Raw genomic sequence first — 72,089 nt, forward strand, 5'->3', positions numbered from 1 at the left:
CATTTCGCCTAAGGATAATATGGGTTGCTGGCCATCGCGACATTGAGGATAACTGCAGAGCCGATGAACTAGCGAGACTCAGCACCAAGTTGACCGATGAGTACATAGACAATGACATAGGCATACCCTTACAAACATGAAAGCTACTTATCTTTGAAGAAATCGTAAGGAAAGCATATGAAAGATGGCGCAATGAAGCCAACTGCAAAATCGCCCATCAACTGTGGCTGACTCTAAATGCTAAACGCACAGAATCTCTGCTAAGCCAAAATAAACACAGTCTTAACACATTGATCTCAGTCATAACGGGGCACTGCCTAATAGGTAGGCACGTCCAAAGGATGGGTGTACAAACATATGACTTCTGTAGAAGTTGTCTAGATGAGGACGAGGAAGAGACAATCTCGCACCTACTGTGCCACTGTCCTGCTATATCCAGACGCAGGTTTACTATTCTGCGTGAACATTTTTTTGATAAGTTGGAAGACCTCAGCTCTACAGAAATCAGAGATATTTTAAAATTTTTAAAAAGCACACACTGGTTTTAGGAGAGATAGGGACAAGCTCCCCACGCCGCATCACAATGGACTATGAGACTGAGTGTGTCCCACAGGACAACCGCTTCAACCTAACCTAACCTAGAAAAGTACCAGCTTTTTAGCCAAAAATTTGGCAAAAGAGATAAAATGTGGAAGATGGGAGATAATTCAACCATGTAAATATAAAAATACAGAAATTGCTTCTTTGACACCAAGGTGGCTTTAGGTCTAGTTTAACATAAATATTTGCAGGTCAAAACAACTCCCAAGCATATTTAAAGCATTTTAAACGAAAGAAACTCGAAAAATTTGAAACTGCCCTCGATTCGATGCCGCCGGAAATTTTATTCTTTATATATCGCCTGACAATTGTAGCGGCCAGTCAATGCCAAACGGATAGAATCTCTGCTAAGCCAAAATAATCATAGTCTTGCTGACTCATTTCCGATATAACGGGATCTGTCTAATAGTCATACACACACAGATACATATGGCTTCTGCCTAAATGAGGAAGAGAAAGTGTAGATGTACCATTTTAGGTAGAGAACTTTCAAAGAGTTGGAAGATCTCAGGTCGGTAGAAATCAGCAATCTCCTAAAGTTGTTGATTAGTTCAAATTGGTTTTAGGAGAGATCAGGAAAGCTTAACTGCGCAGCATCACAATGAGCTATGAGTCTGAGTGTGTCCCATAGCAGACAACCGGTGCAATCTAACCTAACCTCGGCTATATTTCGGTTGGATCCTTCTGGAGCAGGCCTTCTTTTTCCTCTGCTATCACCAGCTTGTATCGCTTCGAATACTTCTTGATGGGGCTTACGATTGCCTCTATGTTTATACGTTCTGGATCAATGTGTCTTTTTGATTGTTGCATGCCTGTTTGAGCTCTCCAGTACCCGATTTAGGCTCGTTGTTCCCGCTCACGCAGAAAGACACTTTTGAAGCTGCTATTTATTCCGGAGAAAGATTTCGGACCTATGAAAGAAGTGTTTGCACCTTCTTTCGCCAAAGTGTACGCAATTTCGTTCCTTTCGTTCCCCTCAGGTCCCGGTATGCACATCAGAGTAACAAAGTTTCCCAGATAAACCCACCTCTGCGCGCCTTGTTTTAAAGATACATATTTCATTATTTCTCCACGCTAAGCGATCACTGATGACTGCCTTGAAATTCTTGGAGAATCTAGTTTTCTTCCCATCTTGTCATAGACAGGCACAGAGAGTTCAGGATTGAACCCAAAATCTTAAGTGCCCTGTAAGATTGCCTTCTTTAAGACGAAACAGCTTAGGAAGTCTTAGGGCTGCTCTGGCTGTGACCCTTTGATTACAAGTTGGAGTGGAATGAGCCCAGTGAATATTCCTGAAGCCGTTGTGGGACCAGTTCGCATTGCTCTCTTTATACTCAGACAGGTGATTCCGTATATTTAAGTGTTATCAGAGTCTTAATTTGGCCACCGCTTCAAAGAGGAGTAAGTGGATCATTGGCACTATTATTGTCTTATAAGACAATGCCATCATCTTTGACCGACAAAGCGGCATCGCCTTTCACAAAAAAAAAATTGGAACTTTCAACTAAGATTTAAAAAAGAGGACGTACAAGCAAAAAAAAATATTTTGGTTAAAAAAATCGAATGTCTGGGAAACTGTTAAGCTTTCGACATCATGTCATAAAACCAAGTTAGTCAAAAATGGCATCAATAAAAATGCATCGTTCTATTCCCGGTAATCCTATAGCAGGTGATCTTGTACGAGATTATTATCCAAATTGTCGATTTTCGATTCAGCGTTTCGTTGAGATATCTCAGTTCTGGAGGAAACCATACGTTACACTGGCAAATGGACGAATAGACAGCCAATGTTGACTCCCTTCTCCACACTATTCCGAGCTTTTCGTATGCTTGCACATTTCGTTACGTTGTTACAAATAACCATTAAATGAAAAAAAAATTAAAAATAATTATATAAATATTGTAGCTCTCATTTGCGCCCGATTGCACGGGTATATGCAAAATACGATAAAAATTCGTACCTTAAATTAGTTGCAACTCTTCAACGTTCTATTTCCGAGCACACAAATTTACTTAAACTCACTCTTAATTTTATTTGCGCTGATTTCCACAACTTTTTGTTTCTTCTCCTTTCACTTTCTTCATTGCTTACAGGGTTGGCTGGTTCTGACTGCCGACCGCAATTATGGAAATTCACATCAAAACAACCGCAACGTGCAAAGCGGGCGTGTACTCACTGAAATAAAAACAGAGAGACCGACAGACACACAACAACAAGCAAAGAAGTGGCACAAAAAAAAATTAACAACTTTGAAAATGAACAACAAATAAAGTTGGTCGAAAGAAATAACAACAAGCACTCGGCAACAAAAGGAGCATCAATGTGCAGAACTCGAGCAACTCAAGCGACTCAGGACGTAAGACGAAGTAAATTTCCTTGAATGTTGCTGTTGCGATTACTACGAATATTTCTTGCATGAGCAAGAATTGAAATACGACAAGCACGAAAATGCCACCACAAGGAACAACACTAACAACAGTTATCAAAAAAGAACCGCAATTAAAATAAAAAAAATAAAAGGCTGAGTAGTTTTCACCAGGCGTCGTTGAAAGTTTTCAAGGCCGCGGCTCATTCGCCTGCCAGACAAATAGCGTTATGATTACGCTGTTACTTAGATAATTTTCCAGAAACCGAATGATGCGTTGAAGAAATAAAAATTCATAAATACCAACTAGTTTAACGCAAGAAAATATATTTAAATAAATACAAATATTTCGTACAAATATAAAGTAAGAGCGAGGAAATGAATTATGAAAATCAAATATAGAAACAAGTCGTGATGAATGCATATGAAGCGCCACTGTTGAAATGCTTTCATCATAAATTGCAGACGAAAATATTTAGGGGACTCATGAGACTTGTGTGACCTGAAAAAAATTGACCTCCTACTTACCCAGAATTGATAACTGGCGTACAAAGGTGCGGAATACCTACTAACTACTAGGTTGTTCCACAACGATTCGATAAGAAAGGGTGTTGGTACTAGAAAACATTTTTTTGTTACGTTAATCAAATTTGTGCTAAATGTTCAATCTGGGAATTCATTCTTTATTTATAAGCCATTTAATAACGACGAGTCACAGTACATATTTTCTAAAATGGAAAAAATCAAGTATACTATAGTTCAGAAATTGAATTTTTATTTTTGGAAGGTTCAAAAGCAAAAGAAATTTCTGAATCAATGTTGAAAGTCTATGAGAACTTTTCGCCATCAAGTAGTATAGTAGAAAGATCGGTTGCTGAATTTAAACGTTGTCATACAAGCCTTGAAGACAATCCACGTCAAGGACGTTCAAAAACAGCAACAACATCAGAAATCGTAGGAAAATACAGGATATCGTATTGGAAAATCGTTGAGTGACTGAAGGAGATTTAGTAGAAACCCCAGACATTTCATTGGGTATTGTAAGCAATATTTAGATTGAAGTATTGGATTTCAGAAAGCTGTGTGCATAATGGGTGCCGCTTTCGCTAACAATGGAACAAATACTCATTCGATTGCGACTTTCTCAGCAACATTTGGAGCATTTTCGAAAGGTTAGAGAAAATGATACAAAAATCTATAGAGAAGGCTCGAAACTAGACAACAGAGTAAGTGGACGAGTTTACTCCGAAAAACTCGGAGTTAGCCAATCATTTCGCCTACATGATCATTGCAGTGTATTTTAGGCGGAAGATGTTGCCATAAAAGAGATACTTAATAAAAACGAGAGTATTCCCACAAATAGAGTCTTCATATATATTTGGAAAGTCAAGCAGCAATAAAAGTGCTAGAATCTATAACACACTCTTCAAAAACTGTCATAGAATGTTTTAAACTTCTAAATTACGTATCCAAGTACTACAAGGTACACCTTATTTGGGTGCCAGACCACAGGAATATAGCAGAGAACTGCAAGGCAGATGACTTTGCTCGAACCAGTACAAAGCTCGACCACCAAGTGGATAAGACGTTTAGGCCTATGCCTATAGCCACTTGTAAACTATCAGGTCGGTCCATAAGTTCGTGCGTTTTTTAAAGGTGGTTTTAAAATTAATAAAAAAGATGTTTAAAGAATTTATTAATGAATAATATACTTTCCGTGATTATTTACAATGTCTTCCTAACGCTTAGGCAATTTTTTAATTCCCTGCTCAAAAAATTTGTTGTCCTTGGAGCCAAAATACGCTTCAATAACCCTTTTTATAGCTTCTTTTGATGAATAGTTCTTGTTACTCATATGGGATTGAAGACCACGGAAAAGGTGATAATCACAAGGTGCAATATCCGGAGAGTATGGTAGATGCAGCATTAGCTCCCATCCGAGCTCGTTCAGCTTTCCTAATGTTTGCCTTGCGGTATAAGGTCTTGCGCTGTCGTGGTGAAACAAAACTTTGCGTTTTTTCACTAAAGACGGTCGATTTTTGTTAAGTGCCTCATTCAGGTTTGATAGCTGATGGAAATAATAATCAGCAAGTATCGTATGGTTTGGTTCCAGAAGTTCATAATAAACAATACCGGCCATATCCCACCAAATAGACAGGAGAATCTTCTTGGGGTGAAGGCCATCTCTAAGGGTCAGTTCTGGTTTTTCATCTTTATCTAACCATTGGCGTTTGCGAACAGGATTATTGTAAATTAATAAAAAATAATAAATAAAATAATAAAATCTAAAAAAGGAAATATATAAATAAATAGTTCCGTTATATTCCGCGAATAAATTTTGTATGCAAAAATCGTACGCATGAACTTATGGACTGACCTGATACTTACAGAGAGGGAAACCATCAATAAGGTAAATATAAGTTGGCGAAACCTCTCAACTTGCAAACTAAACAGACAGACATAGCCGAAATGGAACAGCGGTCGATCGAAAATCTTGTTAAGATTTAACAGAGAAGCTATAAGAAAACTGATAGGGGTATTAACTCCTCATTGTTTAATAGGCAGCCATGCTAGAAGGCTTAGACTCTCGTACTTCGATTTCTGTAGAAGTTGTCTAATACAGAAGAAGAGGAAACAGTCAGACACTTTATACGTGAGTGGCAAAGCTTAGCTATGAGGAGGCTCCGTACTCTTTATATGGTATTTTTAACAGATGTAGCGGACATAGCGCATCTAAAACTAACGAAGCTTTACTCTTTTATTAAAGCTACAGAATGGTTTGAAAAGAGACCCATAGAGAAGGATAAGTTCCAGTGCAATCACAATTGACCTATGAAAGGTGTAAGTATGTCATTGTGACTGAAGGGTGGCAGAGTGGATTTTGTGCGTCGAGTCATCACTATAGATGAGACTTGAGTCTATCACTATGACCGCAAATCTGCCAAGAAATCGGCCAAGAAATCGTCCAAGAAGGTGTCAGCATCAGTTTTTTGGAAGGCGAAAGGAATGTTGTTTTTGGATTGCTTCCCAGCTGGTAAAACGATAAATTCTGACTATTTTAAGACCAGCTGAAAGAAACAAATTCGTAGAATAAGTTCCAGTTTTAGGACACTGCACCGTGTCACGAAAGCATTTTGACAATGGCTAAAATTCATGAATTTAAGTTCGAATTTTTGGAATATCCACGGAATTAACCAGATTTGACTCCTAAAGAATTCCATTTGTTTCCAGACCTAAAAAAATCTATGAGTGGAAAATGTTTTGCATCAAAAGAAGAGGCCATAACAGCTGGGGAAGCGCATTTTGCAGCCCTTTTTAGATACTCTCTTCAGGGATGGAATTCATGAATTGGAATCTCGTTGGAGTAAGCGTATTGGTGTTAACGGAGAATACCGAGAAATAAAGTATATTTCGAACCATAAAATTTTGTCTTTCTTAGCAAACAACCTCTTCACTTTCCCGCATTAACCCATTCATCTAACACATCCGTACGTTTGGTCCGATCCAGGGCAGATCGTTTATTTGATTTTACGTGAGATTAGCTTGATGGTGATAACTAATGGTGCATGCAACAAGAAAGACTAGGTCCACGGCAGAGTGGTTTATCTCCATAAAACAGTGGAAAAGTGTTAAATTTTATTACAAACTATCTACTATGTGTCATACGCTGCTCTGCTGTTAAAGCGAAATGTATTCTAAAGAGTAGTAAATAAAACAATACCAAATCAGGCGATATTGAAATCAGAAGCATACAATTTTAACACTTTCACATCCGCAAGGTTCACAAAAATGTTCTTCTCTGTCACCGGAACTTGTTGTATAAATTATCAAATTCAGTACAACATAATAAACTTAGCTGCTTTTTATTAATTGATAAGTGTAAATAAATATTATTTACCGAAGTTCTTAAAAAACAAAGTGCGTGTATCTTAGTACACATAACAGAAGTGAAACTTTCAAGGCACACAAAGAAATAGGGAGAGACCCGAGAGAGAATGAGAGAGAGAGGGAGAGAAAGAATATATATCTAAATAAATATATATTTGCAGAGAATACAAATAGACAAAATTTACAAAAAACGAAGAAGGGTCGACCGGTGTAGCTGAACGCGGGGCACAAGCCGGGGCAACAACGCGTACTACTTCAAGCGTTTATCACCCGCACAAACGCAGCGATTCCTGGACCGCAGCAACGGCACAAATTACCGCAAGGCAATACCAATAAATCCGACGTCCTAATGGATAGCACTTTATAGTACGCATAAGTACTAGCCAGGAAACGGAAATAAGCGCCAAAAAGTAGGCACCAAAAAACACGCCAAAAAAATTGGGACCAAAAAACGCCCCAAACAGTAGGCACCAAGGAAATATAACGCCAAAAAGGAGGATCCAAAAATATATTTCCTACAAGTTTGCACCAACAAACAAACACCAAAAAGTAGGCAGTGTTATTTCTCACTAGAAATTAGCAACCACAAAGAACAACTCAGGAAAAATAGTCTTAAGTCTATGTAAGATATAAATAAGGTATAGCCCCCTTCTCCTTCTCCTCTACGTTATATCTTTTTTCTCTCTTCGCAGAACGAAAATGCCCAAAACGTTGCATGGCCTTGAAATTTTACTCTCCATTCTCGCTCGTCCATCGACGCCTAAAAAGTTGCACTTCTATTTTTTTCTTATGTTGGTGGGACTGCACCGTCTCGAGGCATTTGAGAGATGCTGTACGTCGCAAACAGCCGGAAATGTGGGCAAATAATTCTTGGATTTTGCATGTTGAGAACGCACTATTGCACCGATCCCAAATTGTGCTGGATTATTTGACCAAACACCAAATAAAAACCATCGTGCAAGTACCGTATTCACCTGATATGGCCCCATGCGACTTCTTTTTGTTTCCCCAAGTTGAAGTTACCACTTCGTGGAAGAAAATTTCAGACTATAAAGGAGATCAAAGAGAATGCGATGAAGGAGCTGAAGGCCATCCCTTCGCCGGGCTACCAGACGTGCATGGAGGACTGGGTTTAACGTTGGCACATATGTCTGTTGCTTCAGAGGGGTCATATTTTGAAGGAGATAAAATAAATTTGCTTCAAATTGAACTCTGTTTTGTTTAATTATAATTTTAAGTTAGTTAGTTAGTAAAAAATTAACTTAATTATAATATACTTTTTTATTAAGCTTCTTTTGAAAATAGAACATCTGCACTTTTACAAAATTCTGCATTTATTTAACATTTGTGCTTCTCATGATTTGCCACAACTGCAAAAGTATGTGTCCTTTCCCGGTATTTTCCACTTTGCATTTTTTAAAGAAGCTCGTAGTCCTCAGAGTAACCTTATTGTTCCACACACCCGGCTTTTTTTTCAAAAGTAGTTCTTTAGCGAGTTCAACACTATTATATAAATTATCTATGTAGAAATGATTCCCTTTTGAAAACCTACGAACGATTCCACTACTGTGCTATTTCAAATTTATCCAACGCCAGCACAAAGTTTAAAACTCAAAATGTATTCATTAGCAAAATCGCATAGCATTCCCATAAAAATACCATATTTTCTTGTGTTTGATGAATTATAAGTTTTAGCGTAAGCTTTCCACGCCATGGCATCATTCCCTAGTCAATAGAAATGTTTGCGGGGGATTGAAATCTTCCTCAAATTTTTTGGGGAAATATTATACAAGCTGAAGTCCAAAATAAACAAGACTGAGGCCAAATAGAAACGACAGGAGTTTCGAGTTTCTTTATTCAAAATAGTCCCCTCTGGCCTCTACACACTCTTTTGCGCTATCTAAAAGCTTTTCGAAAGAGTGTTTCAGGTCATTGACCGGAAAGCCCTTGAGGATGTCGGTACAAGCCTTTTGGATGACCTCTGCGAAAGCAAAACATTTTCCTCTCATGGCCAAATGCAATTTTCCGAATATGTAGAAGTCACAGAGAGCCATATCAGGCGAATCCGGTGAGTGATTGATGGTTAGAATGCGATTTCTAGTCAAAAAATCAGTCACAAAAGTAGATCGATGATATGGTGCATTATCATGCAATAAATGCCAGTAATAAATGCGATGCAACAAACGCTTTAAAACCCCAAAATATAAAATCGCATTGATGGTTTGGCTCGTTGGCACGAACTCCTTGCGGAGAATTCCCTTAGAACCGTAAAAACAAATGAGCATCGACTTTATTTTTGACTTCTCCAAACGCGATTATTTGAGTGGTGGCTCGTCTGGGACCTTCCATTCGGCACTTTGTCGCTTAGTTTCAGGTTCATGTTGAAAACACCACGTTTCATCACCAGTTACAATGTTGTAAAGGAAGTGCCTGCCCTTTCTGGCCTCTTGAATGAGGTCTTTCGGATGTTGAATTCTGAGCAATTTTTGGTCCTCAGTTAACTTGTGCAGAATGAAACGTAGACAGACCTTTCGTAAGCCCAAATGTTCAGTTAAAATGCGATAAATCGACGTTGCGGAGATATTCAACTCCGATTCCATGAATTTTAACGATGATTTCGGTTTATTTTAGATAAACTTACGAGCAATTTTGATGGAGCTTTCGGTGATTACTGATTTTCGGCAGCCGGTATGTTCATTGTCACTTATGTCCTCTAAACGATCTCTGAAACTCGTAACTCACTCATGAACTCTGGCACGAGATAGACAATCATCGCCATAAACTTTTTTCATCAATTCAAATGTTTCGGTAAAAATTGTACCGATTTTAAAACAAAATTTGAAATTAACTTTTAGTTCGAAACTCATTTTGTACAAATATACTGACTTTTTAGATGCAATGACTTTGCTGTCACCGAACCGAATGTCACCAAGCCTTCACTGGAAGTCAGCTAGGGATACAGCTTCTAACGCACTAACTCATTAAAAAGGTGGTGCCATCAAAAGCATTTTTATGACGCCAGTCTTGTTTAATTTGCCTTCACCTTGTATAAGGTTTTAAACTTTGAAGAGTCAGAATATATTACGCCTCATTGGTTTTGAAAATATTGGCGCCTTTATCAGTAGATTTGTGGACCAGTAATTATCCATTCTTGGTTTTTTATAAGTCCAAGTATAATTAGTAGCGCAAACCACTTTTTAAGCTCTGCTTCCGTGCTTCCATTTACCTTACATTTATTTATTGCACACAGTAGGACCTGGAGTGCCACTAAAAACTTCATTATTCACACTTCCATCAAATTCTGTCCAATCTAAATCCATTTCTTCGTCGCTTTCATCAGAATCACTCGGTAAAAGCTTGATCGCGTTTTCTGGCACACAGTGAGCAGAAAAGCGAACAGCAGTTTGTTAAAAATTATGCTTTTGATTTCAAAATTTCAGTAATAATAGGTCGTAAATGTAAGCGGCCGCCGTAGCCGAATGGATTGGTGCATGACTACCATTCGTAATTCAGAGAGAACGTAGATTCGAATCTCGGTGAAACACCAAAATTAAGAAACAGTTTTTTTTAATAGCGGTCATAAAAAATATCTGCCGTTCGGAGTCGGCTTGAAACTGAAGGTCCCTCCATTTGTGGAACAACATCAAGACGAACGTCACAAATAGGAGGAAGAGCTCGGCCAAACACCCCAAAAGGGTGTACGCGCCAATTATATATACAATATATATATATATATATGTCTATTAGGCCAGGTCGATTTGTGGGGAGGCAAAAAAATCGCCCATTGATCTGTGAAAATCATATTCTAGGGATCAAAATAAGAAACTTTGCCGAAGGAACCATACCTATAAAACGAATTCTGATGTCATCCAATTTGGTCGAACTTTTTAGTTTCTTTTCTCATGTAAAGGCCAAAAATGGTGATATTTTGAAATGATTGTATGGGGAACCCCCCAGGGGAGTTCCAGGGGGTGTGCCACTGGCATGGGTGGATCGGTCGCCCAAAGTTAGTGGGGGTCGGTCATACATTTGGACTCGATTGGAGCACTCTAAATGGGTCAAAGTGGGATTTTTCGTTCGACCCAAATTGGGGGACATCAGAATTCGTTTTAGAGGTATGGTTCCTTCGGCAAAGTTTCTTATTTTGATCCCTGGAATACGATTTTCACAGAGCAATGAGCGAATTTTAAATCGACCCGCCCTAATGTCTATATATATTTCATAAATAAATTTCATTGATATAGAGTAATGACAGATATTATAAAGCTTTATACTAAAAAACAGTATTACAATCGGTTGAGTCATTTTAGAAAAAAAAATGTTGTTTGAAAATTATTTGAATAATTTTTTAACACATTTTGGCGTAAATGAATGCATTTTTTGTAAGATAAGGGGTCCTGGTGGTCTAGAGCTCGAAAATTTAGGGTATTTTCAGGAATTTTTTCACAATAAATAAAATGTAAAATGATATTTAAACTTTTTAAGCTTTTTATTTAACTGTTTTTAAATACAAAAATGAAAAAAATATAATTTTAATAATTTTAAAAATAGCCCTGAAGTTGAATCACCCAAAAAATTGGTCCTGGACGGTGTTATCCATTTTGGCTAGTCTATTTATCAGAAACACAAAAACCAAAAAAATTGAACTTTACTTGACTGCTTAAATGGCTGTATAATTGAAAATACTGAAAACATTCTTCCAAAAATTTGACAATATATTTTTGAAAGCCTATACTTTTGAAATATTTAAAAAAATCCATCATTTGAAAATTCTATACCACCGGAATTCCTTAATGTTATTTGTGTCGAATAGAAACCGGAGATGAAAGCATTAGAATACAAGCAGATCTGTGGAAATAGTAGTATTCTGAGCATAGTCATTAGCATACATACGAGGTGTGCTCAAAAATTAAGGCGAATTTCCATATTTTGCGGGCTACGTACATTCGACTTTCGATTATTATTTTATTATTTTTTTTATTTTGCTTCATTTGCCTCGAAGACATGTTCATGGTTTAGCAATATAGAATTAATGGTTTGTTTGTGAGAGGCATAAATAAGACAAGTATTTTGCATTTTTTGTTATTAATTACATTTTTGCTGTTAATTCTTGGTAAATTATCTCGAAATCGAAAAATTTATAATCTAAATCACCATTCTTGAATTTTCACGTGTTTCGCAATTAAGATAATTTGTTGAAAATTTGTGAAAGCATTAATAAAAAGCTTATTTAAAATAATAACAATTTCCGAAAACTTCGAATGTTTTCTTTTTGATTCTCATTTTGCTAAACCTATTATAATTATGTGCTTCAGCACTCGCTTTTTGTTTCCCAATGCAGGATTGCTCATTTCCACGATGTACAGAACGCAGAAGTGTGGCCAACCTCAGACAAATAACCCGCTCTCAGGGATTTTTTAGAAATTAATCTAATTTACTCTCACGAAAGTGCTTTCAGTTACTATATTTTTGCCCGCTGGAACTATTCCTCTGTGAGTTCTCACGGTGAAGAGAATGCAGAAGGTGGCAACATCCGCGAACTGCTATCTCGCCGTGAGTCAGTTTGGTAGAAGCAGCTATTCAGCTGTCCAAGATTGCTCATTTCACTTGCCGAGCAGATCGGTGTATGTCTCGAAGGCATTACGAAATGATAAACTTAAAGCGTACACTGACTTCATATTAAAGCCATGACGCTCTTCCATCAAACTCTTCCAATAAGTGCGGCTCTAGAACTCACCGAACCAACAATTCTCTTTCTTGTTTCCCACTTAGTACGGCGCAGCTCGAAATACTCTCACGAAGGTGACAATCTTATAACAAATCATTGTTGGTAAGATAGGTTCGGTTGGATGCGGCTGATCTTCTAGATCGCATATAGTCCAGAAATTGATCCATAGTGACACCAAATGTTTGTATGGGGAGTTCAGGAACTTTATATTATGTCATTTATACACAGTTTAGATAATTTTAGTAATTCTAGTAATTTTTTTATCTGCCCCGCTTCCTAAGGTTGAAAATGATGCAGAACCGAAGCAGTTTATTCGTGTTTTGGTAAGTGCAGGAAAGTGGCAGAGTAGGTGTTCCAGAGCCCCGCTCGCGTTGACTTCGTTACATATTGTGCAAGTATCGTTCGGCCCTAGTTTCATGAAGTAAGACAGTGTGCCTAATTAACACTCTTTCCTGGGAAGAGACAAAATGTAGTTCATAGACCTGACATTTTGGCTGCGCATCATGACTTTCGCGATCCTGCATAAGCGGGTTCCTTCCCATCTTGAGCTCGCGTCTTGAATCATTGTTGCAATTATAACCAGTCGTTATTTGCAGAGTGGTGATTGTATACCTGTCGTGCTAGCTACAGGAAGATTTGCTCATTTCCTTCAATTCCCTTGTGTCCTGGAATCCAATATATGATGGCTTGTTTTTCAGTTTCTAGCTCATGCATTCTGTTCATTGGTTGTAACTTCTGACTAAAACCTGTACATTTTACTACCGCCGGAACGCATCTTATAATATATTTCAACCAGTTTTGAGTACAAGAATAATTTTTTGGTATCTACATATTTGGTTGGAGGTTAATATTCCGAAATAAAGAGTACTTATATAAAACAATAGAATGCAAAACAATGGATTAATTCACTGTCAACAAACTTTTTTCACATAATTATTTAAATCTCCAATTTATTATTATTTTTTATATTTTCTTTTTCAGATAGAAGAATATCAGTAATAAAACACAAAACGAGCAAGCAAGAAACGTCGGATACGAAATTTTTTAATTCATCAGCCAAGCGCTGCAGCAGCAACGTTTGCTGATGGGGAAGAATTCAGTTGGTTTTACAGCAGGCGCGCTTATTATACTCTGCGTTTTCTACAAAACGCGGAATAGCTACAATAATGCAGGATGCCATTGCATACGCCTAGGCGCGAATTAAAGGCGATGAAGAGTCGCAAGAAGCTCTCATTGCTGTAGCCAACATATTTTCAAATATTTCCATAAGAGTACAAAGATACAATTACTAAACAGATAAACAATAATAACTACAACTTATATAGTCATATATATATACATACACTGAAGCGCCAGTCGTCGGTGTTGTCGTCTAAATGAAGTTAACAATCTGTCCAATTGGTAAATTATTTCTGCTGCTGACAGCCTTCTTCCTACTCCTCGATACCCTGCAGTTGGTGGGCGTACATTGTACACTGGTGGGCGTGTCCACCCAACAAAAAGTTGCCGCAAAAATAAATGTATTGGATGCTGCTACTGCTGCTGAGCCAACAACAACGAGTACAACAACTAAAACACAAACCACTACAACCAACAACATAACAGCTGTCAGGGCAGTACAAGTTGACAAGAGATATAGTGATTGCAGTGAAAACAACAATAACAATAACAATAATAATAGTAATAATAATAATAGTCGTAGCAGCTGTGAGGCAGGCGCTGCTGAGCAAAGACAGCTACAAGAAATACAACAGCAGAGAATTGCAGAAGTGGACAAAGCAGCCAGCAAGGCTACAATCAACGGAATAGCCAACCCAACAGAGCGAAACCAGTGGCGACATGCGTCAACAACTCGTCACTCGGTTGGTGCAACATTAACAAGCTCGGCGGCATCAACTGCATTTGAGCGCCCTTTGGCTGAGGTAACAGGTAAACAAGAGCAAACAGCAAAAGCAACAATAGAACACAAAGTAATTACAACAACAATAGAGGAAGTAAACAAAACAGCAAAAATAGGCGAGTCAGTGACAGCAACGGTGGCAGCAGCAGCAGCAGCAGCAGCAAAAGGAAAAGAGGATGGGGAGGCGGTGTCAGTTGGACAGCATGTTGCGGAAATTGACACAACAACACGGCAAAAAAAGCAGAAGAGTACAGAATACAAGCCACAAAGGCAGCAGCAGGTACTCCACAAACAAGCACAACAGCAACAACAAATGCCAAAGTTACCAGACAATGAGCGGAAAAGTCAGCAGCAACAAGTGCAACCTCAAAAGCGACAACAACGGCCACAAGAGCAACTACAACGACCGCCACAGCAATTTGACACAATGATGCTGCCAACAATTACAACAACAACAATAATAAGAGCACCAACATTGGAATCTTATTCAACTGCAATGCCTGCCAAAAAGTATTCTGGCGCTCGTTTAACCACCGAAACAAAGAAGTTTGGCAAAGGGTCACAGCAGCAGCAGCAGCAACGGCAGCAACAGGAAAGGCAACGCCAACAAGAATCAGCAAATAAAGATGCACAACCTGATAACCGAAACCAGCGCAAGCAAACTCGACTTGAAAAGTCACTGCAACAGCGGCAGCAACAGAGGTGGCAGCAAAGAGAAAAACAACAACCATTCAATCAAAAGCGACTGTCGACACAGAAACAAAACCCACAAACAGAAAAAGAAGTACAGTCGCACGAACAGCTGCAACAGGATGCACAGCACGTGCCACAAATTCAACAACAGCAGCAGGCACAGGCACAGCAACGGCCGTATTCCACCGATCGCAAACAACATGTTGGCGTTTTAATTCCATCTCGCATACTGGACGTGTTGCATGTGCAACAGGGCTTTCACAATTTTCTGGATTTCTTTCACGTCAATCTACAAAATGTCAGCGTCGATTTTATACGTGACGACGGTAAGTACTGCTGAGAAATGCGGGGCATTGCTTTCACTGCTTTCACCCGTATATGAGTATTGACTACACTAAAGGCCCACAGAGTGCATCATTACACACACATTCGCATACATTTACGTAGTAAAGCTTGTGAGCCCACTGAATGCAGCGTAAATTCATTCAGGCGTTTAAATTAAAGTTGACAAACCGGCAGAGGCGTGCACATGAAACCGAAGTAATGAGTGTATACAAGGTGGCGCAAAATTAATCCCGCTATTGGATGTATAACTCGCCACTTGCGAACTAAACAGTTGCAACAGACAAACAATAGAGTGCGTGAAGATCAAAATAGAGATTTCCATCACTTAAAACCATTTTCTTTTATTTAGTAGAAAAATTATTCTTAAGCAAAATCGGATGATTAATTTTGTGCCACCTTGTATATCTGCAGGTGTAAGTACACTGTGTATTTGGGAACTCGTTTTACATATCAAAAGTTAATTTGTTAAACGCCTACTTGAGTAGACCGAAATCTTGAGTTTAAACACGGACGCCAAAGGCTGATTCAAAGGACTTTTAAAAATGTTCACAAATATGACATAAATACTGGTGACACTCAAAAGCTGAGATGAATGTAAAAATATGTGTCCATAATTATCAAAGTCGTCTTAGACAAATATAATATTTTGTGTTCCGATAGATTTCATTAATTGCATTTGAATAAATTAAAATATATGTTCACATTATGCGACCTTTTTATTTATAACGGCAAAGCGGATTGCTATGCAAAATAGCATATCATAGACGCACGAGGGTCCGTCCACGAAAGCAATGGAATCTCGGCCATTCCAGCTTTCAGTACGACCTCATCGTCATGAGAGGTAAATGCAGTTTCAAGGCAGACTGGGCATTGGGCTTTTCCGGCTCTCTCCATCCAATTCCGGAAAGACTGGGAACTAGGCCTCTCCGGCTCCCAGCTACGAAAAATTGGAGACTAGAAAAGCCTCCTTTTCAGCTTCATCCATCCACATCAATCACGCGCGGAAAAAAATAACTTGCACAATCAGCATGAGGGATAACAGAAGTTTTAAAACAAATAGAAAACTAAGCCTTTTTAATTCCCAGCAAAGAAGAATCGGATACTGGAAAAACGTCCTTTTTGTCTCTCTCCATTCATTCACTTCCATCATATTTACATCCGATTTCATCATATAAAATGTATGTATATTAGGGCAGGTCGATTTAAAAATCGCTCATTGCCCTGTGAAAATCGTATTCTAGGGATCAAACTAAGAAACTTTGCCGAAGGAACCATACCTCTAAAACGAATTCTGATGTCCCCCAATTTAAAAATATCACCATTTTTGGCCTTTACATGCTAATCAGCTAAATGGCTATGTCTTTTCTTTATTTTTATTTATTTATAATAATATCTATTTTTTCTCTTAAGAAATTTATTTAGTCAGAACATATGTAAATGAAAAAACTAATTTAAGTGAGTTATAGAAAAGAAACTAAAAAGTTCGACCCAAATTGGGGGACATCATTCGTTTTAGAGGTATGTTTCCTTCGGCAAAGTTTCTTATTTTGATCCCTAAAATATGATTTTCACAAGTGCCACGTAGCACTGGCAAGGAAACAAAATACTCTAGCACATAAGATTTGTAAGCTTATTGCTACTTTCTTATAAAAGAAAGATATAAAGAAAGAAATGGATAATACAGGAATAAAAAAAAAATTTAAAAAAATAACAGTTACACAGACTCGTAAATAGTATTCACAAAGCTTTCGAGCAGAAAAAGTATTGCACAGTCGCTTTTCACGACATATCCCAATACTTTGACTGCATTTGGCATGACGGATTACTATGAGAAATAAAAGACACTACCCATAAATTATTACACTTTTCTCAAGTCCTACCTCAAAGACCGACATTTCTGTGCTAAGCAAATCCTTTGTGGATAAACTAGCATCGATTAAGTTTTGGAAGCCAACATTAATAAAGAGATACCTATGAAGTCCACAGACGTGGCGGTAATATGTGAACAATACAACAAGCCAACAGATCTTTAACTTTAAGGGGGGGGGGGGGGGGGGGGGGTAGGGTTTAGCGCTAAAAAAAAAACACTTTTTTTTTGAATTTTTTACAGAAATATGGCTTAAGATACTTTAATAAAATCAGTTGCATGTTATTGTACATCTTTTCAATAAGTTTTTGAAAAATATTAATAATAAAATATTGACAAATAAGCCCATGACAGAGTTTTTTTGGAGATATGTTTTTCGAGAGGTGCTCTGCGGTGCCAATCGGCATTCGTCGTAGAATCATCTGAAACTAAAAAAGTCGAATTTTTCAGTTAAAGTATGACGTAATGCTCCCCCCTACATTAATAATTTTTTTTTTTTTCATTTTTGTAATTAGTTTTGGTGGCAAAAAAACGTAAAACGAGCATTTTTGGCGAAAAATTTCGTCATATTTGTAAGTGAAAAACAACCTTAAAAAAAAAAAATAAAAAAAAAACAGTGTAGGGGGGAGGTATTTTTGATTTAGAAAACGTGTGCCAAATTTGAAAAGAATCGGTTGAATAGTTTCGGAGTTGTGATTGGCACCGACTTTTAAGAAGTCGTTTCGGGAAAAACGCGTTTGAAAAAATGACTCTGAGAAATTATCGATGCTCCGCATTCGAGGTAGAGTGCCTACAAAGGCTATAACTTTGAGAGTTCTGCTCCGATCCACTTAAAATTTTGACACAACATTCTTGAAATGATTTACTATAAGATGAGTGAAGAAAAAAAATTTCGATTTTGTGACCCTACCCCCCCTTAAGGACGAAATGGCAGATTTCCAACATTTATACCCACAGCGACCACTTGGCCATAATGATCGAAATAATACATCCGAAACAAAGTAAAGGAAAGAACAAGCCTGCTAAAAAAGCCCAGACAAAAGGGTGGAAGATCGAAACCATGGACGAAGAGATTTTTAAGATTATGCTAAACGCTCATCCAACTGACATAAACGACGCGAATGAGCAAGCTCAGCTACTGGTAACACGCCTGACCAAAGCCTGTGATGCTGCAATGATCAGGAAAAAACACACTTACATACGGAAACTGGCATACTGGTGGAACAGCGATATAGCTGAACTCAGAGGCGCTTGCCACAAAGCTAGACGTCAATACCAAAGAAGCAGAGGAACAAGTGAAAAAGAAAGGCTGCGGGAAATCTTCAAAATGAAACGCAAGGGCCTCAAAAATGCGATTAAAAAAAGCAAGGCTTCCTGCTTCAAAGAACTTTGTGCCAAAGCTAATGAAAATCCATGGGGAGGAGCGTATAAAATGGTGATGTCTAAGATCAGTGGTTGCAAAGGAAAAGAGCCGACTAAAAGAGCGCCGAGAATACCGAATAACAGCAGACGCATTTTTTATTACAGATATACCTACTGTCACGGAAACAGAGGTAAATACAGTCTTGGGTCGTTTTGGAAACACTAAAGCTCCAGGACTAGACGGAATACCAAACGGAGCTCTTAAACTCGCACTGAAAGAAGATGCAAAACCCTTCGTGGAGACATATCAAAAGTGTTTTCGAGATGGTGTCTTCCCAAAAATCTGGAAACAGCAACGACTTGTCCTTTTGCCGAAACGTAATAAGACGCCGGGTCAACCAAGCTCGTATCGACCCATCTGATTGATACGATGGGCAAAATTTTAGAACGGCTTATTGCTGATCGCTTAGAGCAGCACGTTACTGAAAAAGAAGGCTTGTCCGACAACCAATATGGTTTCCGCAGGGGGCGCTCGACAATTGATGCAATAAAAAAACTTATATCAATAGCGGAAAATGCCATTGAAGGAACAAGATGGATGCATGGTACCAAGGAGTATTGCGCCGTCATAACATTGGACGTAAAAAATGCTTTTAACTCTGCATGCTGGTCCCACATTATGCAAGCTTTAGGGAACCTGGACACGCCACCATATCTATTGCGTTTGATAAAAAGCTACCTGTCAGATAGAATACTACTCTATGACACAGACGAAGGAGTTAAGCAATATAGAGTAACTGGGGGAATGTGCTCTACGATGGAATCCTCCGCATCTCTATACCAAAAGCAGCCCAATTAATCGGATACGCGGATGACATTGCGTTGGCAATAGTTGCAAAAGAGCTTCATCAAATCAAGACTATATGTAGTGCGACAGTTCACAAACTAAAAAACTGGCTTACATAGTCAAACCTACAGCTTGCGGGCCAAAAAACTGAAGCAGTTTTGATTACAAGCAGGAAAAAATTGAGAACATTACACTAAGCATAGACGGGCATAACATCAACACCCAACCATACCTGAAATACTTGGGAGTCATGATTGATGCACGCTTAAACTTCAAAGTGCACATTGAAAAAGTTTGTGAGAAAGCAGCACGGGTAAACACGGCGCTATCTCGAATAATGGCTAACATAGGCGGGCCAAGCCAGAATAGAAGGCTACTACTGGCAAAAGTTACCCAATCCATTGTAATGTATGCTGCACCGGTATGTGGACAAGCGTTAAAATACCAAAAAAACGGCAAGAGCACAAAATCTCTGTTTCGACTCAGCGCTATTAGAGTCGCAAGCGCTTTTCGCACTGTATCCCATGAAGCTATTGGGGTAATCTCTAGCATAATGCCCCCAGATATAATGGCTCTGGAAAGTAAGAGAATATATGACAAAAGCCGAAGCCTTGGCAGGTCGTTAATAGCTGAGGAGCGCAAAAAAATCAGATACGAGATATAACAACCAAAGGGAGATGGACACACCGACTCATTAGTGTTGTGCAGGCATGGGTTGATAGAAAACACGGTAATGTCGACTTTTATATGACGCAATTCCTGACAGGACATGGTTGTTTTAGAGAGTACCTCCATAAATATGGCCATGATGATGGAGTTATATGCTCATTTTGTGCCAAGGCTAATGAAAATGCGGAGCATATGTTCTTTCACTGCCAAAGATATAGTAAAGAACGAGAGTTGTTGGAGAACCAAGTAGCAGAAAGAATAACACCGGACAATGTTGTTCCACATATGCTACAATCTAAAGAAGTATGGGATGGTATAAAAAATTTGTCAGCGTTCGTACTCAATGATTTGAAACAAATGGAGAGAAGGCGAAAAAGCGAAAACGTAGCAATAGCTGAAATTCCATAGTAGTAGATGTAATACCTTTTCCTGTAGTAGTAGATGTAGTACCTTTTCCTGTAGTAGTAGATTTAGTAACTTATGGTGGTGCTGTAGGACCACTTGCTAGATAAATTTATTTGGATGCAAGTAAACTGACGATACTAGACATAGAAACTTACGTTTCTGTGGTATGGACAGAGACATGGTGGGTGGGGGAGTACTGTTATGACAGGGGTGGCTCTCTCATCAGATGACCTAAACAGTGGGTGGTAACAAGCAGATGCTACTTTCGACGTATTGCATCAGGACAATAACGAACATTGGGCTTAGTGCTCAAACCGCCTCCCAACGAATACTTAACGGTTGTACCGTGGGGATCGGTACTTTGACGGTAGGAGGTTTAGTTCGGGTTAAAATCCCACACTGACGGGGTAGGCTTTCGATGCTTCCTCCTCGTAAAAAAAAAAAAAAAAACCTATGAAGTCCTCTACCGAGTCATTGAAAATTGGGTTTTATGGATGGCCGAATTATGGCTCAGTTGCGCTATCATTGGAAAGGGATTATCTTTAAAAAATAAATTTCATGAATGGTTTTAAGCAAAAATAATAAATATTGCCCAATCAATTTGAATTTTCGTTGTTTAATTTATTTACAATTTTTTTTATAAATTATTTCAATTTAAAATCCGATACCTCTAAAGGTATCATAGAGCCCGCGAAAAACTATACTATAACATTTTGGCCAGTTTTGACGGGTCAAGGGACTCTGTGTTTTGGAGATGGTCTTAAGTTTATACGAAAATAAATTTTTTTAGTTATACACATTTATAGTTATATTTTCTTATACGTTTTTAAAAAATTAACAAAGAAAGTAATTTCCTCAACGATTTTAATAAAAAGAAGGCTAATTTTTCGGAAACACTATTTTTCTAAAATATCTTTCACCATACGAAATTATAACAAAATAAAAGTTATTTATCAAGAATTAAAAAAAAAACCGAAAATATTTCAGTTTGGCAAAACTCTAAACCAAAATTTTCGACATTGAATAAATCTCAAATTTATGAAATTTTTTTGAAAAAATTTTCACTTTACTTCTTGTTATATCCAAGCCTACAAATTAACCAATTTTTGCAAGAACTAAGAACAATGTCCAAAATACTTGGACACTGGTCAAGGAACCGCTCTCATATGTTTTTTGATTATAACTGAAACTAAATTAAATTTCTAACGCCAGATGCAGGACCTCCTTGTATTATAATAGAAAAATAGTTATAAATGTAAGAATTGTGTTATTTTATTAAACTTCAGCTTTATGACCACAGCAACATAAATCTTATACTTAAAAAACACTTTTGCAATTTTTCATGCAAATTGCGAATAAATTGGGATGCGTGTAAATGCAATTTGCGCACAACAGATTCGATTTTCATTACTCCTTACTATCTGCATTCGTACTTATGTATATGTACACAGATAGTGAGGCACGCGCATGTTCAGCAGCTGACAAGCCAAGGCAAGGCACTGCAAGAGCTACGGTGGAATAACAACGCAGTCAAGAAACTGTTATTCATGCACAAACACACGTTGACAAACTGCATATGAGTATGTGTGAGCAACAACACATATGGCATATTTGACTAGCAGCTGTGCAATGCTGGTAAGTTTTTTTTTTGTTTTACTACGGTCGTCCTTACATGCATCTCAACAATTCGAGCTGACACACAAATTCATACACATTTTCTTGCATAAAATTGAATTTTAAAACAAATTTTCACAAATTGTTTTGCACATCGACTGTGCGCTTGAGTTAACTAACAAATTCTGATTAAAATTAGAAGACACGTGTGTCACTCATACGCCCGGCGGGTTGTTAATGGATGCTGATAAATAAGAGAAAGTCCTCTAAATATCACGACGATTGTTAAGTAGCTTCACACGATTAGGGAGGGTTTATCGCTATTGAGACTATCAATACTATCCGCCATTCAGTATCTAAACTATGATGCCTGATATGTGTATAGAACGATATTCAATTTCTTATTCGTAAAATCTACGTGAAGTGATTTTGCTCCGTTTAATTACATAAAGTATAGGGCCAAGGCTACTGCCTTGTGGCATTCGCTAGGCTTATGGAATAGTCCGTCATACCACACTTTGTCGAAGGCCTGAGCAACATCGAGGAATATGGAAGAGCACACTTGCTTCTTTTCGATTTCTTTTTGATTGACTTATTCAATTGTTGAGGGATTTGCTCAAAATTCAAGCTGGTGTGTAGAATTAGGGCATTTGTTTCCATCAAATGATTTAACCGCTGCAGAATTATAAAGGATGCATTTTTATAATTTATTAATTTCTTTTCTTGAATGTCGAGTAATTTTATTTAATAAAGTTTTTAGCGATGGTTGTGAGCTTCGTTGCCACTTTTTTATTAACTTTCTTAACTCTTTCTGAACCTAGTAGGAATCCATATTGAAATAACTTTTGGACTGAGTCCTGTAGTGTGAAAGCAATTAGAGAGGGCTGTTGTTATTTTATAATATGACAGCCCAATGATATATGGAAGTTGCATGAGCTTTCCTGCAAATCATTTAATACTCATATTTATATTTCAGAGCTATTGAAAAGACGCGAACTGTCTCCATCTGCTACCTCCTAGTACAAAAGATATTGCAAAAGGCAAAAAAAGAGGTTATTGGCTACGTTTGATTGTCTTAAAGGATATATCAGGTTCAAAAATCATTTTGTATAATGAAATTTGCAAGGAAATGGACTCCCTTTTTATGGGTTGACCACGACTCTATTTTTTGTGGCTTGACTGAAGAAAAGATGTAGACCTCGAAGAGCAACTATCATCTCCATTTAAAATATTGAACATAGCTCCTTCCAAAGCGCTTGATTTTATAAATATAGGGCCCGCCATCTATTGTTACGGATTTGAACTAGGTATTATTTGAAGAATGGTAACACTTAGATGTCATCTGATTTGACAGACAATTAGTTTTATTCTTCCGCTGAACGAAAATGGTTGTGTATACGCTCAAAAAACGCTGGGAAATATTGCGACATTACTTTGAAAATCATGGTACCAGTGTTATGCCAACAAACCAGCAACAATTGACGCACTGAAGACCAACATATGCGATGTCATAGCTGAAATACAGCCGCATACAATCGAAAATGTGTAGGAAAATTGGACCGATCATATGGGATGGTGCATGGCTAGCCGAGGTAGCCCTATGAATGAAGTTGTATTCCATCATTAACCGGAAGGATTGTACTTCAAAATAAAAAAAAACAGTTTGGAAAAATATTGAGTAGTTTCTTTTCTATAGCATTTTTAATTCCGTAAACGTATATGGCGGACCCTATACATAACTTAAGACTAGAGTGAGCCTCCAAAGCGGGCCACACTTCAAAATTTTGAACTATTTGATAGCTTAAAGCTTCAGTGAATTTGTTTAAGAGTAAGCAGAAAATACCCAGTTAATTTTAAGTCAGTGTAACATCTTTAATAAATAGTACAAATTATACTAAATTTTTTGTACTATGAAAGGACGTACCGTGTAACTTCTTCTTCACTTCTACGAAGTATTTCTTTTGAAAGGGTCTTATTACTTAATCTGCAAAATAGTTATGCTTTTGGCCCAGTTTTTGTTTTTTAGAAATATTGTTTATGTCATAAGGAAGACTGTAGTCAATAAGCTTCAAATCGCCCCAAAAAATTAAAAAAGGTTGAACAACTATTTTAGATCTGCCGCTAGGTAATGCACCGAGCCATTCCTTGTTTACTAAGCAAGAATTTTTGGCGACATAGAGCAGCTTCGCCGCAGCTTCCTATAGCTCCGATAACTGCTTAAGTCGCCTTCTTATTTCTCATGATGGAATCGCTTCTCAAGGAAACTCACCTTAACGGCGTACAAGAGGTCAAAGAAGCCTAGCTGCGGTGATGAACAAACCAGCAAACCCCAAAGCAATTTTTGATTGACTTTAAATGTATATTTTCTTACTTCAGAACTCAATGGGCAATAAAGCTGCACACCAGGAATTTCTCTAAAAATTCTGATTAAAAAGCGAGCAATTTTGATGAAATTATATAGATTTTTTTCTTAATTTGCACAAAGTATGAAGTTTAGGTTTATATGGTTTTTGTAAGAAAATAAATTGTATTATCATAAAAAATTATTAAAATTAAGTTAGAAGCAAATAACTTCCTTAAAAATGCCACTAATTCTATGCACGGCACTTATTTTACCGACAATAATTCACCACTTTCACCAAATTCTGAAGAAACTCAATTAGCTTTATACAGCAACAACATTGTTTTTAAAAATCCCACGTACAGCTGTGTATTACGCTTACTTTTCTTAGCAAAGAAAGAAAAAAGTCATTTCAACAACCTCATTAGCGGTAGTTCGATGCAAAGCATGAATAACAGCAGCCTGGAACAGTTGAAGACTGTAAAAACTTCTGTTGGCTTGTCACATAATTTGAAGTAGTTTCGCTAAGCAGCGGCAAAGGAAAAGCATTGCTGATATCTTTGGTAACTTTTTAATCACCACTTCTTTAGTTTGGACACGCAGCAAGCAGATGGTGCCTTAAATTGGCGGCTTGGCTGATATTCTCTTTGGCCAGCACTGAAGAAACAAACTTAGTGGTAAGAATATTTCATGCCATAGTAAAAACCACTACAGTATTGAAATTAATATGATTTTGCAGGCGAGAATGTGACATTTCCGAGACTAAATGAACACTTCATATGCAAGGTGGTGCAAATCATCAAGTTTTGTTTTAGAATAATTTTTTTACTAAACGAAAAAAAGAAAGATTGTATTGAGTGATGAAAATCTTTATTTTGCTATTCATGTGATCCATTGCTTATATGCTTGTGCCATGTTTGTGCGCCATTAAGAGAACAACCTCGACGGCTCTTCAGCTAACCATTTACTATTAATCTGCAATATCTGGCTTAGAGTCTGTGATCCAAATGAAGTACCGTGGCGTTGTATTTGGTTCCATCCTGTTATATAATATTCATAAAAATTATATTATATTTATTTATGAATCCCTTCACACTTACATCTCTGCATTGTGCATTGGTTAAGTCAAGACTGGAGCATGCGGCATTTATTTGGAGTCCTTGCACTAAACTTCTACATATCTAACTGCTTTGAGCGAGTTCAAAAAATATGTGTAAATTTTTTTGCACTACTACCTTATTACTATTCGCATTGCCAACTAACTAACCTTCATGTACTTGAGGACGAAAGATTCAATTTAGCCCGCTTATTTGCCACTAACATTAGAACTGGCTCAATTGACTGCCCTCTTCTTTAGAAAACATTGTTTCTAATATCGCCTCTCAATTAAGTCTTTACATAATGTTACGAATACGAATGTTTTTCTCAGGGCCGCATTACAAGTATTTTATCTTAACTCAGGCACAGGGTCTGGCACTCGAAGTGTAACCAACTTCAGACGGCTCGCGCAACTGATGCACGGACATCAGATGTCTTATATTTGGCTAAATGATAGTCCAGAGTATTTTTTACAAGCGTGCTGAAGCATTTTGTCGAGAGTAAACGTAAAAAAAGAAAATCAGTAATGGATTTCAAACATAGTAGAGTGATTGCATTATATTTGGCTGGAAAAAAATGGCGAAAGAATTCAAAATATCTGACCGTAGCATCCACCATGATCTCACGCCAAAGCAGCAACAAGTCAGACTTGAAATAGCGAAGGACTAGTTTCGCTTGGCCGAAAGCGGTCAACTTCCGAATATTGTCAAAAATATGCAGCTTCTGCAATCTGAACGAAGAAGAAAATGTGAAGTATTTTATTGGAAAATGTAATGTCCACGCGAAGGTTAAAAATATTTATTAGAAAAAAAGCAGAATTAACAGAAAAAAAAGTATAAGTGCATTTTATGAAGGAGATGAAGAAAATTAGAGAAAAAGGTTATGTTGTTTTGTATTCAGCGACAAGAGTCCGTAAACCAAACTCCGATCATGCGCAGATCACTTCGCAGTCTGCAGTGGCCTGAAATTATGCGCGGTAGTATTCTCAGTTTAACCTTGGGGAAGGTTATGAGTTTTTTAAACTTCTCTTGGTTGTGCCCTCCCAGTAAGGATTTTGCCTGGCGTAGCCCTATAATTTGGTACCAGCAAACCTCCCTTAGCCCTAGCTCTTCACTCTTAAGCTTCTTCTTGATGTTGTGTTGCCCCAAAGCAAGGAAGGACTCGGGTTCTTCCACCTATAGACGTAACCAAATTTTAAAAAGCGACACTAAACTATCACTAATATATTCTTCACTTAGTGCTGGTCAACACCAAGGGAATTATAAACGCTGAAATTCAAAACAAAAAGGAGTCGTAAATACAATTTGTTTTGTAAATGTATTGACATGATAAACTCCTAGAAGGTAAATTTTTTTATTAAGATATGCCTTTCCATGCAAATGAAAGACGTTCTGAATGTGCACTCAAACGGACCTTAAGATATGATTTTCGAAGTCTAGAGTATTAATCTTTGCGAAGACATTTGCTTTCTCATACATAGATACTATTTGCTTAGAATATGAGCCAAAACGAAAATAAAATGTTTTGAAAAATGATGATTCGGTATCATCAGTATCTAGTGAGTAATATTTACAGTAGAAATGTAAAATTTTCTTAAAAAAATTCCTGCTTAGAAAATTCCTGCAGCAATTTCTAAGAGTTTCTTCAAATTTTGGGCGTCCATTTCGTAGACTAGCGTGTTCAAATGAACAAATAGACAGACAAGGTTTTTAAAAATCAACTAAACATTGTGTTACACTCCCCTACTAGATTTTCCTAGAATATTTTTAATGTAAGGACAAATCTGTTATAAACCAAAATTGTCTAAAGTAAGCCATAAATAACATTTCTCATGTATTATATTATCACTTTCATCATTAATTATAATTATAGAAAAATGTTTGAGCAAAATGTTACCCTGCAGACAATAGATCGTGATCTTCACATTCTCTGTGACAAGCACAGCGTAGCACTATTTAACAGGTTTGAGAAATGTTCCCTCCACAATTTAACTATACTCTGGATTTCAGTCACCAAATCACTGTCATTGTTTTTACAGGAAAACGCCCCAGTTTTAAAACCTCCAGTAAACCGCCGAACTTTCTGGTAGAATTTGTTTCTATTGGTCAGCATTTCAAGCTCCTCGCACTCGCGTATTTCGGCCTCTCGTTTCTTTTTTCGGATAATACGTCTCCATTCTTTTCTTAGCTCCCGGTAGCGATCCTACAAGGCTCCCGTTGCGCCCGATCGCAGCGTGGCTCTATAGGCAGTATCTTTTCTTTCTGCGGTAGCATGATATTCCTCGTCGTACTAACTGCTTTTCGGGCTCGCCGGAATCCGATTTCTACTTCGGTGGCCGTACGTAGAGAACGAGAAATGTTGCTCCATTGTTCGTGCATGCCGGTTTGTTGGGCAGTACTCTCTGCGAGCAGGACTGAAAATCGAGTGGCGAATCTTCTGGCTGTCTGTTGTGATTGCCGCTTTTCGATGTTGAACATTCTTTGCGTAGGTAGATGCGGGTGTTTTGCTGCACAGAGGCGTGTGCGTAGTTTGGCTGCAACAAAGTAATGATCCGAGTCGATGTTGGGTCCTCGGATCGTACGTACATCTAAAGCACTAGAAGCGTGTCGTCCATCTTTCCCAACATGATCGATTTGGTTTCGCGTTTTTCGATCAAGAGACAGCCACGTTCCTTGCTGTATTTTCTTATGGTGGTATCCGGTGCTGTCGATTAGCCGGACTCCGGTGAAGTCGATTAGCCTGTATCGCTTACCGGATGTTTCATTGTGCCCACCCTGGCGTTGAAGTCGCCAAGCACGATTTTTAAGTCGGGGGCAGCGCTCATAGAAACTTTCCAGATGTTCGTAGAAGGAATCTTTGGTCGCATTGTCCTTCTCTTCCATCGGGGCGTGGGCGCAAATGAGCGAGATATTAAAAAATCACGTTTTGATGCGGATTATTCCGATACGCTCATCCACCTGAGTGAACGACATTAATTGGTGACGACGTATCTCTCCCACAAGAAATCCAACACTGAATTTGCGCTCCTTTACATTGCAGCTGTAGTAGACTTCGCAAGGTCCTATGTTTTTCTTGCCTTGCCCCGTCCATCGCATCTCTTAAATGGCAGTGATGTCAGCCTTTACTCTCACGAGGACTTTCAAAATCGAAGTTGAGGTAAATACTTTAGCTAATACCAGTAGCACACCCTGAGCCCGTTTACGACTTGGAACTCATTTAAGGCCTGATTTCATATATTAACAAGGTTAGTTTCAAGGGCCGATGTTGAATGTGAACCACACCTAAACGTCGAAGCTTTTCTGCATTTCATTTGACATTTTTCAATTTTCAACGCGTTAAAGTTATTCAGGCTTATTATGAAAACGGTCGTTCAAATCAAAATGCATATCAAAGAAAATAATCCTCACTGATGAGGCACATTTTCACCTCAGTGGATTCGCCAATAAGCAGAATTGCCGCATTTGGGCGAATGATAATCCAAGAGTGATTGCCGAAAAACCAATGCACCCACCAAGAGTGACTGCTTGGTGCGGTTTATGGGCCGGCGGCATCATTCGACCGTATTTTTTCCAAAATGAGGCCGGTCAGGTGAATAGTGTTCGCTATCGTGAGATGATAACGAACTCTTTATGGCCCAAATTGGAAGATATGGATGTGGACGATATGTGGTTTCAACAGAACGGTGCCACTTGTCACACAACTAACGAAACAATGGCTCTTTTGCGCGAAAAATTTGATGGGCGAATAATCTCACGTCGCGGCGATGTCAATTGGCCGCCAAGATCATGTGATTTGACACCTATGGACTTCTTTCTTTGGGGTTATTTGAAAGAAAAGGTGTACGTTGATAGGCCAGCAATAACTCAAGAGCTAAAGGAGGAGATAATTCGGCACATTAACGGCATAGAACCTCAATTATGTCTCAGCGTCATCGAAAATTTGGACCATCGGATGGAGGTGTGCCGCCGAGGCCGCAGCGACCATTTGGCCAATGTTTTGTTATGTACGTAATTGAGCCATACCGGTATTATCATAATAAAGAGAAATGACAATAATTTTCTTAAAAAAATTGTACTTTATTTAAAATCAACACCGGCCCTTAAAACTTAACCACCCTTTATTTTAATCCTCTATCAGCTCTTATATTTCTTTCATTATTGGTTGTTTTGTCTGCTTATAATATTATTGCATCTCATGAAACGTATATTACTTTCTGTTTTCGATTTCTGCAGACCGGGTGATAGGAGAGATAAATAGTTTAGATTACAAATAGTTTTTTTTTTTTTAATTTTACGTGCACATAGCATTTATTAATATTATAATTCATTACGCTGATTTTTCTTTCACTGTTTGCACTCTTAAAAGCTCAAAGACTTTTTCACTATCATTGGCAAAGTAAAAAAAAACGCAGCCGATATAGGCAGTAATACGCACAAACATATTTTTCCATGCATTTTAACTATGCAGTCGGCATAGCTCTTTCCTTTGCAAAAACTCAACACTGTACAAAATTTCACAAACAATGAGTGCTTAAATTGCTTCAGAAAAGTGGCGAACGAGTAAAATCTAAAGGACTATAAAACAAGCAGTTCAAGTAAACTCAGAAATAAAGTTAAGATGCAGAAGTTTGAAAAGCTTTCGTTTTGAATTTTCTTTTTATTACACATCTCGTGCCTGAAAGGCAAACGTTTGCTTGCTAACAGCACTTTTGCATTCATCAAACGCAGATAGAGACGGAAAGTTAAGGGGATATGAAAACGCATTATTGCATTTCTTGCACGCATACACATTTACATAAGAGCTTACATTGCATAACTGCATATAAATTATTGTAATCGACATTTTTGCAGGAATACATGAGCATAAAGATGTATAACGTTAAAGTTACATAGACTTGGATACATACTTATAGAAATAGACATAGACATGGACACAGACATGGGCATAAGCATGGACATAAGCATAGACATAGTCATAGATCTAAACTTAAACATAGGCATGGACTGAAACAAAGACCGAGACATAGACATAGCAACAGACACACACATAACAATAGACAGATACATAAACATAGGCATAGACATAATCATAAACATAAACATAGACATAAACATAGACATAAACATAGACGTAGACATTTTTTTGCTTTCCTTTATTTTTTTTTTTCTTGTTTTTAGAAGTAAGCTTCAATTAAAATGTCAGAAACATCATCAAAGGCGTCGCACCACCAGTGGCATGTGGGCTATGTTTGTGAAGCTTCGTCCAAGCTCCTCTTCCCAGCGGACAGCGTTTATTTTCAACAAGACGGCGCTACGTGCCACACAAAGAACGAAGCCATTGATCTTTTACTGGAAAAGTTTCCGGACCGTGTTATCTCTCGAAGAGGTGATGACAATTGGCCACCGAGATCTTGTGACTTCTTTTGGGGCCACGTGAAAGAGAAGGTCTACACCAACAGCATAGGGTCGATTCAATACCTCAAAGATGGTATTCGTGAGGCTATCGAGGACATAGGGCAGCCACTTTGCAATTCGTTATGGAAAATTTCATGAAGAGGATATTGTCCTGTAAGCGTGGTCGTGATGGTCGTTTGCCTGATGTTATTTTCCACTATTAATGACATACCTTCCTCTTTATAATGAAATAAACATCCGATCATTTATATTAAAAAATAAATTTTCTTTGAATATCAAAATAACACCTCTTATTAGATAACCCTATATATCATATATATTTCTTTCTCTTTTTTTGTTTTGGAGTACAAGCTATCGTCTTGTCATCTGTCTAATACTCTAGTAAGTTCGTACGAGTATCTAAAGCGTCTGTCTGATTATTTGTTTTCCTAAAGCAGTTCATCTCCGGTGGTATGCTGTGGCTGTTATCGCCGTAGAACTTTTCTTTCCAATCAATTTCAATTGAGACCGCAAACGCTCTTTCAGCGTCAAATTTGATGCTGGAAGAATACATCTCCTGTATAATTCCGATCTCTGTCGTCGGGTGTTTTAAGACCTTCGCTAGCAATGCCCGATCTCCGCTGAAGCGAATGCAGTCAAAGACCGCATGCTTTGCTCTCTGTATTGTATTGGAGCAGCTGGGGAGTAGGGGCTGTCTGTAAGCTGAAAGTGATGCAGATATTCCAGAAATCAGCCTTGACCTGTGACTGATTAGGTAATAATCAGTATATCTATGTCTTCTATGCACCCACTTTCCCAGGTTCGGAATAAGTTTGTACATGAACCAAAGGCTTTTGGTAGACGCTTTCTATCTTCTTTGCTACTCGGTTATAAATCGAACCATATCGGCGTTGCGTAGTTGATTATCTAGTCAACTATTTTTCGAAAAAATTCTAGTCAGTGCTCTATTGACAATTGACTGCTGCAACGTGCTGTTTGAAGCTTAGTCTTATTGCAATCATTACTCTCACATACCTCTTAGGACAGTATTTATGTTGGGAAATTTCACCGTGTTTAAGGCATTTTTTACATCTAGGATAACGACTGCACTGTTGTTCCACAAATGGAGGGACCTACAGTTTCAAGCCGACTCCGAACGGCAGATATTTTTATGAGGAGCTTTTTCATGGCAGAAATACACTCGGAGGTTTGCCATTGCCTGCCGAGGGACGACCGCTATTAGAAAAATGTTTTTATTAATTTTGCTTTCACCGATATTCGAACCAACGACCTCTCAGTGAATTCCGAATGGTGATCACGCACCAACCCATTCGGCTACGGCGGCCGCCCAAATTTTTTTTTTTTTTTTCTAATAGCGCTCACCCCTCAGCAGGCAATGGCAAAACACCGAGTGTATTTCTGCCATGAAAAAAAGCTCCTCATAAACATATCATAAAATAAAATAAAATAACTGTATAAAAAAAATTTTTTTCTTGTGACTCGAACCAAGAATTTTGGATCGGAAGCTCACATTGCTAGCCGCTCGGCTATCGCGCCATGCTGTCGGCGCTGGCCTAAAAGTTATTTAGTTCGTCGCTACGTTTATATGTAATATTCGTAGCCAAGAGTGTCGCTTTTTTCGTTTCACTTTTTCTCAAATCACTCCCAACGATTCTAAAGAAGTTTTCACTTCAAAAACACTTTGGCTCCAGTAAAATATACGGCGGACTCAGAACGTCCTTTGGACTCCTCGACATTCAATTTCCAAACTCGAAGCTGTGTTTACCGGTCACTGGACTATCGGCACACATGCGGAAAAGCTAGCGTTACGATTTAACCCCCATTGCAGAAGCTGTGGGGACCTTTCAGAGTAGGAAACTGTTGCGCACTTCCTCTGCAATTTTCCGTGTTTGTCAAATAGACGATTAAGGTCACTGGGCGCTCCTATCTTCGACAGCCTGGGGCAGTACGCCAACCTAAATCCTATCAATCTTGGATATCTGCCTGTTGGAGGTTTCGTGATTCTTTTCTAGAAGAATAATAATAATTTCACTTAAGCCTGTTCTGCGGGTCTGTGTTATAAACAAGATTGAAGAGTTACACTAGAAGTTGAATATTGTCATCATCAGTTAGTTTTAAGATTTTAGCTGTTACTTCATCCGGTGCTGTCGCTTTTATTTTTTTATGCTGTAGAGAGCAAATATATTTCATTTTCACATATCGGTGTTCTGGGTAATGTTCGCTCGGTCTGCTGTAGTCAGTCAAATGATAAAATAACAACCAACTGTTGATAACTGGCATTTAATGGTCAAACTCGAAGTTCAAGTTTGAAATATCAAGAAGAGGGTCAAATATTAGAGAAGTCAAAATTTTTAATGTTTCCTTCCAGTGGAAGCAATGAAACTAATTTGCAAGTGAGTCAGCTGGTGTGCATCCCCAAACTACCCGAAATAAATCAAAAAGCCCGTTCCTAACAAAACACATTTGCCTAACTGCGAACTAACTAACCACCAAAGTAAAGAAATTGGTGTGAGTACCCCTATTATATGGGATAATATGTACTTATATAAGCAAAACGTGTGCTAGAGGAAGCAAAAATTATTTTGAATATAATATGTGCCATACATTTGGCAATCGCTGCTTGCTTTGATATTATTTTCCTTGATTTTTTTTTCAAATTATTGACAGGTTTATCACAATTTTTTTTATGGTCAAGTTTTTGTTAGTCTTTTTTTTGTTTTCTTCTTTCTTATCTACTTTTCATTTGATGGCAATATTTTCAAAGTTTTCAGTTAGTTAAATGAAAATTTCCACCCACCAGTGCATGTGAGTGATGATTTAAAGCATTTCAAATGGAGTGAGAAAATAAAGTTTGGCTGAAATTTGCATTCATGACAATAAATTGTGAGAGCAGTTAATTGAATATATAACTGACTTGGGCAGAGGTTAACAGAAATTTAACGAAGTAGATATATTTAAGAACTTGAAAACAAAAAAATAATTGGCGCGTTCACTTCTGTTAGGTGTTTGGCCGAGCTCCTCCTCCCATTTGTGATGTGCGTCTTGATGTTGTTCCACAAATGGAGGGAAATAGCCAATTTTTAAGCCAACAACTGGATGGCAGATATTTTTTAAGAAAGGCTTTTTCATCGCAGAAATACACTTGGTAGTTTGCCATTGCCTACCGAGAGGCGATCGCTATTTGAAAAAAAAGTTTTCTATTATTTATTTATTTATTCATTTTAGTAAGTCAAGAAATACAAAGTTTTTTACAGACTACATAGAACTAAGAGTATTTATATAGAAGTAATTAACAAAATTAAAGCTTAGGAAACTAAATTAACAAATATATACTAGGTAATTATTTAGATTTCTTACAAAGGAAGAAATTCTTTAATTGGGTATTAAATACATGTTTCGCCCTGGAAAAGTCTAGATCCAAAAGGGAGGCGAGATAGTTAATGTCAGACAGCGTTCTAACAAGAGGCGCATTGGCACTATATAATGTCCTCCTAAAGCCAACATGAAAAATTTTGCAACGGCGAAAATCCCTGCAAGGAACTTTAAAATGTATTCTTTCTAGAAGAAACGGGCAGTCAATTAGTCCATTAACGAGATCGAAGATAAAAGAAACTGCCTGAAACATACCTCTCTCACTTAATGGACAGAGACTAATCAAACGACAGCGTGAGTTGTATGATGGTTTGGAGTCTGAGAAATTGAGTGAATGCAGCGCGAAACGCACAAAAAATTTTTGAACCCTCTCCATTCGATTTATATGGACCACATGATAAGGTCTCCAAATAAAAGAGGCATAATCTAATTTGGACCGCACAAACGCAGAGTATAAAATCTTAAGAGTATATGGATCAGTGAAGTGCGATGAGTGACGTCTAACAAAAGCGAGCATAGCAAGTGAATTGGAAATGGCATAATTTAGGTGCGCGATAAAATTAAGTTTAGAATCAAAGAAGACCCCTAAATCTTTTATCACATCAGACGAAGCAAGATATGTATAATTGATATGATAAGAGGTATAGAGGTAGCTTAGAAGCTTAGAAAATGAGATTTTATGACATTTTTCCATATTAAGAATTAGACGGTTCATAAGGCACCAGGAAAATAAATTATTCAACTCGGACTGTAGAGCGGCTGAATCACTAGAATTTCTTATTTCAGCGTACACTTTTAGGTCATCAGCATAGAGAAGAAAATTAGCGATGGAAAAGCACGAACAAATATCATTAATAAACAAAAAAAATAACAAAGGTCCTAAAATACTACCCTGAGGTACACTAGAGGTGGCAGTATACTGTTTCGAAGAAACTCCATCGATAACTACAGTACAGCATCTCTTTATTAAATAGATCTTGGAGCACTCAAAAAGTTTAGATACAGCAGATAATTTGGAAATTAACACTAAACCTACCGGTATTTTATGTATTCCTATTCCTACCAAAGTGGGTCAAATGACCCGTCTTTAAAGTATTATATATATTATATTATTAAGATCACATATATTTCTCGGTAAAACAATTAGCAAGAGAAGAGTAAATCTTGAAAAATACATTCGATGTATTTTTTAATAAAAGTCGTGAAGGCAAACGACGATTTAATAATGTTATTTCTAAGAACTTCTGACAAAAAGTTTAAAATGGGTCATTTGACCCGTCCATGGTAGGTTTAGTGTTAATCTATAATGTGCAATATTGCTTTTATTACCGCTTTTGAAAATAGGAGCGACTGAAGTCAGCTTCCAATCATCAATAAATAATCCTTGGGCCAAAGATTTGTTAAAAATTAGCTTAAGAGGTTGTACCAAAGAGCAACAATTTTTAAGCAAAGTTACCGAAAGGCCATCTACATCCGAATGAGTAGAGTTTTTAATCTTTAACAATCAATCAATGACACCATCATCTGATACAACAAGTGTACCGTAGTCTACTGAAGAAGACACTTTCCCCAAGAAATTATGGCGAATGGCTGCCAAATGTACTTCCTGAATATCTTCATCAGACACAAAGATTGATGAAAAGAAATCGGCGAATAAATTCGCTGCCTCACTGACAGAGTCGGCAGTAACGTCCCTATAAAGAACAGAATTAGGAACAGAAGAGGCTTTTTTAATCGATTTAATATATCGCCAAAAATTCTTCGGATTACTTTTTATATTAAGCTCAAATTTGTGAATGTATTCCTTATACAAAGACTTATTTATAGTACGAAATTTATTCCTGTGGAGGACAAAAGACTCATAATAGCGGGTTTCATTAGTTAACTTGAACTTTTTAAAAAACTTATTTCTCAAATTTTCATGATGTTTAAGTTCTTTCGTGCACCACGGAAACTTATAATATACACGCTTAAAAATTGGAAAATGTTGAGAACATACTACTGTGGGCAAAAAGTAAGGTGAATTTATTTGTCAAACTTCGCGGGATTAAAATTTCGCTCTAGTTATTTTTTTTATGAGTTGGCAGCACTGTTAATAACATCTGGGCCAACTTTCGTGTGAATGTCATTATCAGTAATTTATTTACGCTTGTGTTTACCAAACGATCAAGAGTGCATTTTTCGATTTTTACAATGTCTGATTTGATTGAACAGAGAAGTGACATCAAATTTTGTTTGCGGAATGAAACTTCGACTGCGGAAACATTTAGCATGTTGCAGAAGGCATTTGGTGATTCGACCATGTCGCAGAAAAATGTTTATAAGTGGTACAAAGACTTCAAAGAGGGTCGAGAACGTGTTGATGACTTGGAGCGCTCCGGACGACCATCGACGTCAATAGATGACCAACACGTCAATAAAGTGAAGGAGTTAGTGCTCAAAAATCGTCGGTTGACCGTTAAAGACCTTACTGATATGATCGGAATATCAGAAGGATCTGTGAAAACCATTTTGAAAGACCATTTGGGCCTACGAAAAGTCAAATCTCCTTTGGTACCGAAAACTCACAATTTCTTGGAAAAAAGTCGTCGCGTTGATGTGTGTGAAACAATGCTTTCAGACTATCAGGACAAGCTCAAATGCATCATTACGGGAGATGAGACTTGGATTTAGGCTTACGACCCTGAAACAACCGACCAATCAAGCGAATATCGTCCTAAAGGCGAGGCCAGACCGAAAAGAGCACGTCAAAGTCGTTCAAAAATAAAGATCATGATGACAGTTTTTTTCGATTTTCGTGGTGTGGTGCACGATGAATTCCTTCCGCCTGGCCAAACTGTTAATAAGGAATATTATTTGAGCGTTATGCGTCGTTTACGTGAAGCAATTCGTCTAAAAAGACCAGAATTATGGGCCAACAACTCTTGGTTTTTGCATCACGATAATGCACCGTCTCACACTGCACTCGTTCTTCGTGACCATTTCGTCAAAAATGCCACGCATATCGTTCCGCAACCACCGTATTCGCCTGATTTGGCTCCGTGTGACTTCTGGCTATTCCCAAAACTCAAGAGACCAATCCGGGGAACGCGTTTCGAGTCGATTGAGGAGATAAAAGCTGAATCGAAGAAGGTGCTGATGGCTATACCGGAAATTGACTATTTGGCATGTTTCGGGGATTGGAAAAATCGTTGGCATAAGTGTATTTCATCGAGAGGGGATTATTTTGAAGGGGAAGAAATTGATTTACAAGAATAAATAAATATTTTTCATTTTACAACCAAATTCACCTTACACTTTTGCCGACAGTAGTATATCTAGGACTAAAGTTTTAAATATCTTAAAGCATTCAGCAACTTCAATATTGCCTAGAGATACTTCCCAATCAATTTCACGTAAGGCATTATCAAGAGTTTGGAAATCACACCCAGCAAAAGTAAAGGAAGGATGAGCACTATCAGGACTGAATTCAAAAAATTCTAAAAACTCCAAGTCTATCTTTAAAGGAATATGGTGAACGTTGATCGGCGATATAGAAGAAAAAGGCTGCGATACGACAGAATTAATGTTGTCGCTTATAAAAATCAAATCTAGTACACGACACATGCTATTAGTTAACCCATTAATATGAGTTAGACCCATGCCCAGTAAATTATCAATAAAGTAAGATTCTGTAGGACTATTGACGTTTGAGGGCGTTAGATATACGTTATTATCTAAATATGACCAATTTATATTGCTTAAGTTAAAATCCCTTGAGACACATAATTATTTTAATTAAATTAACCACTTCGACAACGACTTTCGAGTTGCATTTTGTTCTGTTGCTGTCTCCTTAAACTTTCATAAACTACAAGTTAGCCTTTGTTTATTTTTTAACAAAATTCAGCTGCAATCAAAACTCGATAGCATTAGCTGAAAAAGTTCAATACATCTTTTATATGATAGTCGTTTGAAAAGTCTGTGCAAAGTCAGAGCGATGCCACTGCTGGCGAGTATCGAGGCCATGCTAAATTAATGGGTTCTCTTGGAAGAGCACACGCCAAGTTTCTGCAAGATCAGTCTATGTTTTGTATTTGACATTCGTTTGATTCGAGAAAGTCGAGTGAGCTTCTTTTTCCATCATGAGCACGCACCAGCTTGCGCCTTAGCAGTTGTGGTCACAAAATTAATTGAAATAGGGTTCTAACTCATTTCACAGCCACTCTATTCTCCAGACTAGGCTTGTTCGGATCCCTCGGATTACTATTTGTTCTCCTATTTGAAGAAATTGCTGGCAGGGAGAATATTTCATTCAAACGAAGAGCCGAAACGAATTGCTATTTTCCAGACTTTGACAAATCTTATTATTCGAAAGACGGAGTTTGACGAAGTGTATAAGCCTAAGAGGAGACTGTGTTAAAAAACACGGACCCTTTTGCACGGACCTTTCAAACGCATTTCAATTGAGCGCATCGCAGAAATGCTTTGAAAATGAGCTGCCGCTGCGAATATGAATACATTAGTATTAAGGGATTCGATAAAGCATTATCACCGGACTCAAATATGTTATTATTTAGCTAGGCAAATAAAAGGAGCAAAATGTTGAGAAATTCAAGCGACTCAAAACGAGATGATGCAGATAAACGAAAGTTGGCTTGGGGAAATGACTTAATTTGTATTTAATTTTAGACTCTTAGAAAAAGGTGGCCTAGACAAAAATGTATTTACTTCCGGGATGTAGCATTAAAAATCGGGACTTACCCTACAAAGCATTTTTTCATACATACCCTTCGTAAAACCATTAAAGTACGGGGGCTTATTGACAAGTTTTGACAATTTATTTGTTTTCCATTTATTTGTTCTTTATTTAATTTAATAGTTGTGTAATATTTTTCATTCTCCTACAAAAAAAAAACACAAAAATACAAATTTCAAAATTTATAAGAATTAAAAAAAAAATCAAAAAAATTTTACCAAAATTGTGAACACTTTATTCAGAATTTTTAGAAAAATCTCGAGTGTGCAGTTTTATAGCTCATTGAATTTTGATGCAATAAGGAACAAGTTTCAAATGGCCAAAAAATCGCGTTAATTTTCCTATTTTTTTTGCTGACAGCACTGGATATTTTGCCCCATATAAATTATATATAAAAAAAATTCGGGCAATTGTTAAATGGAGAAAAGACACAACAAAAAAAAAAGGCAATGGTAATAAATACTTCCACTCTTTTATCTATCCTATGCTAATTTTTATTATTTCAAATAGTGCTAGAAGTCTTTTTCTGTCAGCTCTTTTGAAACACTAGCAGTCTCCATTTTCACATAGCATCGTAGAAAATTTTTATGAAGATCTGTTATTTGACGTATAGTCGTACCAATGATGTCTCTTTACGAATTCCAAATTCACGTTTCAATTCACAGCTTTTGAGTTCAGCGAAGCCACTTTCGTGATAGCTCTGATTATTTTACTTGCACCTAGTTTTTTGGCAGTATTCTCACACAGTAATTTTGTTAAATTCAAGTAATTTTTCTTTTTTTCATAACTCTCTGTACTGCGACGAGCAGACTGACAATCATAATAATTCAGAAAACTAAAATGCCGTAACCGCCTCAGATTACAAATTGCCACACAGTGATTTCGCAGCCGCTGGAGCATAAAAACTCGTTAGCCAGGAGCGACGCAAAATAAAATACACATACAGTATGGCGCAAAACTTAAGCAGCCTTTGCTGCTAAGTCATAAAAGTCATTTGTTTTAAATATTAACATACTATTATTTCAATTAGAGGTTTTATTTCCTCCCTCAAGCTAAGAAGTCAGTAGTGTTAGGTGAGCAGGTAAGAACGATAAGAAAATATGATAAATGCAGTTGTTTTATTTGCAACTGTGAGATATCTGGCATTATTTTGAAACTACCTTCATGTCGCTATTAAAACGACTGTCTCGGATTCACTGCCAGTGCTTCAAGTGGTCGGCCCAATTTTTGATGACTCAATCCAATTTGTGCTGCGTTATTTCGGCAATGGCATACCGAATATTAGTATCGAGCTCACGTGAAGCAGTTGGTTTCTTTGTTTAAACCAAAGACGTGACATATCCCTAGGGAAAATAAACGAGGGTAACAAGTCACATGATTGCTGCCACCAATCGATGGTGACCCAGTCGCCAAATTTCTCCTACTCAATTTTGAGCGTTGTGTCGCTTTTATGGCAGGTATATTTTTGTTGAGTTCTAGTCAGAGAAAATTGATTAACAAGGATCTACACTGAGGACTTTTGCCGGTGCAGTGCCTTCTCTCTAATTTCGAGAGAAATGCGATCCAATGAGTCTACGAATTTTCAAAGCTGTTTGGTCACTCAGAAGTGGATATCTTCTGAACAACCGCGCTGCTAGTTCAGGCTTTTCTGGATAACAAAGCGAAGCGAAGCGAAGTGAATAGATATGGTAGTGAACGAAGAGAAGGTGTAGTATTTTTTGTCAACAAATAAGTATTCGTCGCACTTGCTTAATGATACCCAAGTCACTGTTGACAGTTACAATTTTGAGGTTTTAAGTTACTTCGTTTATTTAGACACCAGCATTAACATCGATAATAATGTCAGACTTGAAATTCAATGAAGTATCTCTCTTGCTAACAAGTGCTACTTTGGACTAAATAGGCAATTGAAGGAGTGTCCTTTTCCGGCGAAAATTACTAACATTTTATAAGAGAAATATTTTGAGAAAGATTTTTGAATATTTGCACCTTGGCTACGGGAAGTAACGCAGGCGATAGGAGTTTTACGGTGGCATAGATGTCGAATAAGGATCCAGTGGATCCGCTGGCTAGCTCATATCATCAGAATGGATAAAACGAGCTGGCTCTGAAAGTATCCGATGCGGTATCAACGAGTAGTAGCAGGGTAAGAGAAGATCAGAAAGATCAGGTGGAGAAGGACTTGGGTTCATTTGATGTGTCGCACTAGCACCGGTTAGCATAAGAAAGAAACGGCTGGAGCGCTTTTCTAAACTCGGCCAAATCGCTTAAGTCTTTATCGTGTCAATCATTTGAGGAATGAATAGATGCACAAACAAAAAATATTGATTTGTATACAGGTTGAAAATTCTTTGCAGGTACATATAATCTTATCAATTTCAAAAATAAAGAGGAGTCATGTAACTATTAAGAATATAAAACAAATAATCAACGAGGTTATTCTTATACTATGAAGAGTATGCCAATTTATGTGTTTACAACTTGAAGTACATATAAGATAAAAGTGAAATTCCTCAATATGCCCTTTAACTTTTGCTGCATGTTAAATTTGTAAATGAAATTATTATAATTATACACCTATTAAATAGTAAGCCTCTAATAAAATTAATAGAGGTTTCGCTAGTCTTCATCTTGTTTTCGCTCTTCCAAGATCTCTATTTTTATCTAAGCTGGAATCAAATTAAGTAATAAGTAGGTGAAATGGTTGAAGTACCAATTTGGCCCTTCCCAAGTATCATTGAAGCGAGATCTTCAACAAGCAGATATCTACAACCAGCCAGAGCTCTTGATGTAATGAAGAGGATTGATGGGACTTAGGTTGGCGCACAGCCTTAGGTTGTCAAAGAAAATAGCACCTAGTGACCTTTATCGTCTAACCATCAACCTTGGCCATTTACATAAAAAGTACTCTACAGTTTCCTTCTCTGAAAGGTCCCCACAGCTTCTGTAATGGAGGTTAAAGGGTAAACCTATCTTTTCAGCGGGTGAACTGATCGTTCAAAGTCCGGTAAACGCAGCTACAAGTTTGGAAATTGAATGGCGTGGAACTTTTTGTGCCCTGCGTCTATTCCACTGGACCCAGAGGGTTCTCGAAATAGCCAAGAAAGAAATGAAGCTCCGACTGTTCTGCGCTCTTCTGAGAAATAAATTTCGTAACTCCCTTTTAACAACAGTCAAGAGGAGACGGACAAGCGGGTAAAATGTCTCTGAGACTAATTCAGTCTCTTTCTTGGCAAGCTCATCAGCAATTTAATTTCCCTCTTTGTTCCTATGTCCTAAAACCCAGATAAGGGTTCCACTTACAAGAGTTGACTTATTTGGATCTGTACCATGAAATCCTCAGAGCTTTCGTCGCGGCTTCACTATCGGAAAAATGTTAATATCTCCCTCGCTCACATGTTCTCTAAGAATTTTACATGCCTGCGGGTTCCCAAAGAGTTCTGACTGAAAGAGTGCGAACCTCAAACTACAGTTTGTGGATAGGGAGATCTGTTAATAATATCTTCCAATTATTAATATAAAACTGAAATTCAGTGTCATTACACTATTCGGCAGTCCTTCGGCAAAGTCCTTCTTTCTCAAAGTTTGGGTTGTACATACAAAAATAATTTCCCAGTTTTCCTAAGTTTTGTGATTACACAAAAAGATGTTTACCACAAAAAGGTGTTTCTGGAGATTTTCGGGTAGAAGGAATTTGAATCTGGAATTTATTTTTATAAAAACGTACATTGGTAGATGCTTCGGTGGGAAAATATGACAAGATAATGAAATCTCTTGTGTCCAAGATGTTCACTGTTCGCCAATCTGAGAAATTAGTTGTTTATCTACAACCCAGATTATGCAGAAAAACATGGTTTGAACCAATCACCCGAAAAAACTCCAAAAATGTTCTATAGTGTTAATAAATTAAACAAATAGCAAGGGACCTAATATACTGTCATTCGGAATTCGGAGAACGTAGGTTCGAATCTCTATGAAACATCAAAATGGAGCAAAAGCTTTTTCATATAGCGGTCGCCCCTCGGCAGGCAATGCCAAACCTCCGAGAGTATTTCTCCCATGGGAAAGCTGCCATTTGGAGTCAGCTTAATACTGTAGGTCCCTCATTTGTGAAACAACATCAAGACGCACGCCACAAATAGGAAAGCTAAGCGAAAAAAGATAGTTAATTGAGCATTCAAATTTTGTGCGATATTCTGCCGAACGCTTTCGAATAGTTTTTGCAATTAGCAGCCACTTGAAACTCATCCTGAAAGGCAGTAATACAACACTTGGTAAATAAGTAATGCAAGAGTAGAGGCAGTCGATCGCCCACTAACAAAACCCTGATGCGGATACATCAAGCTCTTTCTCGGAGAAAGTTCACTTTTATTTAAATAAGAACTCGAAAAGCTTAGCGACAGATTAACTGAGCGAATTAATAAGCTAATAAAGAAATAATTATTCTTTTAGGTTTTCAATTCCATTTAATAGTTGCTTATCTTGCGCGCAGTACTGTATTTGTACGCAGAGGTATATAAATGAAGAGTATATTAACACGAAAAAAAAACAAAATCATAACAATGATAGCTTAAAACACAAAATCACAAAAAATATATGCAAAAGCCAACAAAACAGTTTTCTTTAGAATGTGAAATGGCGCAATACAAAATCTAAAGTGAAGGATTAGAGGCCATGAAAAAACACAAAGCGGCAAAAGGAAGTACGAACAAGGCGCTGCATCTACATATACAAGCGGAGTTTTTTTACTGTCAGCACTTTCATAATTTTAGATACTCTTAAGACTTTTACGACGCACCAGCTTAAATATACAAGCATGCATACATATGTATATATATTTATATAAAGTATATGCGCAACACATAAATATTTTTAGTACTTGTATACTTTACTGGCTGCTTTTGAAATTAAGTCAGTCATAAAATCGGCTAAATGTGCCATTTAATCCCTACGCAGTGTATCAGCTTTCATTACAAAATCGTTTCTGTGGGCGAAATAAGTATAGTTTAAAAAATAAATATTTCATGTTCACAATCTCCACTTCTTTTCAGCCATTTCCTTCTACCTCCACAATTCTTAAGTTCATACATTTATTGTAACACTCTTTTCTTCTTCCCTTTTCCTCAACTTTTATGCACACACACACAACCGCAGACCTAAGTGGCTTCATTAAATTTCTCGAACATCCGAAATATACAACTGTGGTGAAAATCTTAAATGCCGGGATTAATCTTGCTGACGACGAAATGCCACCGAGCGGCGAAACAGCATCATCACCAGCTGAAGCAGCAGCAACGGTAGCTGCGAAAAGTCAACGGCAATCACATCAACAGCAGCGACAATCTGTAGCAATAACGCAGATTAATAATGCAACAGTGGCTTTCACGGAGGCTGGCGAAATGAAAAAGTCATCAACATCAAGTAATGCGCCACTAGTCGCATACTGTCACTTGACCGAACAGCTGTCACGAGACTTTAATAAAACCGTACTCGCTTGGCCGTGTCCGCGCATGAGGGTGAGTAAAATAAGGTCATAATTATTATGTATACAAGCAGATACACCTATACATATATACAAATACATACATACACATCAGCTAGGTGTTTGTGTATGCGAGACATTTCTGTGAAATGCAATATGAGCAAGCAGCTGAAGAGGTCATTAATAATTTATTTTTTTAATGGAGGAATAATTCCATAGAAAGCGTAAATAATTCGATTTTCTCACTAAGAAAAAGTGCTAACGGCAGTTGGGAGTTTGTAGATATGTATTTAAATAAATTATCATAACTAAAACAAATATTAAAAGTAGACATCAGGGTTGGGCATAGTGCACTAAATAATTAATGCAATAAGCGGAGAGTTAAAACACTGAAAAACTGAAGACTTAGTGATAATGAAAACCTTATTTTAAACGACCACTAAAAAATTAGTGTTAGTGCAATTTAGTGTCAGTGAAAAGTGCCTAAATGACATACAGAGTGGGGAATGCGTGTTACAAATATTTTCCATGCTACGAATTGAAAGTAGTTTAAGAGTTAATACAGGGTGATTAAATAAGACCGCATATTTTCTTTTATAAAGAAAATAAAAGAAATTGTGAAAAATATTAATTTTTTATTTTGTCATGGTTTTTAGTCTATGGCATTTATAAATGAAACCCAATATCCGTTAAATACTCACCAACGCAGAGCGCGCAAATACAAATTGTCTATGACTTGTTGACATAGTATAAACTGTATATAGTTTAGCACTGAAATCATCTCAGGCTTATTGACATGAACCGTACCTTTCACATAGACCAAGGGAAAGACGTCCAATAGAGTTAAATCACATGGTTTCAGAAGCCATTTGACTTTGGTTTTTGGTGAGATAATACTTTTTAGGAGCTCCACTCGCATTAGGGTCATTTTTTCTTTCTTTTTGTTGTTTTGGTGGGTGAGGTCGGGTGCAAAATGCCTTCGCACTTACAGCGCCCGTCGTCTACTGCGTCGTGTGGTGTGGCCACTAAAACGATCCCTCTTCTGGGGAGACACCCTTCCCGTAACTGCTTTCTATATTACTTCGGAAACGGCATCCATAAAGTACCAATTCTATTCCCCAACGTTCTAGGTTCACCACATTTGTAACCAGCTTTCATGCTATAGGCTCATCGTCTTGTGTCTCTATCTGTGCGGCTTTACTTTGTTGCACTGTGTCGAGGTCAATCTCTTTGTTTTTTGTTTTTTTTTTTGGCGCATTAGGGCCACTATTTCATGCGCCATGCGGCAAGTGACGTCATTCTGTTGAAACCACATATTGTCCAAGTCCATGTCATCTAATTCGGGCCATAAAAATTGTGTTCATGTAACGATAACGTTCCTCATTTACAGCGTTCACCATAAAAGCGTTATTAACAACATCAGTTTTGAAGAAGTTCGATTCCATAACTCCAGTAGACCAATACCCATATTACATAGTGTCGCCCTGTGGCTCCATAGTTTTTCCTTCAAAACCATGCAATACACGAAATGCGGTTCTGCTTCTTGCAGAATGACCATTTTCACATAACTTTTGAATCACTTTTACACATTGTTTAAAAGAACATATTTTAGAACATATTTTCCGGCAAAAAATTACGAAAATTACAAATTACCATATCAAAACCAATTGGTGTCAAAAATCTGCATCAATTCAGCAAATATCACGTATTTTGGCTTTTCTTTCTGAATGTTCCCATGTGCGGCGTACCGGTTATTATTTTAAAATATGTAGTTCGAAGCTACCCTCCTACTCTCGAAAAACTAGTTGTCAAACTGAGTTTTAACGTTACCCTGAATTTGGAGTTTTATTTTTACTTTTTTATGAATTTTTAATAGAAAAGTGGCACAATTTCAAATTCGTAATAGCGGTTTGAATATGGTCAGCCATATATGAATTTATGTAATTCAGAAAATGTTGGCTTCTCAAATAAAGAAGACTTTGGATGACAAAAAAAAATCAAATTCTTTAGTGATGGACCAAAGTAACATTTGACCATATCAGACACCAGAACATGAATTTAATTCACTACAAAACGAATTTTGATATAAACGCTGAATGATGTACTCGTGCAACTACTCGTGGCAAACGCTCTTCAGATGATATTGTTGCAATATTTAATTAATTTAAAAGACGCTGCATGTAATAGTCTCATACTAAGTAGGCCGTTGGAACAACCAAAATTCATTTTTTTGTTTAGAATTTATTACATCAGTCAACTTTCGACACTTGGCAATTTTTATAACAATTATGGAAATTTAAGCGTAATATTAAATCATTATTTAAAGTACATTTCTTTTTACAACATAAGAGGGATAATGCAAATAAAAATTATATGACATAGGACGCATAAATACACATAAGAATTATATGACATAAAACGTAGAACAGGTTCATATTTATTTTAGTGATGAAGTATCTGCTAGGGCTGTCGGAATTATTCGATTCAGTCTTCGTTTTTGCAGTTCTGAATGTGGAATTTTCAGCATGACTTCGTTTGTGTGTGTTAGTAGTCTGTGAATATGCTTTGTGCTGCATTCTCGAATGAATAAATTTAATTTGAGGTCCCTGTGTTTGTCATCATTGGTTATGTACCAGCCTGCGTTTGTGATAGTCTTTAGGATTTTTGATTGTAGTCGTTGCATTATTTTAAGGTTTGATTTGCTTGCAGTTCCCCATAGTTCGATGCCATATTTTCAGATCGGAGTTATAAGAGTTTTGTAGATTAACAATTTGTTACCAAGTGAAAGTCGCAGCCGTTTCGTAGTAGCCAGTAGAGTTGTCTGAATCTGTTTTAACTTCATTTCTCCCTTTTTTGGGTGTTTGGCCGAGCTCCTCCTCCTATTTGTGGTGTGCGTCTTGACGTTGTTCCACAAATGGAGGGACCTACAGTTTCAGGCCGACTCCGAACGGCAAATATTTTTTATGAGGAGCTTTTCATGGCAGAAATACACTCGGAGGTATGCCATTGCCTGCCGAGGGGCGACAGCTATTAGAAAAATGTTTTTCTTAATTTCGGTGTTTCACCAAGGTTCGAACCAACGTTCTCTCTGTGAATTCCGAATGGTAATCACGCACCAACCCATTCGGCTACGGCGGCCGCTTGCATCAAATACTATGCCTAAATATTTGGCTTTTGTATCAATTTACTGACTTTATTATTTATCAGAGAGGATTAACGATTTTTATGTCCGGAATTGGATGGTATTGATGTGGACAACGTCTATTTTCAACAAGATGGCGCTACGGTGCCACGCACGTAACGAAGCCATTGATCTTTTAGGGGTAAAGTTTCTGGATCGTGTTGTCTCTCAAAGAGGTGATCACAATTGACCACCGAGATCTTGTGATTTAACACCTTGTGACTTTTTTATTTGGAGCCACGTGAAAGAGAAGGTCTATGCCAACAGTCCAGGGTCGATTCACGACCTCAAAGATGGAATTCGTGAGGCTATCGAAGACATAGGGCAGCCACTTTGCAATTCGGTTATGGAAAATTTCATGAAAAGGATATTGTCCTGTAAGCGTGGTCGTGGTGGTCATTTGCTTGACGTTATTTTTCACTATTAATGGCATACCTTCCTCTTTATAATGAAATAAACATCCAATCATTTATATTAAAAAATACCATTTTTCTTTGAATATCAAAATAACACCTCTTATTAAAAAACCCTTTATATACACCTAATGAAAGTTTAACAACTCAGCTACTTCCTCTTTCGAGGAAAATAAAGTTCATTGGTTCAGCATTGCATCTTTCTCTAGATGATGTACACGTTGAGCGTTAGCGAAATCCATATAAGAACAAAAACCATTTACAAAAAGTGGAATGTGCCTTTGTGTAGTTATAATTTTAAGTTATAAAAAAATGTTCCCAAAATATTGACATCGATACAAATAAGAAACATTTTAATCACCTTTAGCTACTTGTACTTGCGGGTACATACATAGCCATGCTCGTACATATATACCGAATAAAAACCCTACTGTTGCAACCCTTCCTCCCACCAAGACTCTCAGAAACTCATTACCTGAATTCTTTCATCAGACAAGTTATGCATTACTTGAAAATAGTTATCCTTAACAGCGCGAAATTCTCGCTCAGGGACGAAAGAGCTAATGCCCTTACAGAAAACTACTTTAGAAAATCATTCATCTCTTAAATACCTTCAATCAGATTCTCACTAGTTTACATTTTAGAATTCACCATACATTCTTTAATACGAGCCTTGAGTAAAATTTATTAACAAAAATCTTTACCACTTTAATACGAGCTCAAATTTTAGTTTTTGTTTTCACATATCATTCAAGTTTCCCATTCAAAATTGCCCACAAATTGTACTTGAATGCCTCGTGTACTCGTTCGTGAACTTGTGAGTACTTATGTAGATGTATGTATGTATGTATGTATGTTTGTTATATAAGTACATAGGTATCTATTTAGGTTTTTGCATGCATGCTTTTGTGTTTGTGTTAGTTGCACTTGTCGTGTTATTTGTATGACTCGAGTGCTTTACATAAGCACACTTGCAGTCAAAGTGAGTGGACGAGTAGCGAAATCAAAAAGTGAGTAAAATGGGTGGGTATACAAAGTATGGACTGTACGGAGGCCTATAAAGGGTTGAGATTTATATGAGTACGTATGTATGTATGTATGTATTGAAAAGAGAATTTTGCCTAGAAATTACGAGTTAATAATTTAAGCAGAGAGCTGGTATAAATGTATGATTAGCAGATAAAATGGTACAATATAGTAAAAATACGAAAAGTGCGCTCCAGATCAACATTCTATTATGGAAGAGTAAGGTATGAGTTTGAAAGAAAAATTTCAAGCATTTGTTTGATTATAATTAAAATTCTGTTATGAGTATTTTTTTGTATTTCCTGCAACAAAGAGGCAAAAAATACATCTGTTGAGGAATAAGAAGATTAAAATTTTCCGCAAAAAAGTTCCTCATTACTTTTTACATTAGACTGCTGAAATCCTCATGTACCTAAAATATATGAAGAAAATGCGACACACCGTCAAGGAACAAATACAAAAAATTAACAATTAATTAACTTCAAACTTGCACTTTATTATACTAAAATTTAAAAAGCTATAAAACTGCATACCAAATATTTTTCTAAAAATTCTAATTAAAAACCGCGGAATCGGAACAAAAAGTCTTAAAAGTAGATTTTACAAAAAATCAGCATTACTTTGTGCAAAAATAATGCCCATTAAAACAACGACAACAACAACAAAAAAATAGTCAAAACTTATCAAAATGCTTATGTACCATTTTGTGTCACGGTAAGAACCAAAAATTTGTATTTCGTTTTTTTTTTTTAATTTTTTTTCCAAACAACAATAATATGTGTTCTTTAAGCATATTTTTAAATTGTTTAACCAATCATTAATAGACATTTAATAATTTCTTTTGACTTACCTAGAAAGTTGTGGTCTTTTTTTCGGGTTACCTTAAGGTTAGTTAAACATGGCCGCCATAGCCGAATGGGTTGGCACGTAACCTTGGCAGTAAATGACAAACCTCCCAGTATATTTCTGCCCTGACAAAGCTCCTCATAAAAAATCATCTGCTATTCGGAGGCGGCTTAAAACTATAGGCCCCTCAATCTTGTGGAAAAAGCCACCAGACGCACACAACAAATGAGCGGAGGGCCTCGATCAAGCACCTAATAAAGGGTCTAAGTACCAATTATATAATATATATTAATAAGTACCCTATGATCAAAAAGTACCGGGAAGGTGATGCTGACTGTTTTCTTCGATCGATTGCCAAGACGTAGCGCACCATGAGTGCCTTCCATAGGGCCAGTCAGCCAATAAAGAATATTATTTATCCGTTTTGAAGCGTTTGAGAGATGCTGTACGTCGCAAACGGCCGGAAATGGTGGAAAACAATTCTAAGATTTTTCATGATGATAACGCGCCATCGCACCGAGCCCAAATTGTGCTGGATTATTTGACCAAACACTGATTCACACTATTCCCCTGATATGGCGACTTTTTTTTGTTTCCCAAGTTGAGGTTACCACTTCGTGGAAGGAGATTTCAGTCGATGAAGGAGATCAAAGAAAATGCGACGAAGGAGCTGAAGGCCATCCTTGCGACGGCCCACCAGAGGTGCATGGACTGAGTTAAACGTTAGCACATATGTTGCCTCAGACGGGTCATAGTTTGAAGGAGATAAAATAAATTTGCCTGAAATTTAACTCTGTTTCGTTTTATTTAAACATTCCCGGTACTTTCTGATCATGGGGTATATAAATAGTTTAAATTGTTAATAATAGGCCAGGCGACATTTATCATAAGCCAACATAATTTAACCTGGTAATCATTTCTATATGACTATAGAATTTTTGATATCATTAGCCAGAGCAGTGCTATAGAATCTCTGATGCCCCGTGTATAAAATGAAATTTGAATCAGTTCAGAACCATTTAATTTGAAGGGTGTGGTCTGAAATACCAAAACAACACATTTTAAAGAGCGTTTGAAACATACTATTAACCCATCTTCGTTGTGCAGGTCGTCCACAACTTTTTAATATAAAATGGCAAGCATTATTAAAATATAAATCTTTTTACAATACCCTAAGTAATACTATGATTTCACATTTAAATAAAAAATATTTTTTCACCTCTTCAAATAGAAATTATTTGAAGAAATGGCATTTTCTGTGATTAAGATCATCCCACGATGGGCAGTAAGCCGTGGGTTGTAGTGCTAAATAAATACTTACAAGCAAGGTAACAGTTGGCGGCCGCCGTAGTCGAATGGGTTGGTGCGAGACTACCATTCGGAATTCACTGAGAGAACGTTGGTTCGAATCTCGGTGAAACACCAAAATTAAGACAAACATTTTTCTAATAGCGGTCGCCCCTCGGTAGGCAATGGCAAACCTCCGAGTGTATTTCTGCCATGAAAAAGCTCCCCATAAATATATCTGCCATTCGGAGTCGGCCTAAAACTGTAGGTCCCTCTATTTGTTGAACAACATCAAGACACACACCACAAATAGTAGGAGGAGCTCGGCCAAACACCCAAAAAGGGTGTACGCGTCATTTATATATATATATATATATATATATATATAAGGTAACAGTTGAATCAACCGAAGAATTTCGAGACGAGCTAACCTAGCTTAACTGACAGTGGGATGCTACATTCAAGTTTGCTAAGCAAATGTTGTGTACGCTAAGCAAACAAGACTAAGAAAGGTGAGCAATAGAGCTATTTCAGCAGCGGCAGCTAGAGCAAAAAAATTTAACGCTCTGTGCCGCGTCTGATAACACCGAACTGGAGCCAAAGAGAGGAGGTTTGTTTTAGTGGGAGTATGCGCCACATACCACTGGTCCAACGGCATCAATCGAAATGTCCTGTGACCCTTATTGCTTTTTATAACAATAAATTTCAAGGCAAGAAAGGAAAATATAATTTTAAGAAAAAACATGAATTATCCCATAAGATGCGCATCGCATCTCTTCTATCAAGGATTTATTTGACCTATGTTTTAATAAGCAGATGAGTGAAATTGGCGATGAGTTCAGTATTATGGAGGGTACTACAAGAAGCGCAGAGGAGTTCAAACAAATCGTTGACATATAGTTTGACAAATATCTGCTTATATATAGGCGTGTTGATTTTGGCAGGGAAAATTAATTCTAGCTCATATATGAAATGACGTCTTATTCCTAACGATTTTATGTCGTCTTTGGGATGAAATGCATTGAAGATAAATATTACTCGCCATTATATCTATGTAGAGCTCATTTTACTGAAATACACAGTGCATCTGTTTTGCTGATAAAGATTGTAAGCAGTTCTTTAAGGTCCACTGACAAGGTAGCTCCTAGCCACATTTTGTATGAAAATGGATTGCGAATCTACCCTATGGTACTAGTTTGCACCTTGCGAAAATGTATCTGTAAATAAACTTCTAAGCCTGTTCAAGGATAGATGGCCATTTATAATATGTGGTAAAGTAAACCTCAAATATATGGATTAAAAGCGTATCTAAGAAATAATTTTGTGATCTTCACAGATGGTAGGAAGGTAGGTTAGATGGCAAGAGAACAGGTACACAGTAGCACTAGGGTGCCGTTTTGATACTATAATGTAGACCCCTACCTGAAAAAACGAAACGAAAATCATCTACAGCCTTCCAGTGCTGTTGATGTTGTGGAGAAGAGAAAAGGCATTTAGGCTAGAAAAGAGACTCAACCTATACCTTAAATGCACTCTAAGGAACTGCAAGCGTCTGGCTGCCACACCCGGGCATTTAAAATCTCTTTCTCTGCAGGATCCCCACAGATTCTGCAGAAGAGTTTGTACGGAAGTCCAAGCTTTTCCGAATGAGCCCCGATCACCCAGCTACCATGGATACCACTGTGAACTTGGAAATTTAATTTGGGCTCTGTATTTCTGTCCTACTGGGGCCAAAGTATTTTTGAGAAAGCACGCGATAAGATAGAACTCGATCGGTCTAGCGAGTTTTTAAGAAAGAAATGGTGAAGTTTCCCTTTTAACACGATCAAGGTGGCACCGATGTCTGAGATAAGGATAACTGAACCCATTTGGACAGCCTATCCTGGAAAACTCATCGGAGATTTCCTTGACCTCTATGTTCCTATGCCTTGACGCCCAGACGAAAGAAATGTTTCCTACATCTTCGACAACTTTGATCCCCTCCTTAAAAAAGTTGGCCAGGAGAGAGCTGCAACAAGGCGATGGCAAGGCCTCGATCGCCTTAATAGATAATTTATGAGCTTTTCTTAGCGATGCAGAAGGGTTAACCTATCATCCCTGCATTTTTTTTTTTTTCTTGTTCACTCCTCTCGGGAGCATAGGGTATCAACAAGACTCAGTCTTGCGTTGGTTTCGTTTATCTGCTTTTGATTTCTGAGGGGGTAGGTGATTAGCCTGCCCCTACGTTGCATAATCGTTGGAAAATGTTACTTAGAATATAATTCCCCTTTATGAGAAGCTTTTGTATGACAAAAGTACATTCAAGGATTTTCCTGCCGAGTGCTGGTTGCTGTTGGAAAACACCTCTTCTAACACTTTATGCTCTATTCCTTTAGTGGATTTCGGACCTAACTCTACCGTATGATTGACACGCACAACCCACCTGGCTACGGCTTCTGTATGTGTTGAGTATTAGAAACTCCTGCACGCTTAACACTTTCTAACAAATTTTCGCACTGGGTATAATAATCTTAAAATTTCAATTTGTCCACACTCAAAATGCCACGCACACTCCCATTGCACTGTATGCAGTTAAGTACCCATGTGTGAGGGGAGCACACATGCATTCAGGTTTGTATTTGCATTCGTGCAAAGTGTGCAGAAACGTGCAACAAAAGACATAACGAATTCTCGGCGTGCCACAAAAAAGTACTCAAACGACGAGTAATTCATTTGTGTGCGCTCAAGCTGTAGTGCTTGGCAAAAAAAAAAGTACACGCTACGAGCAGCAATTGTGGCATGATGAGAAACGAAGGAGCATATGATAATTCTCATGGATTATATACAGTTAAAAATATCATTCAAACGGAGTTAATCAAGGAAATGTTAAAAAAGTAGTTCTAGTGCAAATTCGGAGGATTTCAGATTTTCGTGCCACTAAGTAATTTTGTTGACTTTAGGGTGAATTTGAAGTATGAATAGGTTTTGTAGAATTACAATTTTTATTTTTCAAGTTACTGCTTATCAAACAATTGAGTCAAATTTTCTCATGGATTTTATCTCGAATTCTACTGATCCTAGAAAAAATATTTTTGACAAGAATTTTTGGAAGTGAACTACTGTTTAATATTATATTTTTATTCGAAATGGCTAAAATTAATCGACAAACAATCAAATAATATTTTTTTCTGTTTTCCTTTTTATCAAATAAAAATATTCAAAAGCTATGAAGACATATTTTTATTAGAGTCGGAAGTGTCCTTAAAAAAGGCTGAGTTTTTCGCTATCAATCGCAAGTGAAAAGGAATAGCGACTTCTGGGAAAAATTCTGATATAATGAGTAAGAGAGTAGCTAAACTCCTACAATGATCTGAGGCTGTTAGAAAAGTTAAAAAATTGAGGCTTAGGTCATACAAATTTCAGAAATTTCCAGTCCGAAAAGATTTTTAAAAAGACTCCTGCATTATACCTATCCTGTCCTGCTACAATTTGTGTTACAAATTAAGCCCCTTATAGGTATAAAATTATAATACTTTTTTTTAATGAAGTTAGTTTTATTAATCACGTAAATATTACAAAACAAATTTCCGTGGATAGTAACGCCGCGGCTCTCTAAATTTTTGTGAGCCTTTGACAGGCCAGGTTCTCCAATTCTAACCACAAATTGTAGACCAGGCGTCCAATCTTCTGCGGCTATAAATCCAGGAATATTGTTTTCTACTGCTGGGTGGCTTTTGCCTTATGGGCTGGAACGGAATCTAGATGCAAGATCCAGCGCTCTCCATTGAAGATAGTACTGCCCAATTGCTTCACCAGGCAATCTAAGGTACACTTTTGCCCTGGCCTTAACAGCTTTTTGCAGAAATAAAGAGATGTAACACTTTTACAAGACACTCCCCACTAAACCGTGACGGAAGCGGGATGTTGGCCACACTCAACCCTTGGAACACCGTTTTTTGCGTCTTTTAGAAGTTCTAGCATAAATTTTGACATTTTTCTTATTAAAATCTTCTGCAACAGTTCCTCAGCTGAGAAAATAATATTTTCATAACCGTTGAACGCGTGCCACCGAAAAAGCTGGTTGCATCTGCATCTTCAAATGCGTTGTCAAAAGATGACCCGTTGAGTGGCAGCAGGCTTTCATGTGGATATCATCTCTAATTAGTCTTAACATGAATCTCCTGCCATGAAAAAACTCCTCATAAAAACTATCTACCGCTCGAAAGCGGCAGGTCTCTTCATTGGTGGAAAATTATCAAGAGGTAAACCCCAAATGGAAAAAATAGAAGGAGAAGCTCATCCAAATACCCAATTAAGGATGTAAGCGTCAGTTATTATTATCATTATATTATACGCGATAAAACATATGGTACGTATCTGGGCTTTTCTCAACTTACAGCAGTAACATATCCATTCTTAAGGCTGTTTCAAGTACTTACTTTTTTTTCTCTGACTTGGCCATTACAACAAATTAGTAGTGCGAGGAGAATAGCATAGTATTTATACTCAGATACGCAGATCCATCAAACTGGCTGAAGTTAAAACCAATTCAAAGAAATTGGGCTCTGCTAAAATAGGTTATGAAGGACATAAAGCAAGTTGCTTATACCAGTAAAATATTTTCGAAAAAAAATGGCACTCATTAAGCGGAAAAAATAACTGAAAATGAAAAGATTGACGTGAGGAATATTAGAAAAAAAAAGATATATTTATGAAAGGTATATTTATAAAAAACTAATTATCTGCAAAAACCTGTTTAAGATATAAAAGCATGTGTTGTATTTTCGTAACAAAACTCTTTCTTTATTTTGAATACATCAACTGTATCGTAAGTTACTCTGCCACTATTTCTTCGCGAGCGCACCTTGTGTTTAAGTTATGTGTGACTAAGTAAAGTTATGTTAAGTGGCACGAAGGATGAGAAAGTAGATTTAATGCTGTAAAGATAAATCTCAGGTTATGATAGTCAGATTTTTTCATTTATACAATCTTTCGAATAACTACAGCACTACGACTTAAAAAAAATTAACAAAATATCCATTGAAATTCCAAACGTTTTAATCAGTTTTTCCGGAAAAATATCGGATATGCAGTTATCTAGCCCATTCAATTTTGTAAAAATTAAGTGCCACTTTGAAGTGGCTCAAACTTTGCGTTGATTTTTACAATTTTTTTTTTTTTTGGTAATAGTGTTGGGTGTTTTCCTCCATATAAGAAACTATTTCGTGCATTAATTAAAGGGAAGCAAAATAAAATTAATCAAAGCGAGGTTTCAGCCACTTAAAACTTTCGTTTTATTAAACTATTATTCAATAGGTTATTACCTCAAAATTTTTATATTTTTTGGAAATTTCGAATTTTGATGGAACATTATTTATATTTTTCAAATTTTGAATTTTGATGGAATATTACTGATTTTTTTTAACTTGCAAAAGTTTGAAATGAGGGTTTATATGATATTTGCAGTAAAATGAACTATATTGTCATATAAACAAAATGTAAATAAGAATCAAATAAATTATCAAAACATCACAATAAGTCACTGTGTTTTTTTTAACCCTGTATTACCCTATGTTCACGGTTCTGACTGCGATTTGCTATCAAAAGATTTAACGAGACAAGATCCCACCTTAATGAAATAAAATTTAAAAAAAGGTCCAACTAGTGGCTGTATTATACGGAGACTCTCGAGCAACATAAGAAGTGTTCTTGCACTTTTGCTGCAGCCCCAAAAATGCTTTCATTCACCTATGAAACGCCATAAGTGCCTACAAGCGAATGTACAACCTTGCATGCAGCATAGCCCAGAGCATTGCTACTCTCATCACATCAAAGAGTGAAAATACAAAATATTAATCCTAGTTTTGTGGTTTACTAATTTCTTATTTTTCTTTTAATTAACTAATAAAAAGATAGTACTTCACTTTTTAAAACGAAAACCTCAGTTCATGTTTTGTAGCTTCAAGTCTGCAATTTTTTGAAATAAATGGGAGCTCATTTCTGTTTTTGATTGTGATTGTTTGCTTGTACGGCTGCTTCTTGTGACCATTTTCATATATGTAAATGTACTCGTATGCATTCAATGCACGCAGACACAACTCCAAATACTTTCTTGTGCATATATAAGTATATATATTTATTCATATATATGTACACATATATATAAAGTGCTGCTTTTGCTGGCATTTCGGCCATTTTGTCAACAACTCAAAGCTTTCTCTTCAATTTGTATTTCTGTTTTTCTGTTGGTTTACATTAATATTCCATATGGGTTTTCCTTGCAGTCTTCTGTTTTTGTCTCAATTTCTACCGTTGCCTTATTTGTATATTTATCCTAAGAGTGCTGGCACCAGAGTGTCATGATTATTGTGGCTGTAAATTCAGTTTGCTTGAAATTTTCAATTTATTTCTCTTAGGATAGCCATCGCATATTTTTGAATATTTGATTTACATGCATGTCGTTTAATCAGTTTTTAAAGAAGATATATTGATATGTGATTGAAAAATTTCGAAATGTTCAGTATGAAGTATTTACAGTCATTCAATTGGTATGACACAAGCTCTTTCCAGCAGTGGCTTCGATGGCGCGTCCATTGGCTGGTGTGAAAAAGAAAATCCATTTTGCTTGATAACCATGCAAAAAAATTAAAATCTATTATACTATGGATGGTTTTGCTGATAAAGTATCTGTGGTATCTCATCAGCCCACCTTTCAGCTAAGTTTTGCGCTATCGACGAAGATGCCAGTAGACCCTGATTTAGTTCCATAACACTTAATTTTTAACGGTGTGTTATGAATGTCAATACGCCTTTCCTTATGTTAGCTCAAACACTCAAATCTATCAAATTTAAAATTAAGATCCAATATAATTTCTAGCTTCAGAAATTTTGTGCGATTAAAACTCGACTTGATTAATTTATACAAAAAAACACTCGCAGTAATTTCACTATGGGCCAGAAGCCCTCAAAAGTTGGTAAATATCAAGCCTATCAAACGATTTTGAAGAGAGTTTTTCAAAAAACAAAAAAATGGCTGATCCAGTACCCATCTCTTAAAAATAAATACCCAATAAATATCAAGCACAAATGCTAACAAAAAAGTATATGAACAAAAACATCTGAAATGTTTTACAGCGAAATTATTATTGCTAGAAATTTCACGTCTTAAAACTTAAAAACAATATTCGTTAAAATATGCTGATTCCTAGGAGAGAAACCAGAAAGCAAATTGAATGGTTTTGAGCTTACCGGAAAGGGGATGAAATATAAAGTATAATACCTTAAAAAATATCAAAATAAATTTAAAATCAAAATATCAAAAATACATTTAGAACTAAAAAATGAAATATAAAGTAAATAAAAAAAGAAACCATTATATAAAAACACATATCTTATTTAAACAAAATTTGATTATAAACTTAAAAAAAACAGCTTACAAAAATTAACTTATTGAATTAATTTTTTAATGTGAAGCCAAAAAACCAACCAAAGTAGTTTGGGATAAAAATCGGACTACCTTTTTTCCAGAAGGTTTAGTATTACCTGAAATTCCAGTTCCTGGAACTTATCGTGATGCTTCAAAAAATTTTAGTTCACAGGAAAATTATTCTTCCAATTCTGAAGATGGGATGGTTTTGACCTCACTGACTTATAGAACTCAACGTAAACTACCTGAAAAAACATCAAAAAACTAAATGAATAAAAAAATAAAACTAAACCCACTAACAAAAATTTTTTAGAGTACAAAACAAAATTATAAATTTAAAAACAAGAGCAGTTAAAAAAATAAATAAAGAAGTGCAAACATTTTTTTCAAATGCGTCAAAATAAAAGTTATAAAAATATATATAGAAGTTAAAAAAAATTAAGATCAATATCAAAATCAATAAATAAATTAAAAAGTTTAAAAAATGCATAAAAATTAAAAACTGTACAACAGTTAAAAGGAAAACAAATTAATATAAATACAACAATAAATCAGGAATTAAATAAAAAAACAATAAATGAATTAAAAAAATGTGTAAAACTGAAAAACTCTTTAATAATAAAAAAAAAAAAATTATTAATTAAGAGAAAATATACTAAACCAGGAATTGAATAAAGAATATAAAATAATTAAATAAAAAATAAGAATTAAAAAAATAAAAATGAATACAAAATAAAAAGTAAAAAAGAAAAAATTAGGAGTCAAATAAAAAACTATAAAAAATTTTAAAAATTTGTAAAAATTAAAACCCTTTATAAATCAAGGGCCCAAAATAGTACTGTTTAAAAATTAAAAAACATTTAAATAATTACAAAAAAAAAGTTAAAAGTTAAATAAAAATAACTACAAAAGAAAAAATTAGAAATCAAATAAAAATTAAAAAAGAAAATTAAAATAGTTACAAACGAAAAAATAATAAACCAGGAAATAAATAAAGAAAAAATTAAAAGAAAATTTTAAAAATTAAAAGAATAAAAGCAAAGAACTCCAAAAATAATTAAAAAGAAACATGTAAAAATTATAAACCTGTTTGAAACTTAAATTAAAATAAATACAAAAGAAAAAATATTTAATCAGGGGTCCAAAAAAGTGCTACAATGCATTCCGGTCGGATCGCGCAAACTATGAATATTTGATGCAAGCGAACTGCAGATATTACAAGAAAAATGAAATTTACTTCAGGTCCTTAATGGGCACAGATAAAGTAGAGAAATATTGGATGTGAATTTTTTTCCTATAAATTCCTCATAGTGTATGCCCTAAGAAACAATATGACCCGAAAGTCATTTCACTATCGTGGTTAATAAAGGTTAAAGGCTATTTATTTAGTAATAGGAAACTTTTCAAGGTTAAAATGAAAATTTCGAGCACCCAAAATAATATTTTTATTTTAATTTAGTAAGAAAGCCACTCAAAAACAAAATTGGATGACTAAATCTGCGCCAGCTTGTAGGAAAGATTTACCAACCCAGCCGCAGAATCCTAAGACAAGTTACATGATTGAAAGCACTGATTTGGTAAATATTGAGTAAGAATAACAAGATTAAGAATTGAAAAATTTTTATTTATTGTCTCTACGTAATAGAGAAGATTCAACAATATAATAAATAGATGAACTAATAGGAAAAAAAAATAACATAGTAATCTGCGAAAAAAGTGAGGAAGATGATTTTCAACAAATTTGAAGGTTTTAGTATCTACAAAAATGAAGCATTTAATCAATTTACTTGAAATTTGCGCGTAATGCACTTTTTTTATACATATCAAGATAGTCTGGTTCATTTAGCCAATTCCAAACCTCCACTTCGCTAAATTTTCGCCACTTCTGACCCATAGTAGATTGATGCACTAAAGCCAGCAGTGGATTCCCGTTCAACATATGTATGTATATTGATTGGTAGAGTAGCGAAAATTGTATGGGCAATGTTGGCTTGAAGTTTCTGTAATGTCTCTGGGCTACAATGATCAGTCTCTTGACTGGATTTAGCTGCAAAAAAAAATCAAAACGTCGAAGAGAACGACATAGAGTTCAAATGAAAAGGCCATTTATGGAGGTAGAATACTAGCCAAGGTTCCATGACTTTTAGGCCTAGCAGCCGCATCTTGGATCACAGAAAAGCAGTAAGGTATAATGGCTCTGCAGCAAATGCATTTTGAACACAATATCACACTATCAGCAAAATAATAACTAATAATAATATCGTGGCGACACAGCCAGCATGGCGAAATAACCCGCAATGATTTCACCTGGACTCGATTGAGGCAAAATTCAAACTATAGAAATAAATGGAAACCATTAAATTTGGTACTATGCGCCACATAATTCCAGCTTAAGCAAACTATAATAATATTAATAGTAATAAGTAATAATGAGGATAATCGCATACCTTAATGAGAATTGCGCTTGCTGATGCTAAGTGTGCTATGGAATTGTGGATCAGCTTGAAATAAATTCAGACCTTAATCCGACAGTTGTGGTAACTAAAACTTACTTTTAAATTTCATACAAAATTTCGAAAAATTCAACGAATTCGTATCTATATTATAAACCATTTGAATTGAATATCTAGAAAATTCTAGAAAACGCAGTGATATGGCACGTGAAATTTTAGTAGAATAAGCATAAGTTTGCACCTACCTAATAATCGCGTGGATATACATTTGCTTTCTAATGTTTTTATGCAATTTACGCCATATCCATTTACAATTTGCAAAAACAGAAATGTAACAAATCACATTTACTATATGAAAAAAAACCGGAAAAACCATCAGTAAAGAAATTGTAATTAAAAAGCAAAGAAATTGTTAGCCGCTTAAAGCTTGAGTACTCTAATTTTTTCTAAAAACTCAGATCGAAAATTTTAAAAAATTTTCTAAATTTTTTGTGACAGTCAGATTTATATAATTTTAGCTAAAGCATGAACAACATTAAAAAAATAGTAGTAAAGTTTTAACTCAAAAAGCTTGGCAAAATTGAAAAAAAAATCACCATGAAAAGGTAACCAGTTATGCTCGCCAGTGTATATACCAAAGTTAAAAGTTTCGCTAGATGCAAATGTACGAGTATGAATCGTAAAAGACCTAAAAGGCCAATTATCAAGTCTCAAATGTAATGGACTGAAAATCAGCATACATAGTACGTAAACAGATAACTGCCTTAATACACGCAAAGACACATTCCAACAAAACTTTCATATTCACAGACGAGTGTATTAACATACATATTACACACAAAGTACACATTATTCCAACATGATAAGACCCATTAAATAATGGCTTCCTCTGGTAAGTATTTTGGGGAAATTTTCACTACGCAAATAATTTTAATAGCACCAGGCTAATGAAAATGAAAACGAAAATTAGGTAATTAGAAGTTTACTACTCTTCATATGCGCTTTGCGTGAGACAAAAATCAACTAACTTTGTTATCCAGGAAGCATTTCATTTGGATATGAAACTGCAAGCTTCATATAGAAATGCTGCATACCTAGTTTTTCATTTATCTACCAATTTAACTTTGTAAAGGGCTTTAAAATTTCGAAGAGAGGTGTCCATTGCGTATACTTTACTTCTTAACAGGAAATAACAAAAATTTTTTACGCTTTATTATTTATTTATTATTTATTTATTTATTATTTTTGGTATTATATTTTTTGATTAAAAGCAGAATATGTTTTCTAAATATAGATATTTAAAGCCATTTTTTGAAAACTTTGTTTTAAAAGAAGGCTTACTTCAAAAACAATATAATAGCCTAAACCTAAAAAAAACCACGCTGACTTCTAAGGCACAAGAAAAAATATTCCTAGATGCGAGCAATTCAACACAGCGCCGCGGCACACTTTCGAGCACTTTTTTCGTCCTGTTCAGTCCTCTCGGGAGCATAGGGTCTCGACAAGACTCAGTCTTGCGTTGGTTTCGTTAAACTATTTTAATTTCTGACAGGGTAAGCCCACCTTTCGTGGCTTAGGAACAACGTCTTCTTACTGCTTGGAGCGCCATCTGTGTCTCACAGTTTTCTGGCAGAAAGATCGCACAGATGGTTGAGGACTTCGCTAAATTTAGTGTGTCTGCACTATTACCGCCACCACCCGCTTCCTCTTGCTGGCGCCACTGATGCAGTTTGTAACTGTGTTTCCTTTGTTTTTTGCTTGTTTCAGCAGCCAGAGAGCAAATAATGCGCAGACTATTTTGCGGGAGTAAGGATGGAAAGTATAGTTTTTTGGGGTTGAGGAAAGGTTTTTGTTTTTAGGTAAATTTAGAGTAGTGCGAGGACCGTGCTTTACGTGGGACTCGAACCCACAACCTCTGGGATGGCAGGCTAGTGCACTAGCGCATACCGAGGCCGCTACTTTAGAGCATTACCAGCTTAAAATTATATCACTCAGCTATATATTGGACCTAAAAATGTTATCCAAAATATAACGGGTTAAAATAAATCCAATGGCATACATTTTACCTCGCATGAAATAAGACAGAAATTTATTGTAGAATGTCAGAAAATATTCTGTGAATTTTCTCAAAGGAAGTGTGCTAATATTTGTAAAAAAATTTACAGGTTATTTTTTCAGGAAATGTAAAATGTGAAAAAATTCCTTTTACGTCTCAATCAACATCTGACTGAGTCATTAAAGTTTTCCTTAAGCTTATTTCGAAAATAGTTCCAAAATAGCATCAAAAATCTAATTTTACATTTTTTTCTTTTTACACTTTTCTCTCATTTCAGTAAATTTTTTGGAAAATTTTTTCTATAAACTCATTTCATTTATAAAACAAGTTAATTTTTGAAACTTATTTGGCGCATTTCTTAAAATATAACACAATGAATTTATTAGTTTCATTACAAACACAGTATATAGTTTTTTTCTTGTATAAAGTGTAATGCCCCCTAATGTGCATGTATTGGCACAACACCCAGAAGCGGCGTTAATGCAAGCTGTGTAGGATCATTTACTCTATCAATATGGGCAGCATATGGTCCAACGTCCAACAGCGTAGAGTAAATACTAAATGCCCCTAGACAAATACCGGGTAGCTAAACAGTTTGTGTAAATTGTTGTTGGCCGCATATAACTCTCTTAGCATTGCTTGCGTGTGCTCAATAATTAATGCACCTGTGTTGCTTTTGCGGCTCTTGAGTATTACTGCAGCATTTGTGATAACGACCAGTGGCAGAGCACTCATACGACATGTAGGTCCCCCGTCTGCAATGAGTAATGGACTCTGTGGAGTTATGTGACAAGAAATGTATTTATGCATTCATATTGGATTAATATTCTTTACCATGCACGTGAATCACTTTAGTACTCTCATTTTCATAGACATAACAGGAAACATACATACAAATCAACATGCATACGCATAGCTACATAGCACTTGAGAGGATTTCGGCAACCTACGCAAAGCTTATGCGGCTAAATATAAATATGTATGTCATGCATATATATGTTTCGTGGCAAATTGAGTAAAGCAATCGAGAATTCATTAAGCATAAGTTGCACATTTGCGTTGAGGGATGTACTCGAAGATCCATTAATAAGCAGAAAAATTTATTCTCGATGAGATAATTTAACGTTTAATTCGTTATCGAAAATATGTGAATATACAAACGTACGAGGTGTGTTGAAAAAGTATCGTGAATTTTGTGTTTTTTTTTCAAAAATTATTTATTTATTCATTAATATCTATTTTGTCCTCTTCAAAGTAATCCCCATGAGATATTATGCACTTGCGCCAATGTTTTTTCCAATCTTCGAAGCACTTCAAAAAACCTTCTGAGAACATTTTGTACCACCGATAAACGTTGCTTTGGCCCAAAGTAGCTTCTCCATATGACACAGTCAACATTCGGAATGCATCCGGGTACTTAATTTATTTTTTCACACAAAATTTGATACAGGTTCTTTGATCCATCTTTTTGAATAGGTAAAAATCGAAGACAAGCCGAAACACGTGCAAGCAAAGCAGCTGTAAACAAACAACTGAACATTCAAAATGGTCGAACTCGTCGGCATGAGTGATAGACATGAGTACCAACATATTGCCACAAAAAAATCGAAATTCGAATATACGTAACTTGCGAAAATTCAAAATTCGCGATATTTTTTGAACACAAATCGTATTCATTAAAAAGTATTTTTTGAATGGTGCTGCCACTTATTTTCTATTCAAAAGTATTGGAATTGCCCTATATTAGAAGACTTTTTTCAAACTGCATTAGCAAAAATCACTACCAATTTTAAAAACTTATTTCATCAAGTCGTCTGCGCCGTTTTGAAGTTAGTCGTTTAAATCCTTCTAGATTATGCAATGGCACATATTTGAGTGTTAAAAAGCTAGAAAATCATATAATTGAAGCAACTATTTCGACCGGTTGCTGCAAAGGAGAGTCTGTTTAAATTACCTGAATTCCCAATAACTCAAGAAATTACGCATTCAAATTCAAACAACTTAAATTTCCAAATTTTCGATATACATTTACATGACCTTTAAAATTTACTTTATATGGAATGAGTCTTAAGTATCTAATTTCAATTTAAATTACAAATTAAAATACAAATCGAATATTTTTTTCTTAAATTTTCTTTAATACCTTCTACATACCTTCCGAACTATAATTTAAGTTTTAATTTTATTGCTAATTTTTTTTTATATAGTATAGGTTGTCAAAAAAGTCTTGCGGTATTTCCGCAAGCTTGTCTTTGCAAGCGCGTAGTTCTAGTTGTATTCGTCGCATCGGTTCACGCTAGAGCTTTTTGGAAAGCTCTTTTCACATGCTAACACGTGTTTGATTAATTGTTGTTTGCTTTTAGTCGTTCGTGAGTTATAGCGTCGCAAACATGGAGCAAAATAAAGAGAAAATACGGCATATTTTACAGTACTACTACGATAAAGGCAAAAATGCATCTCATGCTGCCAATAAAATTTGTGCAGTTTATGGACCCGATACAGTTTCCATTTCCACCGCACAACGATGGTTTCAACGTTTGCATTCTGGTGCAGAGGTGATCGAAGATGTGCCACGGTCCGAAAGGCCTGTCGTCGAAAATTGCGATAAAATCGCTGAATTGATCGAAAGGGACCGGCATAGTAGCAGCCGTAGCATCGGCCAAGAGCTGGGCATGAGTCATCAAACCGTTATAAACCATTTGAAGAAGCTTGGATTCAAAAAGAAGCTCGATGTATGGGTGCCACACCCCAACAATATTTCAGGCAGAAATACATGCCATTGAAATATGTGTGAGAGAATGTCTTAGAAGGAAAATGAGAGGTACTCACATCTACATACTTTCAGATAGCCAAGCGGCTTTAAAAGCCCTTCTATCAACAACCATCACCTCTAAATTGGTAAATGATTGCCTAAACCTCCTAAACACGTTAGGAAACCTCAACACAGTAACACTATGTTAGATTCCGGGACATGAAGGACATGAGGGAAATGAAATGGCTGACGACCGTGCAAAACAAGGAGCAAATATGCAACTTACTGGTCCTGAGCCTTTCTGTGGACTGACAAAAGGCCACATTAATGAATTCCTTAGGAAATGGGAGGAAAGAAAACTTGCCGCACACTGGCTAAACTGTGCCGGTCAGCGTCAAGCCAAACTATTCCTAAGTCCCAACAAAGGAATATCTGACAAACTTCTCTCACTAAACAGAGTAGATCTGCGTCTTAACCTTACAGGTCACTGCAGCCTGAGGTACCATCTAAACAATATTGGTCTATCCGAGACCAATGTCTGCCGCTTTTGCGAAATGGACATAGAAAGCTCAGAACATGTGTTTTGTGAATGTCCTGCGTTGGGCAGCCGCTTTTGCGTAATGGACATAGAAAGCTCAGAACATGTGTTTTGTGAATGTCCTGCGTTGGGCAGCCGCTTTTGCGAAATGGACATAGAAAGCTCAGAACATGTGTTTTGTGAATGTCCTGCGTTGGGCAGACAGAGACTTCACCACCTTGGTGGTATCGTAGTATCTCCATGCAATCTTTGGAGCAACAAACCCAAAACTGTGCTAAAATTTCTAAAAAGCTTAAAACTCTAAGGTTACAAAATAGGCCTTTCACAATAGATCAGCTCTGGTCGCAGTGCGTAATGGCCTTCTAATTATAATAATGGGTGCCACACGATTTGACGCAAAAAAACATTTTTGGCCGTATGGATGCATGCGAATCGCTTCTGAATCGCAACAAAATCGACCCGTTTTTGAAGCGGATGGTGACTGGCGATGAAAAGTGGGTCACTTACGACAACGTGAGGCGCAAACGGTCGTGGTCGAAAAGCGGTGAAGCTGCCCAGACGGTGGTCAAGCCTGGATTGACGGCCAGGAAGGTTCTTCTGTGTGTTTGGTGGGATTGGCAGGGAATGATCCACTATGAGCTGCTCCCCTATGGCCAAACGCTCAATTCGGGCCTGTACTGCCAACAACTGGACCACTTGAATGCAGCACTCATGCAGAAGAGGCCATCTTTGATCAACAGAGGCCGAATTGTCTTCCATCAGGACAACGCCAGGCCGCGCCTGAAGCTCCGGGAGCTCGGATGGAAGGTTCTTTTGCATCCACCGTATAGTCCGGATCTCGCACCAAGTGATTACCACCTATTTCTGTCCATGGCGAAGGAGCTGGTTAGTCTGAAGTTGTCCACAAGAGAGTCCTCTCCTCTCCGAGTTTTTTGACAATAGGGAAGCGAGCTTCTATAAAAGGGGCATTATAAAGTTGGCATCTCGTTGGGAACTCGTCATCGAACAAAACAGCGCATATTTGACTTAAATCGCATTATTATAACCAATTTTATGAACAATTGAAAATTCAATAAAAATACCGCAAGACTTTTTTGACAACCTATATTATATGTAAGCTTTTCTTAAGGTCAGCCAATGTAAAAATAACCTTTCGTTCTTTGTTTGACTTAAATAATATAAATAAATAAAAATAAAAATACGCTCAAAATTATATGGAAAAGGTGAAAATGGTATACACTCACAGGATATCTTACTTGTTCTTAATTTTGGCTGCCTGACTACTACTGTGAATTCTAAGCCTGAGCCTGAGCCCACAACAATGAAAGGAGCTGCCCTATAACTGATTTAATTTTAACCTCAACATATACGAAATATTTAATTATTTCCGTAGGCAATCCCTCGACTGCAGACAAAACTCTTCCAGAACAGCGATCGGCCAGGTAACTGCATAGAAGCTGAATTTGCTAGAAAAATAACTACCCTGCTCATTGGGAAAACCTCTCACAATGCAGGCATATCGCTATGAAGATGGCCCATTGCTGTAACAAAGAGGACACAAAAATCGTCGAAAACTACCTTTGTCAATACGCTGCTTTGACATATGATATAGTGGAACTTTTTATACCATTATTACTTTTTATACACTTAAAAATTATTACTTCGTTGGAAGGCCTTTTTGTTTTAGTACGGCTTTCAGTCTATTCGGTATTGAGTGCCCTAATTTTTTCGTAAATTCTTCGTGAATATTAACCCATTCTCCTTTTAATGCTTCTTTCAATTCAGGGTTCGTGGAAATCGTACATTTTCTAACTCGTCGTTCCAATTCCTCCTACAAGTGCTTAAGGGGTCAGTCTACTTTGGAGACTCGAAAAAAAAGCTATATTCGTGATTTTTTTTTTGAGAAAACTATAAATGATAGTAATATAAAATTTGTTTGATTTATTAAATAAAGTCTTAAAATTCAGAAATAATTTTTTTTTTATTCAATTTTATAGTATTTTTAGTAAAAAATAGCAGTGAAGCGTAACGTCTCAAACATGGGTTGGTGAGGCAGCTCCATCAGAACTCAAGAACGGCTTGTCTGAAACAAAAAAATCAAAATGTTTCAGATTCAGTAAGATACTGGCTACAAAATGACCCTCGGATATTAGGTTTTAATGAAGACAAAAAAAATGGCTGATAAAAATGGAAAATTTTTGATAGAACGGTTTTTTTTCGCATATTTAAAAAAAATATATAGTAAAAATTTAAAATTTCAAAACCCCCGAGCGTCAATTTGGTGCAAATTATGTCTAGAATAGGTGATCCAAATTTTATGAAAATCGGTTGATTAGTTTTTGAGATACAGTGGAGCTAGATTTTGAAAACGTTGTTTTGAGAAAAACGCGTTTAAAGTTTTTAATGCACGCTATACGCGCAGGTAGACGAAATGATGTTCAGGTAAAAAAAAATAGTTAGAGTGCTCGGATTTTCTTAAAATTTTTACACAATATTTCTGGATATATATACTTTCAAATTATGCAAAAAAAAAAAATTGAAAAATTTTAAAGTGACAAAGTAGACTAACCCCTTAATAGAATAGTGTAGACTGGACTTCGAGACTGTGGGGGTGCGGCAGAGCATGTGCGGCGTAATAAGCCACATCTTTACATCATGCGCCGTGTGCTTAGCGTCATAGTCATGCTGAAATGTGAAGGAGTTTGGTAGATTCAACTGATCTGCACTTTTTTGAGATTTTCGTCGAAACAAACTTATTTGTCCATTAGACCTTCAATAAATACAAGCTGCCCCACATCTGCAGCAGATATGCAACCCCAAACCATTAATCCTCCACCACCGTACTTCACACTTGGTGCTAGATTTTTTGCAGCGTAAGCTATGTTATGTTTTCGCCACACATTTATGCGGCCGTGTGACCAAAAATATTAAATTTGCTTTCATCTGAAAACAATACATTGTCCCAGTAGCCAAGAGGCTGGCTTTGAATTTGTTTTGCATATGCCACCCTTTTCTTTCTTTAGGTAGGTTGCAGAGATGAAGGCCTTGCGCCCAGACACACATTTTTTGTACCCAGCCTGATGCAGTAATCGTCTAACTGTTTTGGCATGGACTTCTTTGCCGAAATCTTGTTTTAGCTCAGCAGCCATCTGGGTTGGTGTAATTTTCGAATAATTTTTAACTTTTCGCACAATTTGCAATCGCTCTCGGTCTGTTAATTTGCACAGGCGACCACCTCGCTGGGAACTTGTGAAATTGTTTGCCCTTTGAAGCGGTTAACAATAGTGCGAATGGTGAAACGGCTTCGATCCATAATTTCTGTGATCTCCGCAAGCGACTTTCCTTTTTTACGTAAATACATAATTATTTTACGCTAATAATTATTTTATTCTGTGGTTACCTTTCCTTTTGAACTCATTGTGACAAAAAATCTCACACAACGCACTAATTTTCACTGTTCTTGCATTCAAAACTAGTAAAGTTTAAGTAACGGTATATTACAACATAAATTTTGTAAGCAAGAGTTGCCAGCTATACACAAAGTATTAGAAATGGGAAAAGAATGAAAAATTGTACTTTTGTCCCCCTGAAAACTCACATTTTTTATATTTTAGATTCTATCACTTTTCTCGTAACAAATATAATAAATATAAAACTAGGTTCAAAAATTTAATTAAAGGATGAATAACATGTAATTGATACTCAAGTGTTGTAATTCATTAAAGGAATGAGAAAAGCTCATATTGCCTATACTTTTATCCGGCACTATACTATACGTATGTATGATGCAGCTCCATAAAGAAAAGGTCTACCGTTCGTATTTCTCGCTGCAAAAAGCTTAAAGAAACGGGGCCAATTTAAAATTTATTTCCTGCAATTTTAAAATATCTATTGAACTTAAGTAAATTTTATTTTCTGTGAAGACTTAATATCGAGCAAATAGAGTCATTTATATACATTAGCGAAGGTCGACAAAAATTCTGAAAAAACTTATATGAAGAGTATCTCGAAATAAATAAGATTATGTGGAGATTATCTCAAAGTAAACAAAAAAATCTCAGACAAAACTAAAATCCACCTAAAATAATTTCTTGTCATAACTTTGGCTTTTTATGCCACAAATCTTTATAAACGTATGGCTAAAAGTCAACATTTTTTTGCAATTCCGAATTATATTTATTTATTAAATTTATTATTTATTCAGAGGATTAAACAATTTGTTCGTGTCGCTCTGCCCTCGATTAAGATTTTGTCTCCTTCTGTGCGCAGAACTAAACTCCCTGTTGCCGATTTGAGCAATACTTAAAAATGTATTATATAGAGCAAATCTGCGCTGAGTTTCAGTTAACTTCATTTTATTCGCTCATTTCATTTCTTCTGTGCACACGGTTTAGACTTACGCTTTAAAATACAATGTAAGAAATTAAAGAGGAAACTAAGGTAAAAAAGCAAGGAATAAAATAAAAAACTTTGCAGGTATTTAAAGCATCACGCAAATAAAGCGCAGCTATTAAAATTTAGAAGTATTCTTCGCAACTCTGCCGCTTTGCTAAACTTTCCCGCTTTTTATCGACCAATCAGCGATCGGTACGTTTTGTATGATAGTATTGTGTAAAAGATGGAATTAAGAGCTCAAAAACACTTGAAATGTTGACTGTGACGTATGGTGAGGGTACTTTGAGTCAAGCAAATGTTTACAAGTGAAGCTTTTCACAGAAGGCCGAGAAGATGTGAATGACGGCGCTCGCTCTGGAGGCTCCAGCACATCAAAACACATCGATGAAAATGTTGAGAAAGTGAAGAAAATTGTTATGGAGAATCATCGGAAGACAATTAGAGAAGTTGCTGAAGGTGTCGGCAAATCGGCATATCGGTTGGCCCATGCCACGCAATCTTTTCGGAAATTTTCGTCACGAAACGTATGGCAGCGAAGTTCGCTCCAAAATTGCTGAATTTTGACCCAAAACAACGTCGCGTGCGCATCGCTAAGGAATTGTTGAATTACGCCAACGATGATTCAGATTTGCTTAAAAGAGTCATATTTGGTGGCATATCAGGGGTATATGGTCGAAACCAAAGTCCAGTCGTCCCAATGGAAGAGTCCAGGAGCGCCAAGAGTCGATAGCAGAATATCGCCGAACGCGCAAAACACTTGTCTTATTTATGCCTCTCATAAACAAGCTTGGAATGCTAAATATATTGCTAAAACCGTTTTTTTATTTTTCAGCTTTTCAGGCTTATACACTTTATTTGCTTATTCCGTTAGTTTATTCCTTCAGAATAATAGAATTTGTCCAAGTTTGACAAATAGCCATGCATTTCTACATAAATAATATAAATTTCAATAAAATCTTTTTCCTGCCATCACTTCAAATTTTGATGCGAGGGAGCCATGTCAGGAGA

General features: G+C 36.6%; 1 protein-coding gene across 1 annotated transcript; it reads left to right on the forward strand.

The window, feature by feature from the left end:
• The first annotated feature begins 12,870 nt into the window (after nt 1–12,870).
• LOC129251333 (uncharacterized) lies at nt 12,871–44,784 on the forward strand. The gene is made up of 3 exons (XM_054890741.1): nt 12,871–12,905; nt 14,279–15,501; nt 44,402–44,784. Exons 1-3 carry the CDS (start codon nt 12,871–12,873, stop codon nt 44,782–44,784), a joined length of 1,641 nt encoding a protein of 546 aa, XP_054746716.1.
• Nucleotides 44,785–72,089: the final 27,305 nt, after the last annotated feature.

Source organism: Anastrepha obliqua, chromosome 1, assembly GCF_027943255.1.
Source record: "Anastrepha obliqua isolate idAnaObli1 chromosome 1, idAnaObli1_1.0, whole genome shotgun sequence".
Lineage (NCBI taxonomy): Eukaryota > Metazoa > Arthropoda > Insecta > Diptera > Tephritidae > Anastrepha > Anastrepha obliqua.

What these genes read in the sequence shown, in the direction of transcription:
- LOC129251333 (XM_054890741.1), top strand. Translation starts at nt 12,871, where the DNA reads ATGATGCAGAACCGAAGCAGTTTATTCGTGTTTTG. An exon ending in AGCAGTTTATTCGTGTTTTG is followed by an intron (nt 12,906 to 14,278) that starts GTAAGTGCAGGA and finishes TAATAATAATAG; the next exon opens with TCGTAGCAGCTGTGAGGCAG. An exon ending in CGATTTTATACGTGACGACG is followed by an intron (nt 15,502 to 44,401) that starts GTAAGTACTGCT and finishes ACACAACCGCAG; the next exon opens with ACCTAAGTGGCTTCATTAAA.